This window comes from Polypterus senegalus, chromosome 17 (genome assembly GCF_016835505.1).
Source record: "Polypterus senegalus isolate Bchr_013 chromosome 17, ASM1683550v1, whole genome shotgun sequence".
Classification (NCBI taxonomy): Eukaryota; Metazoa; Chordata; class Cladistia; order Polypteriformes; family Polypteridae; genus Polypterus; species Polypterus senegalus.
Genome location: NC_053170.1, coordinates 82,449,564 through 82,518,589, shown reverse-complemented (window position 1 = coordinate 82,518,589; position 69,026 = coordinate 82,449,564). Strand labels below are relative to the sequence as shown.

Below are 69,026 nucleotides of genomic sequence, written 5' to 3'. Positions count from 1 at the left end.
TCGTGTATGGGGATGCGGATGTACAATTTAGACAGATTTTTATTTTAATGGGAATTGTTACGTATGCATAATAGAACTGTTATATGTATGTATAATAGAACTATTTTACATCACAGTTAGTAATAACCCATATTAAAAAAGAGTTAAATGTAATAATTTGAAAGTAAATTATGCTTCATATTGCATTAAGAGTTATTTGTTCTCTATTTGTAAGATCTCCTTTGTTGTATAATGTTATCTGCGGAAGATGTACTACATTGCCTTTCTTGGATACATCCTTCTTTCTACAGTAATTCAGTAATGGTTGTAGATATTCTTTGGGATTTTGTAAGTTGATGTTTTCGTCTTCCACACGATCACCACCAACTGTTTCCACATAGTCTATTGTACTTGGGTGTTGTAGCGTGTTAGCCATTATGAATGTAGAGAAAAGTCATGCAAAATGACAACTTTTATTGGCTAACTAAAAAGATTACAATATGCAAGCTTTCGAGGCATCTCCGGCCCCTTCTTCAGGCAAGATGTAATACAGAAACTGGAGTTTCCTGTGTTTATATACACACTAGGACAAGAAACAACATTGGTATCTCTTTAAGTGAGAAATCTTAAATGTAAAAAAAATAATAGATTTCTCCAGGCTAGGGTTCATTTAACAAGAGAGAGAAGAACAATGTGTGGTCAAGATCTTTGAAAAAGATAACTGTACAACAAAGTCTTTTGAAGTTTCTGATGAGTTTTTTAAAACAATATGGCTCTGTAGACATGTTGTCTATGTCGGTCTGAGAGATGCAAACAATCCTCATATCTAGCCATAAAACTCTTAGTACTTGTTGTCTTTGTTTTTATATTCCAGAAGGTTGTCTCTGGGTATGGCAGTAGCTCTTCTTATTTGAGTGTCTGTTGTTTTGGGGGTATATCCTTGTCTTATGAAATCTTGTCTGAGCTCCTGCAGTTGTTTGTCCCGGTGTGTAGGGTATGAGCAAATACGATTGTACCATATTGCTTGGCTGAAAATAATGGAGCGTCTTATATGCTTGGGGTGGAAGCTATCACTTCTTAGGTAGGTCCGTCTGTCTGTTGGTTTGCGAGAAACAGACGTTACCAGGGTGTTGTCTTTCAGTTGAATGGTGGTGTCAAGGAAGCCGACTTCTGTTTTTGAGTAATTCAGCTTCAGCTTTATGTTAGGGTGAAAAGAATTATATTCATTATGAAAATGGAGGAGGTCCTTCTCACTGGCAGTGCAGATTATGAAGATCTCATCTATGTAATGGAGATACAGCATTGGTTTTAAGGTTCACATTGACATGAAATCTTCCTCCAATTTTGCCATAAATAGGTTTGTATAGTGAGGTGCAAACAGACAGCCCATTGCAGTCCTCATTTGTTGCAAGTAGCAATCTTGTCCAAAAGACAATAGATTGTGTCAGAGTGAATTTTATCATTTCTATTACTGACTTTGTGGGTAAATCATGTTGTCTGAGGTACGTTTTCATATACCAATATGCCATCGTCATGGGGGATGTTGGTGTAAAGTGCCTCAACAATCATTGTGGCCTGTAAGGTTCCCTCAGGTAGGGGACTAAAGCAGACAGTTTTTTAAGAAGTCAGTGGTGTCCAGGATTTAGCTGGTTGTATTGGGCGAGGGGCTTAAGGATGTGCTCCACCCAACCTGAAATAAATTATAGGCCTTCCTTGGTTCCCTTCTTTGTGGATTTTAAGAAGCATGTAGAAGTAACCCATTTTTGGGGTTCCCAGGAATTAAACTGTTTACATGATGCCTGATTTCAAGAGGAAAGCTACTTACTATCTTTTTTAGTTCCTTTTTGTGGAGATCTGTTGGGGGGTCTTGTAATTTGTAATAATGCATAGTATTGGACAATTGTCTTTGTGCCTCCTGTATATAATCTGATGTGTTCATGATAACTAAAGCATCCCCTTTAGTTTATTGATACGCATTTATCGAATTTGTCATGTAAGCGATGGAGATTTTTGGTGTTAATTTCAACTTCATTGTTTCTCAGTGCTAGGATTTCCAGTGTACTCATTTCTTCTGTTGATAACCCTTTGTGATGAAATTCTTCAATAATTGTACATATGGTGCAGGGGTGTCACGGCTAGTCATGGTCTCCGGCCATCCGTCACAGGATATGTAGACAGAGTATATAAATTTAAAAGCATATCAGTGTTGCATTAAAAATAGAATAATATCAACAGAAAAATGTAAATAATAGAAAATATAAATGCATAGTAAATAAAATTGAAATGTAAAGCTCTTAAGAAAAATGCACGCTTGCTTTAAAAATCAAAGTTTAAACGGTTCTTTCTGTTAAAGTAAAGGCAGCATCTAGAACATTAGAACTATCAAGATGAGAACAGGCTATTCAGCCCAACAAAGTTTACCAGTCCAATCCACTTAATTCTTTCAACATAACATCAAGTGGAGTTTTGAAAGTCCCTAAAGTCCTACTGTCTACTATACTTCACTTATTAATTGTGTCTAGGCTTCTCTGTGTAAACAACAACTTCATAATGCTTGTGCGAAATTTACCCTTAACAAGTTTCCAACAGTGTCCCCACGTTCTTGATGCATTCATTTTAAAATAAGTCTCTATTCATTGCACTAATTCTCTTCAAAATTTTAAACATTTCAATCATTTCTCCTCCTAATCTTCTTTTGCTTACTCTGAATCAAAAGGCTCAGCTCTTTTAATCCATCCATCCATCCATTTTCCAACCCGCTGAATCCTAACACAGGGGTCTGCTGGAGCCAATCCCAGCCAACACAGGGCACAAGACAGGAAACAATCCCAGGCAGGGTGCCAACCCACTGCAGGACCCACACACCAAGCACACACTAGGGCCAATTTAGAATCGCCAACCCACCTAACCTGCATGTCTTTGGACTGTGGGAGGAAACCCACACAGACACGGGGAGAACATGCAAACTCTACGCAGGGAGGACCCAGGAAGCGAACCCGTGTCCCCTAACTGCGAGGCAGCAGCGCTACCACTGCGCCACCGTGCTTCCCTGCTCTTTTAATCTTTCCACATAATTCATCCCCTGTAGCTCTGGAATCCACCTGGTTGCTCTTCTCTGGTCATTTTCCACCGCTGCTATGTCCTTTTTTGTAGCCTGGAGGCCAAAGCTGTACACGGTACTCCAGGTGGGGCCTAACTAGTGTGTTATAAAGCTTGAGCAGAACCTCCTTGGACTTTTTCTCCACACATCAAGGTGCTCTATAACCTGACATTCTGTTAGCCTTCTTAATGGCTTTTGAACACTGTCTTGCAGTTTTCATTGCGTTGCATCTACTATGACTTCTAAGTCCTTCTCCTTTTCAGACCTCCCATTTGTGTATTCAGACCTACCATTTTTACTTGCTACATTAAATTACATTAAACTTCATCTGCCACAAATCTGCCCAAGCATGCATGCTGTCCAAGTCCCTCTGTAATAATTCAATGTATTCAAGATAATCTGCCAATCCACCTATCTTGGTATCATCGGCAGAGGTAACCAGCTTGTTATTTATATTTCCATCCAAATCATTTATATATGTTGAAATAGCAGGGGCCCTAGCACTGACCCCTGTGGAACATCACTCTTAAAATCAACTAATTCTGATAAGGTTCCCTCACACTATAACCCTCTGCTTCCTGTGTCTGGGCCATCCACAAACACCACCCTGAACTCCCACTTCTTTTAATTTAATGCCCAACATTTCTTGAGGCACCTTATCAAATGTGGATCAGAAGAGTTGTTGTTTTGTTGGGCAGCTTTTAGAATTGGCAGTCACACATGGATGGGGTCTTCATTGTCCAAATGGACAGAGTCTTATGGAGTGGAGTCTCTCTCTCTGATGTATCTGCTCTGTCTTGGTTGGTTTTGTTCTCTGTGTTAAAAGTTCATATGGATTTTTTTACATACAGATAAAGAGCATGCTACTCTGGTGATAGACAGCTACCTATAAACTTTGATCATAAAAGTATGCATAAAACTCTTAGTCTTGTTTAGGGTGCTTTGTCTGTTGCATCTTCAGTTCCCTTTACTCCAATCTAAAATGTAAAAAAAAAAAAAAATCTAAAAAGTTGTGGGCTTTAAAGTCTTGTTTCAGTTCTATATATTTTGTTTATTTGTCTCACTTCATTGTTCTTCACAGGGCTTTGCAGCACTTCTCTGTGTAAGAGAGTTACAGAGAGTTCACTTGCAAGTTATCAAAGTTCATCTGAGCAAAAAAACTTGTAAATGAGGTGGATTGCTGCTTGCTTTTAAATACGGTGCCTTCAGGCTCAAAAATGGCGATTGTCCACTCGTTGACAAATGCTGACCCATAATGTATCTTCTAAATAACATTTTTGCCCTTTTTCTTTTCAGGCTCACTGTCACTTTGTCATAGTGAAGCTTTTCTGCTCCAAACTTGCAGAGGTGGAGGACACAGCTGTCCACGCTGCCCTCTATTCCCTGGCACACCTTTATGCTCTTCATGGGGTCTACCAAAACTCTGGTGACTTTCTGCAGGTAATATAGATAACGTTTGCCATAATTCATTCATCTTTTTTTCGTATGATGAAAAAGCATTGTCTTCTTCCATGTATGATCTGTTTTCTGCTGATGCTCCCTGCAGGCAGGACTTCTTACTGTCCCACAGCTGACACAAGTAACCCAACAGCTGAAAGAGCTTCTCTATCAGATACGCCCCAATTCTATAGCACTGGTCGATGCCTTTGACTACCGTGATGAGATGCTCAACTCTGTTCTTGGCCGTTATGATGGCAATGTCTATGACAACATGTTTGAGTGGGCACGGAAATCGCCGCTGAACCAGACTGAGGTAAGATATTTAGCTAGACCTGGTTGTGGTTGGCTCTGTGTTAGGTTTAAATAAGTTGAACAATGGCACTAGTGGTCAAATCTAACGTTAATGTGTCTATGTAGTCATCACTTTTTCTTGTTCTTCACAGGTCCATAACTCATTTTACAAATACTTGAAGCCATTGCAGTCGAAACTGTGAATGGTCAGCAGAACCAGTGACCAAACTCTGATGCTTAATGTCTCTTCATCCTAGATGCCATCAGTTTAAACAACTACTTATATGCAGTGAGAACTAAAGATGAACATTGATCAGACTAACCTTTTAAGAGATTGGAGTTCCATTGATTGATATGATTTCTTCTTTCCTTTCTTCTTCTTGGCAGAATAACCATATAGTATTGGTGTATCTGATGCCTGTGATATTCTCTGCCCTTCATCTTTAGTTTCTATCCTTCCAGTTGGATGGAATTTTTCATGGCTCTTAAGTTTTCTTATCTGTCAAATGAGCAACTATTCTAGAACTTCTAACGTCTAATGTCATCTGTTAATCTGAGCTAGAATTGGGGGTGAACCTCATAAGGTGCTTTCTTTTAATGCAGACTTTTTACGCCATCAGTCCATATTGTTCGGTAAACCCAGAATCTTGTTGCTCTAATTTCTGACAGTCTAATTAAGAGCACAAATCCACTCAATGCTCTGAATTCTTTTGTTTTGAGAGGAGCATCTGCTTACAGTCCATGGAGGTGAACACTGCCTAAAGCATAGCGCAGTGGAATTTATTTAATGATATTGGTCCTTTTGGATTATAATGGTGGAAGATACTTTTAACACTGGGTCTGCTGCAGTAGAACGTGCTAGTGACTGGATGGCCAAACTGTTCTCGATTGAACACTCGTGTTAAGATGTTGTTAAACGTTCTGCAGAGAACAGTTGTGCTCCTTTGGCCTCCTCGAGAGTTCCATTCTCAAAGTGATCACTGTAGCATTAGCATGTGCTCGCCCAGACTGCTTAAAGGTGTATTGCAAAATGAGCGGAAGTTTACTGGGTGTGCTTGAACAGGATTATTAATGTTAAAGAAGGATCCACAACAGTTTTGCAAAAAAAGTCGCCATATAAAAATCTACCAACACAGCGTCACGTGCAGCTCACCAATCTCCAGTCAGTGCCCTAATCACAGCACGGAGTCCCAAAATGATCACACTGCACAAATGGGCCTCTTCCAGTGCACAGAATGTTCTATTCCAGCCTGGCATGAAACACTCAGTAGTACAAAGAGTGATGTGGTGTTTGTTCTGTTTTTACTCAATTGGGTTTAGATTGTGGAAGCAAACACAGATGAGCTTCCACAACCACAGCATTCAGTGCCCTGTTAGAAAATGTCACAGCCTGGAAAGAGAAGAGCTGTGGCTGGGAAAGGCAGGACGGACAGTGAACGAAGAGTTGAGATGGCACCTGGCTCTTCTCATTTAGTAACTGCTTTAACATACAAACAATAAAAAAAAGTTTGTAATCATTAACATAAAGATTCGCTGGCCCGGTGCCATACAAAGTATCTCAGGACAAACGCCGACTCCTCTTTGTGCAGATGGTCTTATCATCTTGATGGACCTTGAAAGGGGCGGGGTTAAGTGCCCTCAATGGGTGGTTTCTCGGAACTGCAGGGAGAGAAGGTCAGTGACATTACCCCTTCCCCCTGCGGCAGACTAACATGTACCTTATGTGAGCCTGCGAGGAGGTCCTCTGACGCGCATGCGTGACAAAGCTAATGGCTGATCTTATACCAGGCATAGTTTGGTCAAAAGTATGATGTACCTCTAGTGGAAAATAAAGATGTACAGTAAGGCCGGGGTCATACTTCACGCGACGCATACTGCAGCGGACACTTCTGCTACGCAAGCATTGTAGTGTTTATACTTGCGCGCTTACTTTACATAAATCTGGAGGAATCCACCAGGTGGCAGTGCGAGATATCACGGTGAGAACATGTTTGGCTTCTCCGTGTTGTGAATTGCCTAGAACGCCTATTAAATTCCGATAACACCTTACAGCAATATCTCCGAAAATGATGTTTATTGATTAAATCTGTCAATCCAGGGATATGTCCATTCAAGCAAGCATTGGGCATAAATGAAAAACAATCCCTGGACGAGGCCTCAGCTCATCGCAAGGTGAATACAGGCACACACATAACACTAACGTCATTTTAGCGGCAACAAATCCCCAAATCTGCATATCTTTGGAAGGAAACTGGTGCACAGTGTGGAATACCAGAAGGAAATACCAGCAACATCACTCTCTGCGAGACAGCAGTGCTATCGCTCCGCCACCGTGACACCCCCATGTGTGTATTTATTAGCAGTATTCATTATTTAAATGAAATAATATGTAAAATGTAACATACACACTTTAATGCATTTCTTCATGAAAGTGATGTCAAGTATAAATCTAAAGATTCTAAATGAGCAGAGAGTTGGAATATCAGACATTTAATTCGTTCTGTGTGGTGATCTATTGCTGCTTGCCGCTGCTGTCAGGTCCAAGAAGCTCGTAGCGATTAAAAACTGGGATGACGTTTACGACGGTCTGCTTTAATGATAAAGTAAACTACAAGGTTAAAGTGGACATTTCGAGATTAAAGCCGAAATGTCCAATTTCATCACAAAATACACGTTTTCACCGGGTCCTTTATTTTTTTTCCCAGTGGCTCAAATACGGAGCTACACATTATGTTGCTGTTGTGAAGTTGCAAAAAAAAAAAAAAACACAGCACAAAAGATGGTATGTGAGACTTTTAAAATGTACCGTGTCATTACTATCGGGATTATGTGACGCTGGAATATACAGTGGTGTATAAGCCTCTATGCATATCCTACGAGATCGATGTGTGTGCTTTGCTGTTTGATGTGGTGAAGAAAAATGCCGACATACAGATGCATTCGCGGTGCTTTTACAGTGGTGTGAAAAACTATTTGCCCCCTTCCTGATTTCTTATTCTTTTGCATGTTTGTCACACAAAATGTTTCTGATCATCAAACACATTTAACCATTAGTCAAATATAACACAAGTAAACACAAAATGCAGTTTTTAAATGATGGTTTTTATTATTTAGGAGAAAAAAATCCAAACCTACATGGCCCTGTGTGAAAAAGTAATTGCCCCCTGAACCTAATAACTGGTTGGGCCACCCTTAGCAGCAATAACTGCAATCAAGCGTTTGCGATAACTTGCAATGAGTCTTTTACAGCGCTCTGGAGGAATTTTGGCCCACTCATCTTTGCAGAATTGTTGTAATTCAGCTTTATTTGAGGGTTTTCTAGCATTTTTAAGGTCATGCCATAGCATCTCAATTGGATTCAGGTCAGGACTTTGACTAGGCCACTCCAAAGTCTTCATTTTGTTTTTCTTCAGCCATTCAGAGGTGGATTTGCTGGTGTGTTTTGGGTCATTGTCCTGTTGCAGCACCCAAGATCGCTTCAGCTTGAGTTGACAAACAGATGGCCGGACATTCTCCTTCAGGATTTTTTGGTAGACAGTAGAATTCATGGTTCCATCTATCACAGCAAGCCTTCCAGGTCCTGAAGCAGCAAAACAACCCCAGACCATCACACTACCACCACCATATTTTACTGTTGGTATGATGTTCTTTTTCTGAAATGCTGTGTTTTACGCCAGATGTAACGGGACATTTGCCTTCCAAAAGTTCAACTTTTGTCTCATCAGTCCACAAGGTATTTTCCCAAAAGTCTTGGCAATCATTGAGATGTTTCTTAGCAAAATTGAGACGAGCCCTAATGTTCTTTTTGCTTAACAGTGGTTTGCGTCTTGGAAATCTGCCATGCAGGCCGTTTTTGCCCAGTCTCTTTCTTATGGTGGAGTCGTGAACACTGACCTTAATTGAGGCGAGTGAGGCCTGCAGTTCTTTAGACGTTGTCCTGGGGTCTTTTGTGACCTCTCGGATGAGTCGCCTCTGCGCCTTGGGGTAATTTTGGTCGGCCGGCCACTCCTGGGAAGGTTCACCACTGTTCCATGTTTTTGCGGGATAATGGCTCTCACTGTGGTTCGCTGGAGTCCTAAAGCTTTAGAAATGGCTTTATAACCTTTACCAGACTGATAGATCTCAATTACTTCTGTTCTCATTTGTTCTTGAATTTCTTTGGATCTTGGCATGATGTCTAGCTTTTGAGGTGCTTTTGGTCTACTTCTCTGTGTCAGGCAGCTCCTATTTAAGTGATTTCTTGATTGAAACAGGTGTGGCAGTAATCAGGCCTGGGGGTGGCTACGGAAATTGAACTCAGGTGTGATACACCACAGTTAGGTTATTTTTTAATAAGGGGGCAATTACTTTTTCACACAGGGCCATGTAGGTTTGGATTTTTTCTCCCTAAATAATAAAACCATCATTTTAAAAACTGCATTTTGTGTTTACTTGTGTTATATTTGACGAATGGTTAAATGTGTTTGATGATCAGAAACATTTTGTGTGACAAACATGCAAAAGAATAAGAAATCAGGAAATAGTTTTTCACACCACTGTAAAAGCACCGCGAATGCATCTGTATGTCGGCATTTTTCTTCACCACATTGAACCATTCATCAAACAGCGAAGCATGCACATCGATCTCGTAGGATCTCCATAGAGGCTTTCTGTCACATGTAAATAGTAAACAGAGACTCTGACGTCACCTTCCGACTTTTAGCACACTGCGCCCCCCACCCCGACTTTTTGCTTGTACTGCAACTCGCGCACGCACCGCGGTAATTTCTGATGACCAGCTCAGAGGATGCGTGAAATGAACACTGGGAACGCGTGGCAGCCATGATGCGGGCGCGTATGCATTCTGAGCGTGAAGTATAAAGCAGCCCTTTGCCCTTGTACAAAAAAAACAACCAAACACCTTTCATCAGTGCACATAAAAGCTATTAGCCAGCCAGGGTGATAGTAAGGAGACATGACTACACACTACAAGCATATTCAAAAGCTGGACGACCCCCAATGAGAGAACTCTGTGAATATGGAGTTTGCACAGGCTCCACTCTCTTTCATGGCTGGCAGTGTTTCTGGTGGAGGGATGCCACTTTTCAGAAGGTGTTTGGTTTGATTTTCCTTTCACCCTGTGTTATGGTGAACATACTTGGTTGGTGTTTAAATTGCAAGGCATCACCTTGATCAACAAGTATTACAAGTCGGTTCCACATGCAAGTAAGAACTGAGCTCTACATCTGACGGTAATGCCTCCTGCATTATGCACACATACAGTAGCATGCCCAAGTGTGGGCACCCGTGCTTAAAATGTCTGTTGCCGTGAATGGGTAAGTGAGCAGAAGATGATCACTTTTGTATGCCACTGCATGTAATTCATCCATCCATCCATCCATTTTCTAACCCGCTGAATCCGAATACAGGGTCGCGGGGGTCTGCTGGAGCCAATCCCAGCCAACACAGGGCACAAGGCCGGAACCAATCCTGGGCAGGGTGCCAACCCACCGCAGGACACACACAAACACACCCAGCACACACTAGGGCCAATTTAGAATCGCCAATCCACCTAACCTGCATGTCTTTGGACTGTGGGAGGAAACCGACGCAGACACGGGGAGAACATGCAAACTCCACGCAGGGAGGACCTGGGAAGCGAACCTGGGTCTCCTAACTGCGAGGCAACTGCATGTAATTCTTCATTTTAATTGCTTGTATTACCATTGCCAGTGACAATTGAAGAGTTCTTTGGTGATTTTTGTTTCATCACCTTTCACTTGCATTCTGAAAGCATTCCAAGAAATCTGCCCTTGTCAGCAGATTACCAAAATTCTGTTTAATTCACAGCAGCATGTTAAAGCTCTTGAGGATCTGTCTAACCAACTTGAAGAATAGAAATGGAGATATTTAAGAAATAGCATTTGTGTTCTTATTTGCTCAGGCATGGCAGAATAGGTGTAATTTAAGAGGCTTAGATTCTTAAAAGTTATTGGAACTTCTGAAATTTTTTGATGAGGCCTGTTCACCTTGATTGTCTAAAATTGACATCAAGTTGAGTTTTGAATGTCTCTGAAGTCCTACTCTCTACAACACTTCTTGGTTAGTTTGTTCGACATGTTGATGCTTCTCTGTGTGAAGAACAACATCATACTGTTTGTGCGAAATTGACCCGTGACAAGTCTCCACCTGTGTCCCTTTTTCTTGTTGTACTCCTTTGAAAATGGCCACTGGGATCCACTTCACAATTCCCTTCAATAATTTGAAAAACGTCAATCATGTCCTATCTTAAACTGTTAGCTCAAAACTGAAAGGTTCAGCTCCTTCACTCAATACTGATCGCTTGTTGCACTTAGTCCTGCATCAGCCAAGTCGCTCTTCCTTGAAATGTATCGCCTGCTGCTTTTTTTGTTGTATTTTAGGGACTGAAACTGAACACAGTAGTCTGGGTGCGGCCTCACTCGTGCATTATACAATACCAGTAACCTCCACTTGACTGGAGCATTCCTAGTTTTCATCCTCTTTCTCTTACGTTTACCATTCATTTGCTCAGAGGTTGTTGCGCTTGCTGTTTCCTGAGCAGCTTTTCTTTTCTCCACCCTAGCGGCCCACCACTACTTCCCTTTCGTCGGCATCTTTTCGCCTTTAAACTGATTAAGTCAGTGTTTATGTTGCAATTACTTAGTACGTTTTCCTTAATTTTTCACTTAAGTCTTCAATCTGCCTCAAGAATGATTTAAGATATGAAGAGGTAGGGGAAGTGAAGAGAACGGCGCCTGAACACATACACATGCACTGCACAGCCGCTGCCGAGAGTTGATTCTACAATAAAATAAAAATAAGAGAAATAATATTGGAAGTCAATCATCACCGCGAAAGTAGACGTCACGTAGTATTTGTGTACCAAATTTCAGGTCAATAGGTCAATCAATTTGCAAGCGACAGGTGATTTAAAATCCTGGATAGACTAACAAACCGCCACGGTAGCGTATTGTATAACAAGATGGGCATAACTGCCATGGACTTGTACTCCATACATTAGATTAGATAATCCTATAAGGAAATTCACATGCATGCACCAGCAGAAACATAAAAACAAGGATACAGGACAAATATGAGTAATAATACAGCCAATCTCAACAAATTAATGAATAAATGTATGTTTTGCAGATACTCCAGAGTGGTATTTCAAAAAGAACTTAACCAGTGTCCTGGGAGGAAGCCCTGAATTGCCCGAAAGCAGTGGGCAGAAGGGGAGGAGATTTTTCATGATGGCTTCCAATTGTGCCACCATCTTCTTTTCTACAACACTTTTCAGTGTGTCCAGGATTCACCCTGTGATGGCGCAGGCTTTCCTAATAAGTTTGTTCAGACATTGTAATTCTTTTGAGCTCAAGTTGTTTCCCCAGAAGCCCACAGCGGCTACTATGGACTGGTAGAATGTTTCCAGCAGCTTGCTGAACCCATCAAAAGACCGGAGTCTCCTTAGCAAGTCCAGTCTGCTCTGGGCCTTCTTATGCAGAGCCACTGTGTTGTCAGAGCAGTCCAACTTGTTTACATGGAACCCCAGGTCTTTGTCTCTCTGCACCACTTCCGTGCCCTCCGTCTGAATGGTGATTGGTCTCCGAGGCTCCTTGGTAGATAGATAGATACTTTATTAATCTTTATTAAATTCACATATTCCAGCAGCAGCATACTGATACAAAAAACAATATTAAAGAGTAATACAAATGCAGGTAAAAACAGACAATAATTTTCAAATAATGTTAACGTTTAACCCCTGGTGCAATTGAAGAGTCACATAGTGTGAGGGAGGAACGATCTCCTCAGTCTGTCAGTGGAGCAGGACGGTGACCGCAGTCTGTCGCCAAAGCTGCTCCTCTGTCTGGAGATGATCCTGTTCAGTGGATGCAATGGATTCTCCATGATTGACATGCTCTGCTACAGATGTCAAACTGTCCAGCTTCATTCCTACAATAGAGCCTGCCTTCCTCACCAGTTTGTCCAGGCGTGAGGTGTCCCACTTCTTTATGGTTCCTCCCCAGCACACCACCATGTAGAAGAGGGCGCTCACCACAACCGTCTGGTAGAACATCTGCAGCATCTTATTGCAGATGTTGAAGGACGCCAACCTTCTAAGGAAGTATAGTCGGCTCTGACCTCTCTTACACAGAGCATCAGTATTGGCAGTCGAGTCCAGTTTATCATCCAGCTGCACTCCCTGTTATGCATAAAGTCCACCACCAGCTCATGACAAAGTCCTCCACAACCTTCCTGCACTCCAGCACTATAAACCTAATATTCTGTTAGCATTTTTAATGCACTGCAAAAGTCAAAAACTAGATTAAAAAAAACTTGGTGGGAGTTGTTCTGATTTTATTTATCAAAAATATCTGCCAATGGGGTAAAGCAAAATTTACTTGGCAAGATTTCCTAAAGTAAGTTAATCGTAAATACAAATTTTTTGATAAGTCAATATTTATTACAATAAGGAAAGAAAGATTTATTTTCTTAATATAAATACTTTTCACTTGTTTAGTTTTCATTTCTTGCAGTGTGGCTTCTATATAACGGCTGGATGTCACGGTAGGTAGTGACAGGTCCACAGGGACTCCCTCTCATAAAGGCTGTCACATCACATCACAGTCATGGCCTTCATTTATATAATGTTTAGCAGTCGGCAGCGTCCCCCGTGAAGCCATCTAATGTGACACATCTAACGACTGAAACCAAGTAGTCTGTGACTGGCTAGGATAAAATCAAACAGGGTTCGATTTCTGTTTGGTCAGAACGGCGTGTGAGAATTGAGAACCAACGAACGTTCAGCCGGCAGCTCAATGCATAGAACACGACGACGAGGAATAAGCAACACGCGTACGTGTTTTGAACCTCACAAATGGAACAGGAGGTCGTCTCTCTTGACTTTCTCGTATACGGAGTAAAGGGAAAGTGTTTCAACCATCCAAACATTTGACCTTGAGATTCTGATGAATCTCGATGTTTTAGATTTCCCGGTGTCTGAAAATACCATTTTTGGAATTCTGTCTGTGTGTGTGAACACGATAACTTTTGAGTACACTTTCACTTAGGTTAGCCACATTTTGCATGCAAGTGTTAGGTACAAAACGTAGATTTCTGTCAACTTTTGGGCTATTTCCGCTAACTGGAAATGGTACTTTTTTATTCATGGAGCTGCAGAGTCCAATTTGTTGAACTTTACTTTTATCATAATTTATCAATATATTATTGATTTGATTTGCTGTTGATGGTTGTTTAATCTACAGAATATAAAAATATAATTGTCTTGCAGTTTACTCCTCAAATATCCATCCCAATGTTTGAGTATACGAGAAAGTCGAGGGGAGACCACTCCCGATTTTTTAGAAAAAGAAAGAAATGACAGAACTTGCTATAACTGTTGCCACTTAAAAGTGCACTGGCTCCGTCAGGCAGCATACGTATTGACTGTCAGAAAAAATGGGCCGAGTACGACTGTGCTCAGATGGTAAGTGGGACATAGGCTGAGATTTTCAGTCACGCAATTAGCTACGATGCAACGACTGCAATCGGCAAATCTGACAAAACGTCACTTGATGTGACATCCCACATGCAAATCTTTTTCCTTTAGCTACATTGCCAATGTGTTGGTGGATTAAGTGAGTTTTACATTTAAATTCTTAAAAATGTAAGCAGTTCCTTTTTTTCACTTTTTTAAGGTAATAATGGCACAAAGGCCATACCTGTTGATTCTGCTTGTGGATTTTAAATCCATATTTGAAATGTGGACATGTACTCTCTGCCAGTATAATTTGACTGATTGTACCAAAAACCACCCATTCTTATGTGAATTGGCGTCATTAATGGAGTACCATTAGTGTTGTAGAATTATCTGTGCATTCCTGAGCTGGGTGAGCAGGTTAGTCATTGTTAACCGCCAAACCACACATGCACAAAGTATGAATAAACGACTTAATGAAAGCAAAATGACAAAAGACATGCCATTACCTTCCACACAATGCAGTTGTATGGTTAGTCCCCGACTCCAAACACAGCTGTGACAACTCGAGTTTCTGATCCAAAGAAGTTTTTATTCTTCACAAATCTCTTTTCCAAAGGCTTCTGCCCACCACAATACTTGCCATCTCCCTTTTCATTGTCTCATCTCCGCCACCTCCACTCCCAAACAGATGAGGCAGAGAGCTCCTTTTTAAGGTGGACCTATCAACGCCGTTGCCAGAAAGCACTTCTGAGTCAGGTGGGACTGCCACCGGACAGGAGTGCCCCCTCCAGCGGCACTCAAAGACCCCAACAGGGATGTCCTCCAGAACTGCAATTCCAATGCAGCCTTGTGGGTGTCCAAACGAGGGGGAGTTCATGTGTCCATGAAGGAGGCTCCTTTTATTCGTCCATTATATGTTTTGGTCACTTTACTATGTCTATGAAAACTCAGAAGACCCGAGTTAGGTCCGAAAGAGCCTATCAGAGTAGAACAAGCCAGTCTCTTATGACTTCAATGGTGTCTTTAACAAGTTGCATCCATATTTCTTAACTATTCTTGGTCTCCCTTGTGACTGGGAAGGAGAACAGCAAATGTCTCAGGTGAAATGCCATCCATGCGCAGCACTCATCCAAGATGGCCACCCTATTAGGTAAGAAAACACCATCCATCCTGGTCGGGATGCTAGTTACGTGCACTTTGTCTACCATACCAACAACAGATTAATGGCCTGCTAATTTTTCCCAACACTCAACAACTGGACAAGCCCCGTGGCAAATATGACTCTGGCTCTCACTTGACCGAGGTGTTTTGAACTGAGGAGTTTTGCATTGTAGTTGTAGGTGGGGATCAGACTTCACAGGGCAACAGACACAAAGCTTAGATGTGGAATAATTCTTCCATCATTGCTGATACTTCTCAGGTACACCAAAGAAGTCATCAATGAAACTGAGCAGAGAGTATAGCGCCCTGTACACTTCAGAATTCATCCTGCTACTTTGTTAGCTGTCCTATCATCAATAAACACCAGTGACCGACTTCCATTCACAGCCATGGATGATCAAGCCATAAGCACAGATGATGTGGTATTCATCAGATCATGAGCCATTACTTCTCTTCTTCATACTCTTCTTTTTCCAACATTCTGGTATGAATTGATCTTCGCATTATTTGTCCAAAGAAAATTTTTCAAGACCTGGTCCAGCTTTAAAAATGTTTTCTTGTCGAAGTCTAATCTGTGTTCCTATACTTGAGACTTACCAGCTGTCAACCTGATCTTAAACTTTCCCCTTGTTTCATAGCCCTGCTGAACTCCTAAAGTTAGTCGCCGTGGGCCGCACTCTTTAGAGTTTGTGTTCTGCTCCTCTTGAGCTTCAGCAGCCTGACCCTCCACGTGTTTAACTACTCTGCTCCTGTCAAAAAGAGGTCATGTTTTGCTTTAGGCTTCAGATTTTGTTCTAAGCATTAGTGGGGTATCAATAGGTGGTCGAGCTGTTAGCCAGTCAGTCATTTTCTAAACCGTTTAATCCTGAACGGGGTTGTTGGGGTCTGCTGGAGCGTGTCCCAGTTAGCATAGGGTGCATGGCAGGAACAAACCCTGGACAGGGTACCAGTGCATCACAGGGCAAACACACACCAAACACACACTAGGGCCAATTTAGGAACACTAATTCACCTAACCTGCATGTTTTTGATTTGTGGGTGGCCCCTTACGAACATGGGGAGAACATGCAGACTCAACGCAGGAGGGCTAGGATCGAGCTGGGATGATAGAATTGATTGCTCACACGTCGGCAGCTGCTACCTGAAGCGGGGACACTAGCGCAAGAAGGGACTGATGTCAGGAGCTGCACCAACTGGGCACATCTGCCAGACCAGTCATGATCTGCAGGTCTGGCCTCACCACTACTAGAGCAGAACAGGATATACAGAAGCACAGTTTCAAATAAGGAGTGTAGCCCAAAGTGCTTTATGGGAAATGGCAGTGTTAAGAAAATACATATAAATGGATACATCTACATAAGAGAGGTGTCTGATGGGAAGTGAGACTCCCTGAGAAGGAAGTGGCGCAGCACAATACTGTTTTAGGGTTTTCCAATGTAGCCTCCCTGACGGTGAACGCACTTTTCCTAACCTCCACATGACCTTGGGAAGAAAAATAACAATCAAAATGTCAAAACGATGACCATTCAGATGTTTCTTTAGCTCAGGAAAGAGAAAGAAGTCGGAAGGTGCCAAATTTGATGAATAAGTAATGTGCAACAACAGTCTTCTTCTTCTTGTGGGCTTTTATGGTGGTTGGTAGACCAACATAGATGGTGCATTACTGCCACCTACTGAGCTGGAATATCGAGCAGAAAGTCAGGAAGCACACCCTATGAGGGAAAGGGGGTCAGGTCAGGTCAAATATTACTGATACAGAGCATTGCCTCTCCCAAGACACAATGAAACAGCTTGGGATCCTGGTGGGCAACCACCAAAGCAGACACGCACTCTGGAAATGACCATCTCTGTCTGCTGCAGCCAAGTGTTGAGTGGGCTTTCCTCGAGCTCAGGTCCTCGAGCCAGATCACCCTCAGGGAATCGCACCACATGGCCGTAGTGCAATAACTTGACGTTCCCTCACGATGCAAGTAATGTCCCTCATTCAGGACACCGTGATCAACAGCTCATTCTCCAAAGAGGCACAGTACTAAAGGAGTCCAGTCTTCGTCTCAGGTCACTGGATAGCGTCCATGTCTCGCAACCATATAGCAAGACTGGAAGCACCAGGACTCTAAAGAGTTGGACCTTCGTCCTTGTGCTTAGACATCGGGAGCGCCACACAAGTTTTCCAGTGACCTCATGACCCCTCATGCTCTCCTAATCATCTACTGACTTCATAGGAAGAGTCACCAGAGACATGAATGCCACTGCCGAGGTAAGTAAACCTCTCGATGTGTTGACACTCTCTGCAGACAGACACACTGCTGATGGCCGTGCCCAAGAGGTCATTAAAGGCCTGGATCTTGGTTTTTATCCAGGACACTTGTAAGTGACACAGGTGACGCTTGACACTTTAAAGCTAATCCTCTGGCTAAACGTTGTTTGTCTGTTACATGATTACTAATGAATCACTGCGGCTAGAACCCTGATCTTGAACCCCAATTGACTCTTGATACACGCTGACGAAGCACAACATTTAGGTGGCAGTAACCTCCACAAAGTAAAATGGTGGTTGGGTATTTCTTAGAGCTAAATGCTCGACAGGGTGAAGTGCTGAGTGTGAGGTACATTGCTGAGGCCGATCACAAGAAGGACAGCAGCGCCATCTGCTGAGTGCTGGATACAGAATACAAGTATGACATGACAAGACTGACGCGTATCGGTGTAAAATGAACTGTGCTTGGGACTTTACAGCTATGTGATCCTTACGATTGCAAAAGGGAGACTGAGAGACACCATCATGGCACAAAGCCACATTTCCTCACTGGCTCATCATCCCACTGCAGAGGACTTCCATTTAAATTCTGTTTGACATAAACAGCAACTCCACCTCCTTTTCTGTTCTGTTGCTCCTTCTTAAAAAATGTGCGTTCCTCTACGTCCTACTCATCCCCATCTTTATTTAGCCAGGTTTCCGTTATTGCTATAATATTCTAATTATGCTCTGCTACATACGACTCAAACTCACTTACCTTACTTTTGATACGTTTAACATTAAGGCAAGCTCTTTCAATGTTCAGGCTGCTCTATATCGGGGTGGGCCTCGTCATTTCTGGAGGGTCGCATTGGCTGCAGGTTTTTGTTCCATCCCACTTTCTTAATGAGAATCCATTATTGCTGATGAAGCACTTATTGCACAAGTGACATTTTGATGCTTTATTTTAGTGGTCTCGCTTGTTAAGGTTCCTCACCCTTAATTGCTTATTTCATTCTTAAACTACTGCATTCACTGTTTTAATGGCTCCTTATTAGCAATAAGATGTAAATGACAAAGCAGCCAACAGTTCTCCATCTAGCTTATTCCCATTTACATCTGTGTGTGTTCATCATTCACTATTTAGTTTAATAAATCACTTAAGCGAAAAATGTGACAGACTGAAAATGATCAGTTTTAAGCCTCAAAACATTTGGATGATCTCGTTAGAAAGACACAGATCTGCATTGTAAGAACCTAACATCACAGACCAAGAAGCCATAACATGAAATAATGTCCAAGATTGGCAAGGATTGGTGTCTAATTAAGCAATTGGGTTGGTACAAAAACTTGCAACGGATATTGCCCACACCTGCACTGCATGGACCACCTTTATTTCGTAGGGAGGTCCGCGTCTTTGTTAGTACCCATTACAAATAGACCAGGGGTGGGTAATGTCGGTCCTGGAGGGCCGCAGTGGCTGCAGGTTTTCATTCCAACCCAATTGCTTAATTAGAAACTAATCCTTGCCAATCTCCGACCTTGTTTAATTTTATGGCTTGTTAGTCTGCAATGTTAGGTTCTTATATAGTAGATTTTTTTTTCATTTCCAAGGATATCCTCCAAATGATTTGAAACCTAAAACAGATAATCTTCAGTTTGTTACAGTTTTCTATTAAGTGTTTTATTAAATCAAACAGTGCATGATGAACACACACAGATGTAAATGGAAAAAAAGAATAGAGAACTGCTGGCTGCTTTCTCATTTACATCTTATTGCTAATAAGGAGCCATTAAAACAATGAATGCAGCGGTTTAAGATTGAAATAAGCAATTAAGGGTGGGGAACCTTAACAAGCGAGACCACTAAAATGATGCATGAAAATGTCACTTGATCAGTAAGTACTTCTTCATCAGCAATAATTGACTTCTTATTAAGAAACTGGGTTAGAACAAAAACCTGCAGGCACTACGACCCTCCAGGACCGACATTACCCTCCTCTGAAATAGACAGATAAAGAGATTACAAATTTAGTGATGGGAAATGAAGCCCCATGAAGCTTTGAGGCTTTCTTTCTATTTGTGCCGAAAAAGATTCAAAGCTTTGAAGCCTCAGCCCCAGTATGAACAGCGGCATCTGGTGGTTAACTGAGGTCAAGGCAAGCTCTCAAGAGCACAAGTGAAGCAGCACTCACTGTTTCAGTCTCATGTCACCAGTAAAAGGTCAGAAAAGTCTGAGTTCATTTTATTCTGCTAAGGTCTTTGTCCATTCGTACTATTTAATATTTGAACGCCGTTTCCCACTGTTAGTCGCCATCTGTCACCAAAGCTCTCCAAATCTCTCTCTCTCTCTCCTCACAACCCAACATTGTTGAATGAGAATGATGCATTTTATGTATGCTACTTGTTAATTTAGCGCCAAACCTGTCAAACTGACGAACCACTGTCAAACCAATAAAGTGCGCTGTGAAGCACTGATGACATTCGAAGCTTCAAACATCACAGGTCACGTGACAGCGGTGTTTTGACACAAACTCCGACTCCGTGATTCGACTCACTATACGCTTCAGATTAACTGACGCAAGCTTTGACGCTTCGGTATCATTTTCCCATCTCTTCCATAATGCCATTACACATAACTTAAATTACTAGCCTTTAAGTCCGAAACATTTAAAATGGTAAAAGTCAATGTTTGATGCTATGGTCAGATGGCCAGTAATAAGAGGAAAACAAAAACTCCAACTGGTAATATACTGGAGAAAATAGGCTTCCAGGGGTTCCAAGGCTATGTTTTAGTGGTGAACTATTTAAGCTTAAGATTTTTGATACTCAATAGCTGTTTAACCACATTCTACAGTAATTCAGTTAATCGGTTTTGTGGGTTGGCTCCTGTCTTGACTGAACTGGACAAAAGGCAGCAACCAGTCCATCACAAGGCAGATCTGTACACAGATTGACAACAAACTTTAATTTGCCTTTAATGGAGGCATGACTGGCTTCAAAATAAAATCAAACTTGTCATTCCTGGAGTTTTGTAGTTACTTCTAATAACAATTGAGATAAGCGTGTCAAGTCTCACAACACCTCTCTCTTAGGATGTCTTTCAACTCTCTGCTTCTATAATCATCTTAAAAGTTAAAACTCAGCACTCAATTGAGATGAAACAAGTTAATTAAAACTAGGAAGTGATTAATTTAGCTCTGGGTTTTAATCCCTTTAGAGTAAATGCGACCATTACCTGTTAAAAAGCACAGCATGTGACGAGACCCCAAAGCCACACTGCTCTAAATCGTCTCATGCTGCTCTTGCAATGAAACCACAAGACAACTTTCTTTGGGTTCCCTGTAATGCAGGCATTACCGGCTTCAAAATAAAATCAAACTTGTCATCCCTGGAGTATCGTAGGCACTGCCAATATCCGTAAAATAACAATTGAGAACTACATTTCAAGTCTCACAACACCTACCTCTGAAGATGTCTTACAACGCACTGCTTCTATAATTATCTTCACAGTTAAAATTTAGAACTTCGGAAAAAGGACAGGAAAAGAGAATTCTGGGTGTCTTTGCTTAGATTGCTGCCCCACTGACCCAGACCAGATTCGCTGCAGAAAATCAAAGGGTGGATGGATAATTTAATGACAGAAAAAGTGAAGGGATTTTCACAGTCTGTAGTGATCAGGTCAGATGTTGGCTGTGCGTAGTTTATTAACTGCAGACATACGACATGGATTGCTGTGCTCTTATGGCTAACACACACACACAACACATCAAACACACACTGGGGCTCACCTAGTGTCGCCAGTTCACCTAACCGGCATGTCTGTGGACATTGGGAGGCAGTGCTGTGCATGAACTTCCTGTAGTTCAAAAGACCGCGTTCATTGAACAAACTCATTTTATAAGAATGTTAAAACTCAACATAACGTATTTGCAAGTGAAGAACTTGAACATGAGCTGGTTCGGTTTTATGTGACATTCTGGATCTGGTTTAGGTTCAATGTAGGGGTAGAGCCGAATTTGAATAAGTATTCGGATAAGCACGAATTATGGATTTTTACGGATATTTCTTTTGTACGAATTTTTTGCATTTATTTGTATGAGGAAAAAATAACGTAAAATCAAATAGGCGCTGTCTGTGTGTGTACTTTTTGGTATTTGAAATTTCATTTTAGAAGCAAAAACGAAAAAACGAAAATAAAGGGAATTTTTAGATTTTGATTAAAGAATAAAATGAGGGAAAATAAGGTATTTTGTAATTCTGTGGTAACAAATAGCAGTCATAAACTTAAAATTACACATACTTTTCTGGATTTATTTGTGATTCAAATAATGAAAGTGTTATAGCTCTAAAACAACAAAACCAACGCATTTTTGTTATCTGAAAACGGAGGTACTTCTTCTTCTGCGCGATTTTTGAAGACACGTGCGAACCTCCCAACGTCCTCCTCACAAGACATCGATCAACAGCCTTGAAGTTACCCTGCATGGCATCAGCAGAGGATGGACCGTTACGTTGTTTTTCAGAACAGTAAAAGAGTGACACTCCAGGACGAGGACACTGAGTCGCATCTTTCAGGTAAAAATACAAGCTTTGCAAACTTTGCTTCATTGATGTAGCTGCTCTTATATGAACATTATTGTTGTTACTTTATACTGTGAAACAGCCAACATTTGGTGATTTCATTTACTAACAGTAAGTCTGGCAATTTTTAGAGTGCTATCATTTTGAATGATTGCTCATTGACTTTTACCGGCTACTATTAGCTAGTAAACGTCTCGAGTATTAACAGTGCGCAAAAGTGTAACACGTTAGTAGAGCGACGTGATTTACAGAAAGTTTTCTTAACATGTGTTACATTTGTCAGTGAGGAACCATTCACACATTTACACACATTCAAAATGCTAGCACTATAAAAATTGCCAGACTTAGTGTTAGTAAATGAAATCACCAAATGTTGGCTGTTTCACAGTAAGTAATAACAATAATGTTCATAAAACAACTGCTACATCAATGAAGCAAAGTTTGTATTTTTACCGGAAAGACGCGACTCCGTTTTTCTGCAGTCATGTCCTCGTCCCAGAGTGTCACTCTTTTACTGTTCTGAAAAACAACGTGATGGTCCATCCTCTGCTGATGCCGTGCAGTGTAACTTCAAGGCCGTCGGTCGATGTCTTGTGAGGAGGACGTTGGGAGGTTCGCACGTGTTGTCAAAAATCGCGCAGAAGAAGAAGTACTTACGGTTTCAGACAACGAAAATGCGTCTGTTTTGTTGTTTTTGAGCTATTACACTTTCATTATTTGAATCTCAAATAAATCCGGAAAAGTGTGTGTAATTTTAACTTTATGACTGCTATTTGTTATCACAGAATTACAAAATACCTTATTTTCTCTCATTTTATTCTTTAATCAAAAATCAAAATCTGAAAATTCCTTTCATTTTCGTTTTTGCTTCTAAAATGAAATTTCAAATACCAAAAAGTACATGACACGAGCACGTGGTGAAGCCTTCGCTTTTAGGAAAACATTGTACTTCGCGAGGCCACTTTATATTTTCTCCATTGGACGTGACGTCTTGACCGGCAGCGTAATAGGTTAGTTCACCTACACGCTGGTTCTACGGGCACAATTTGTGTCACACGCTTGCAAATAGAGCAGTAATTTATATGTATACTTGCATCTATGTAACTTCTTTTTTGACTGGGAGGGTATTAGCATATATTGTTATACGATTTTGTTGCTGGGTATAACTCAATAACGTGTATTTATATAGAAAAGTCTTCATAAGTATTTTATTCAAGAACACTGTAACAGCCTAATATAAGGCATGCGAAATTGAAAAAAAGTAAACTCATGGGTACAGTGACCAGATTTTTCTTGGGGCAACCTGGGACACCAGGCGTGGGGCCGGAGCCCCCCCAGAAGCCAGATAGACTTTAATAATGGAAATGCCTATTTTCGTGTTTCCTGCATCTTATTCTGTACGAGTTTCTTCCATTTGAAACAATCATATTATTAAACCACAAACATATGTCCGTTTTCAAAGTAGGGTTCTATACCATTGAATGCTATTTTTCGTGAAATTACAGGCTAGATCTTGCCAAAAACAGTTCGTGAAAATTGACTGAAAGACACGCTTTCCTGAAGAGCAAATAACAAACTCATTAGTGTACATTATATAGTACTAGACATTAAGCCCGTTACAATAAGTAGTGCATACACATTAGTAGGAACAGTCAATATTAAATGGCAAGGGACCTTGTATGTGGCTGTAATATGCGTCACTGTATTGTGTGCCTTTAATTTTCTCTCTCAGTAATACTGGTTTGTATTTTCGTAAAATGCCTGTAATTTTGTCAGACAGTAATACAGTGGAACCGAAGTAATTTCCCTCATAGGATTGTATGTGAATACAATTAATCCGTTCCAGACCGTATGAACTGTATGTATATATATTTTTTTAAGATTTTAAGCACAAATATAGTTAATTATAAAATTGAATGCACATAGTAATAGTAAACTAAATGTAAAAACATTGAATAACACTAAGAAAACCTTGAACAACAGAGAAAACTAACACTGCAAGAGTTCGCGCTATAGCCTTACGACCCGCTCGCTAAAAACACCTTTTTTAATGAGTTTTAAGCACAGGGAAAAAATTAAAATTTGAAAAATCCGTAATCTAATAAACAACCAAGAAAAGTAACATTGCAACAATGCACGCGCGCGCCTGTGTGTGTGTGTGTCTGACAATGTCCCGTGTATGTGTGTGTGCGCGTGTGCGAGCTTGTCTGTCTTTGTCGCGGGCCTGCCTGCGTGTGTGCGCGTGCATGTCTGTCCCTCATGCGGGCCTGTCTCTGTGTGTGAGTGTGAGACTCTCGCGCGGGCCTGCCTGCCTGCCTGCCTGCCTGCCTGCCCGCGTGCGTGTGTGTGTATGTCTGCCTCTCGGGCGGTCCTGCGTGTCTGTCTGACTGTCTCTCGTCCGCACGCACCTGTATGTCTCTCTCTCTCTCTGCACACACAGGGAATGCACAGGAAGAGACTGAACACGTGCCGTGTGGCCCCACGCATGCGCACTTCACCAGAAGACACACACGGACACCTGGACGCACACAGGGGTTTTATTAAAGAGGATACTGTATGTTATGGACGCACCGAAACCTTAAGTTGTTAATCAGGAATCGCAGTGAAAGTAGAGAAGTGCCAGAAATGTTTTGTGAATAATTTATTAATACTTTCTGAAATTGAACATTACACTTTTTCAATGTTTATAAAGGAAAAACAGCCTTTCAATGAGTAACTTTCATAATCATGAAACACTAATATTTTTGAGAAGAGTGGATAGCTCTCAGGACTTCAGGATTTTAAAATAACATGTCATAAAACTTGTCACATGAATCACTGAAATTGCATTTCACAACCAGCATATGTTTCAATGTGTCGACTTTAAGTTGCGATTTTTCTGGTGTCCACATGTTGTTAATCAGAGAAAAGTCTCTTTCAGTGGGAGCATTTGTTCCTGGAAGACATAATGCAAATTCTGCCATGAGTTTCACTCTTTTAAGTTTAAACTTTATCTTCAGTGAAAACGGCTCACCTCGAACGCCGTATTGACGAGTGAATGACTGAATCAGCCATCAGCTCTTATATCAGACTCAGAGCAGGAATAATAAGATAATATCTGGCACAGAACGTAGCATAGCTGAAACGTGTCGTATCACAAGGCACGGCCGATACCATCCGATGATGCGTCCGCTTCCGCCTTCTCGCCTTCCGTGCGTTTCCATACTGTAAACAATGGCCACCAGCAGGCGTCAGACCCAGAAGAAGGTCGACTAACCGTCTGACGTCATGATGGGTAGAAAGTATGATTTGGAATCAGAGAGGCTGAATGGGGTCTAGGCCTCTAGGGAAAAGTACGCATTTTGTCGGAAAACGCCACAGGCCGGGACATTTCCTGATCTTTCGGGACGCCGGGACGGGTGATTCAAAAATAGGGACTGTCCCGGGTAAACTGGGACGTCTGGTCACTGTACGTCATAAGTCATTTATTCTCACTCCATAAAAAATACAAAATGAACTGAACATGAACTAGTTCAAAATTGAAATGGTGAGACTTGAACGTGAATGTATTCATTTTAATCTGTGTGAACTGAACTTTGAGCTAGTTATTGTAAGATGTGAACATGCGCAACACTGTTGGGAGGAAACTGGAGCACTAGGGGCAAACCCCTGCAGGCACAGGAAGAACAGGCAGTTCTGCAGCTCCTTACAGTGAGGCAACCACTGCGCCACTGTGCTGTCTTGTGAGTCCGGATGTCACATTTTAAAATGCTGATATCGGAATTAAGAAACTTAATATCAGCCTTTAAAACGCCGATATCGTGTCGTTATCAAATTTCAAAAACATGTCAGCAATTTGAATTTTGATATCAAGAAAGACGATTCTATTCTGAAAAGGCTTCCCATATTGAGACAATACCAGGGGCAGATGACAGCCTGCCTTCTCCTCTTCCTCTTAATCCTATTGGATAATTTTAGCAGCCTATCGGGTTCTAGAGCTGGGCGGTGCCGTCCCGCACCCTCTTCGCCCATTGGGTGCAGTCAGACTCAGTTGAAAGTTAGTGGAAAATGGGCTCACCTGTGCCGGGGGCGTCGCCTTCGGCCATTCACACTGACCGGTCAGACTAAACGCTAGGAGTTCTTTAATGTTTTTGCTATGAACGTTAGTGGTTTTATACGATGATTATAGTTTGGTTGAGGAGAGGCGACCGGGACCTGCTTATTTTCCTAATTTTAAAACCTAAACCAGAAGCAAGAAGAATTCGGTTCACGTCAGCAACGCGAAACAGGTAATTGTTGATATTATTATTATTTTGTATTATTACAGTAAGTGTGTCAGATGGAATTCTGCATCATCGCCGGCGCTGCTGTGGTTGTTGAAGGTAAAAGAAGCGGCTCATGTCAGCACGGAAGATAAGATGACAGGTGACAGCACACGCAGAGCTGAAACTGAGTATAAAAATGTAAAACTGGAACAAGTGAACAAATGTCGAGTCTTCTGACTGGCACGCATTGTTTCAGTTACTTGGACGCATGTGATGTGCATGGCAGGCATGTCGTTTAGTTTTGATGTGCGGTATCTGCGTATTCATTGTGTTACTGAGGAAGGCTTCTTTTTGGTAACGAAGCCGAGGTAGCGGTCTTAAATTCTGAGTTATAATAGTGATGGGTGTATCCAGAAGACAGGCGTGTGTCGGTGGACAGGTGGATCAGATAGATCTCGAGTTGTGTTTTTGAAGTGATCGTTCCAGATTCTAGTAAACCCTACTCTGCTGTACGAGACACTTCATTTTGGTTTCTACCCACACTTCTCAATTTGGCATATAAGGGCAGATGCCGAAGTCACTTACTGACTTGAAAACTGCAGTTTATTTATTGTCACAAGGTAGGGATCCAATCGACATGCGACTCCTCCCGTTTTGAGATCCCACGCCGAAGTCGAGGCCAGACCCCACGAACTGGGACTCCTCCTCGACTGAGCTGGTCGCTCGTCTTTAGATTTGTGAGGCACACCACGAAGTTACGAGAGAATATGCAGACTGCACTCGGATCACACGGTGTGTTCGAGTCAAGACCCTCGGAGCTCTGCCTCCTTCTAGATGTTCTGGATTTGTTTCTGTTCAAGTTGCTTCGCCACGTTAGGATCCTTAAATAACGGGACTGTTTAGAATGTTAATATGTCTGATTGTTTTATTTGAATGGGTCTCAAAGATGGGAAACAATGTTTATAATGCCGAATGTTAATAATCAAACGTTATTAAAATAAAATACAGTTTTATAGCCCTTTTTTCAAGCTATAGTGCCTTTGCTGTCTTGTACCTGAGAGAATGAAATGTGATTTACGTGATTTTGAAACAGCAGTTAGAGCATTAATTGTGCTGTACTGTTAGATTTTCCGAGCCAGTGGCACGGGACAGCGGCGCGAGCTCACAGGCCGGTGTCTCGTCCCGCATTACAGGTTACCGAGTTGCCTTCATGCACTCCATAGGACTTTACAGTGACTCTAAAATCGCAGAGGTGGTAGGCAGGTACATGTTGGGCTTAGAGTGTGGAGGTATTGAAATGCAGGTTTGCTCTGGGAGTCCGGGGCTCCACAAGTGAGAGAATGGCCTGAAAGGGTGGATAGGCTCTTAGCCAGAATGGGGATGGATCTTGATAGATAGATGGATAGATCGATACTTTATTAATCCCAAGGGGAAGAACTGACAAGGCAGACTTCTCTGAAGGTCTTCCTGTGCTGCCCAGCCATCCAGGTAAAACCTTAGAGAATGAAAGACAGGTATAGGTTTATGGGACATTGGGACTCTTTCTGGAAAAGGCAGCACCTGTCCTGCCTTGGACAGAAGGGGTATTAATGTGTTGAAGAAGTATACGAGTAGGATAGTCAAGAATTGGGGGTCAGGAAAAGCCACCACATTGACAAATAAATGTGAGGACAGCAATGCAGCTGTTTTGAATATTTACAAAGACTCTACCACTTCCCTGTCTTCATGTCAAATGTGACCGTCCACACCAAATAACTCCAGGGTTCCTTTTTTATAATAGAGAGAAATACTGAGAAGTTAACATATCTCCCAGAATAGCCATAGTTCTCGTAGAAAGCAGGATACACTGTACATGCTCCTTCCCTGGATGCTTCTTTATTTAACTAAATGCACTCATTTCTTCTGGGCCTAGAAATGAGCCTTTCCTCCAGTACAGACCTCGACATAAAGTGCCTTTGGGCAAACATAAGCATCTGTAAAGGGAACACCACACGACTGCTCCCACTCGACATCAGGCTGCCCACTTCGCTTTGCTAGGGTCATGAAATCTCTGCAGTCTGCCACTTCACAGCCGATTATCTATGAGGTTGATGATTTGGTTACGTGAATTGGAACCTGACACCTTTGTTTGGTTTTGAAGTGATTTGCTACATCAACGCGAACTATAGGTTAATTTCCGTTGAAATGATAATGTCTTTCATGTCTTAGTAAGGTTGTAGAATTGGCAAATGAGGAATGGCAAGAACTACATATTAACTGTTCCGCAGATGGTGTTTTTTATTGTAGTGCCCTCATTATTGTATCTTCATGTGGTCACTTAAAATCACTTTTGTTTGGCCTATTAAAAAAGATTGACACCAGAATATTAAGAAATTATCAAACAAAAAACACATATTATGGTGAACTGTAATTCTGTTTAAATTCAGAAAAAAGGAAAAAAATGTTACAACTACACTTGCGTAATGGCTCCAATCTATTGTAATGAGTGTTGTGCGCCATTAGGGGTGTACAGTATACTGCATCTCAGCCCGGCGTGCAATGGAGTGCGAAAATGAGCGAAACGGTAGGATTGGAAAAAAAAATGGAGTCGGACTGCTGTTAATATTCGTTTTACAAAAACACATGGCAATGTGTAAGTAAACGAGGATGTGCTGATTGAGAAGCAGCGAGCTGGATCTTCCGTTTTGTTAACTAATAAGAACAATTCATTTGACAGACGAGAGAGCACTCAGTCCTTCAAGCGCGTTTGTTTAGCTAATAGCTTGTTTTCCAGTATTTATCTTTACTTAGTGTTTTATGTGGTAATAATTTTGTTTCCAATATTGTATATTCCCTGTTGCTTTTTCAGAATTCCTTAGCGTTTAAATGGATATTGTTTTGTATCCCATATTATACTGTATATATCCTGTTGTTTGTTTTGTAAAGCTCTTTGAGCATGTAGTTCTTACATTTTACTTCGCTTTAAAAATGCATAATGCTCAGTTTGCTTATTATGATTACTAAAAGTAAGTATTGTTTTCTATTTTCCCTTCCCGGTCATATTTTCCTCTGATGATGGTAAGAGGAGGATTCGAACCCCACGCCTGTTCCATTTTGTCGAGGAGTGTTCGTCCTGCAGAGCTACTCTTTGAGCCCTGTTCACCGTCGAACTTCAGCACTTTTGACAATTCATGCTAGGAAATGCAGATTGTCGTTCTTTTGGATCCTCTTTGGCGCGCCACTGAGGGGGCCCCTTTTGACCAACGGTATAGAAATCATTTATACCGTTAATTCTTAGGTCGCCACGGCAAATAAAAAATGGCTGCTTTCTGTTTCTTCTCTTATTTGGAGGCTGACGCGAAGCCGCGCTCTCTTATGAGAGGTCCATCCGGCTGAGCTAACGTGTCAGACTGACTTCACCCCAGCAGACGCATTTAATGTTAGCGACAGGTCTGTGGGCCCTTAAAGGAATAGGCTAGCCCCGATCACGGCTCTCGAACCCTGCATCTTCGCTTTTCACCGGGAGAACTGAACCGTCTCGTCCATCTCGGTGAGCTAATCCAAAGTTACAAGAAATCTTTTATATCAATGACCGAACAGAGGGCGCTGCTAATAAACTGGCAGTTTGCCTGTTATGTGAATCCTATGGGTTGGAGGTTGGGCTTCAGCTCGGATCTGCCCCTTTGACTGGGATTGTCGCTCTCTTTTCATGATGTCGCACTGCCAGTTCCTTTAGCGGTGTAGTCTATAAATGGTTTTTATCGCCATCCCTATCAAATAAAGTGGCTTTAATATTAACCCCTCTCGGGACTCGCACACTAATGTGATTATATCACTGCCTTACCCGGTTGAGCCAAGGCAGCCGACTCACTACCTGCCGTGTTTTATACCAGCGACAGGTCAGCAGACACCTTAAATAAATAAAGGGCTTACGTACGACGAGTGGACAGGGCGGCATTGTACCGGGTGGACTGGACTGGCCCGTTTATCGAGGTGAGCTAATCCACCACTGCCCAGGGCAAGACGTATTTAATATTACTGGAAGATGGAGGGCACTGCATTTAAAATGGCAATTAAGAAATAAGTTGAAGTAAATCCTACATGATGGGTATGAGGCCTTGAACCCGGGGCTTCTCCCTAGAAAGGGACGCTTATCCTCCTGAGCTGTTCGTCCACCCTTTGTTAACCTTACCATCTGCCAAGTGATGTGCGACACCCGACGACTTAAAGTAGGAAACGCGGTCGTGCTGGGGACGAAAGCCGCTCGTTGCAGTCTGTTAACGCGAATACCAACAGCGGACCGCGGAAACATTTATCAAATCCCGGCGTTTCGCTTTCTAAAGGGGTCTGTAAAAGTCGCCTTGGATAAAGACGTCAGCCAAATAATAACTAATAATAGGCACGTTGTGATGTTGTGCGTAGAGTCCCACTTTGATTTTCCATCCCTGATGTTATATTAGCGCAAATCCCCCCACTAATACGGTGTGACCCTGAGCGAGTTAATTCAACTGCCTGTGCTGCACTTGGAACAAAGAACAGGAGCCAATTGTATCTCACCCTGGGTGAAGGAGTTAAGTAAATATTAATAATAATGAAGTAAACGAGAATGAGCTGATGGAGGAATAGCAGGCTGGGCGTTCTTTTTTAATTAATTGTTCATCTTTGTGTTTCTTATATGTATGTTCATTTAGCGTTTTATGATCTGTTTTATTATATGTTTTATATCCCATATCCTGTTGTTTATTTATGGGAAAGGCGCTATATAAATAAAATGTATTGTTGTTATTATTACATTTGTTAGCATTTGCTTACCTTTAAAAATGCAGAATAGCCAGTTTTCTTTTTTATGAATATTATTAAAAGTAAGCAATTGTTATCTGTTCTTTCTTCCAATAAAGGGCGCAATGCAGTTGTTCTTTTGATGAGGCTAAGAGGTGAGATCAGAGCTGCTTCTTGGTCCCCCGTTACACTGGAGCTGCAACACTTTTAAGAACCAATCTGTCAGTTGGCGCTGCAAATAAAAGAGAGTAATGCCTACCATCATTCTTCTGTACCCCCTTTAACTCAGGCTCTTTGTTCTGTCAATGCCTTAACCCCTACGCCACCATACCTGAGCTAAAGCCGCTTAAAGAGACCACATGGCTGACAGTTGGCTGAATTCGGATCTCCTTGTAGATGATGCATTCAGGGCCGGCCAGCAGGGGGTGTCACTTCACGTGGACCCACAGGACCATCTTCTTTTAACCAGCCCATTCAGGGTTCCGACAAAAGCATTGTCACTTTTTGTGACGTGTTATTGTTGATTATTTTATGAGATATTGGATGGATGGATTTCTTTTCTATTTAATGACGAGGGTGAGTGTTTCACGGGCTGTAAAGCAGGCCCTTGCATCCTAATGGAGTACTTTCACAGATTTAAAAATTTTGCCTTTTAGGTCCCCCATCTTGCCCTGCGATGGCCCTGTTCCCTATGCTTGCTGGGATCGGCTCCAGCTCCTCTGGTCAGGATGAAGCAGGTGCTGGCGATGGATGGATGGATGGTCCCAGTCCTTCTCTTAATTTCCCACCTTCTCTCCGTGTCTTTTAGCGCAGTACTTTGAACTGGCAAAGATGTTCCAAGAGACACCAGCAAGTATTGGACAACCAGACTCTTTTTAGCTACCCTTTGGAAGCAGTAAGATCACCGCACAAAAACTCTTATTTTAGATTTATTTTTGATATCTCCGGCTGTAGACTGTATTTCATCGATCTATTTTGAAAAGTGCGTTTTTTTCAGGGGCTTCTTGCTTTGCTTATTTTTTTAAATGCTGTCGAAGACACTACTTGAGCTGTGTTAATAACAATAATAGCAGAAATAAAGATGACAGTTTTCCCACATTGTATCTCTACAACCATTCCATGCGCATAAAATACTGAACATCTGTTACAGGCGTGCAAAGTCAATGAGAGAGACGCACAGTTGGCTTTAACCATATCTTTAAAAACAAAGATTATTTATGTGCTGCAATTTTGTATATCTGCCACAAGAGGGCAAAAAATGGCCTTTTGTTGTTCATCATCCATCCATCAAGCCAGGGTCACGGGGGTCTGCTGGAGCCAATCACAGCCAACACACGGCGGAAGGCAGGAAACAAACCCCAGGCATGGCGCCAGCCCACCGCGGGGCACACACACCCACACAAATAACTTCAGTATTTCTTTTGTTAATATACTGTTCCGTCATTCCTCTTTAGTTTCTTTTTTTTAGTATATTACCTGTCAGTTTGGACACTAATGGCACTTGTAGTTATGCTTAATTAAACAGAGACTTATTTTTTGACCAGAAATGCATCTTGTAAAAAAGTTTTTATGTATTGGCTACCAGAAGAGGACGACAAGACGTCAGCGTTACCCATTGTTATTTATTGTCTCCAGTTGCCATTTCTTTCTTTCTCTTTCTTTCTCTTTCTTTTATACTGGTCAGTATTATATGGGACTTAATGACTGCTCAATCTTTGTTTCTTTATTTTTCGTATGGCACCTTTCATAGTTTTATACAGCTGTGAATGACTGTCCTGTCTTTCTTTCTTATAGCGTCTTTAATAGCAGTTACTATAACAAAGCCCTTAATAACTGTTGTGTCATCCTTTCTTCATTTCCTTGTTTTTCATATATACTGAACTTGTGCTTTTTTTTTTTTTTTTACCAGAAGCACATCTTCCAAAAAGAATTTCTATATGCTGCAATTTTCTACGGTTACCAGAAGAGGGCGACAAGACGTCAACGTTTACCTTTTGTTATTTATAATCTCCTTTAACATTACTCTAATTTCTTTCTTTCTTCATATACTGTCTTTCATATTATTATTTACCTCTTAATGACTGTTAATATTTCTTTCCTTCATACAGTATCTATTATATAGCACCAACTGACCTTTCTATCAGTTTTTTTTTTTTTTTACTTTTGTTCTCTTTCATATAGCGCCTTTCAAAGAGGACACTAATGTATAGCAGTTGTAACACACAACAATTTGCTGTGTATTTGAGAGAGACTTTATTTTGACCATAGGTGCATCTTTTTACAGTATTTATGTACTGCATCTTTGTATTTCAACCACAAGAGAGCGACAAGATGTGAACTTTGCCTTCTGTTGTTTGTCATCACCATTCCCCATTACTCATTTCTTTCTTACTTTATGCATTTTTTTTCATTCATATGGCACCTTTCATACAGGACAGGCTGTGTTGGTGATGAGGCCCTTCCTGGTTCAGATGTGCCACTCAAAAGCACTAAAGTTTCACTGCCCACCTCATTTCCTTTTTCACTTCCACATTCGCTGTCAGTTGGAGTTGATGTTGTGTCGTAAGGTCCTGGCTGATCCATTCCTTCACTCGTCTCCTCAAGCTCTCTCTGCTTGTGGTAGGCTGCACCTTGAACCAAACTTGAGACTGCCTTAGACTTCGGCGGATTTCAAGTTGCTTTTTCCTTCTCTTTAAAAAAAAAAAAAAGCCATTACATTTATGGTATGCAGAACCTTTCAAGATACTCAAAGTGCTTTACATAGAGAGTGGGGAGCCACTTCAACCTTCACCAATGTGCAGCATTCATCTGGATGATGTGACAGCAGCTATTTTTGCACCATTGAGCTCACCAGACATTAGCTGTTAGGTGGTGAAGAGTTGAGAGACAGTTAGCCAGCTAGAGCCAGGGGGTGATTAGGAGGCCAGAGTGACCAGGCTGCGGTGGGCAGTTTAGACAGAATATCAGGATACATCCTACTATTTATGAAAGATGCCCAGCAATTTTTTTATGACCACAGAGAGTTGGGGTGGTGCCATTTTTACAACTGTTACTGTACTGTACTTTACACAGGATTTTGTACTGAAAACCAAACAGTTAAGAACCAGAAGTGAGGTCAGTGAAGGTGGAGGTGGTAGTGACGTCCTTAGACTCTGGTGGGCCTGCAGAGAAAAGAAAGAAAGGATCAGTGCACACTGCCAACCCCTGGTTTGGCATTTAATTACAACCATTTGAGCCCTTTAGCTACCTCCCATGTTCATTTGTGTGAATATATACGGTATACATTAAAATTACATAAAAATGAACTATTTAATGGCATAAATGTATGGAATTAATCGCATCTAATATTAAAACATGTAATTATAAAATGAATACATAAATCATAAAGTAAGTACACACTGAATCACAAAAGTAATGTAGAATCAACACAAAGAAATTAAAAATAAAATAATGGCATGGTTTAAACTTATAAACAATGACCTGAAACCTGAACTTTTAACAATACTACTTGAGCAAGTACTACCTGAAAGGGAATGCCTTCCTAAGAGGCAAATTGAAAAGATGGCAATAAGAAAACGAGGCCAATGCATTATTGATGAAATTGGCATAGCATATGAAACATAGACGTGTCAAAGTAAAAAAACGAACAAGACGGCTGTTGACTTTGAAAGCACCGCTGAAGACTGAATTAAGTGAAAGAATACACATCTCTTACATCAAAACCGGTGCTAAAACTCTGCAGCTGAAGTTTAAGTCAGTCACTCAGTCAGTCAGTCAGTATCCAACCTGCTGCATCCTAACACAGGGTCACGGGGGTCTGCTGGAGCCAACACAGGGCGCAAGGCAGGAAACAAACCCCGGGCAGGGCGCCAGCCCACCGCAGTGAAGTTTTAGTTGAAATATTAAAACATGCAGGCCACGTTTGTTGCTCCACTAATGAGGATTTCAGATGTTTTAACTTTATTGTCTAACTTGAGTAGAACATGCAAGAGATGTGAACTTGATAGAAATAAAGCCAATCTTACAAGCCACAAAGGTATCCGTCATGGAATTGAACGACACTCTGGCAGACATTTTGAAAATCTCCATTAACATCTTGCAGATGAGTGGTCAGACCTTCACACTGATTATTCACATACTAATATTCTTACGTTCAAGACTACAATTTATGATAAATATAAATCAAGATGGCGAATTTGCTGATACAGTATGCTGATCATTGTCTGCTTTTCAGGGCTTCTCAATGCTGAAAGTCCTGATCAGAGAGACGCTGCAATAAACATGTCAGGGCCAGATTAAGATGTTTATGGACTGTACAAAGATTTTGTTGCCTCCCAATCTTTATTATTTTCTTATTTGTGTATGTGTATATATATATATATATATATACATTGTCACAGACGGCTGGGGTTCTTACCTGGCCGGGACACCTAGAAGGTCCGGAAGGTGGCAGTAAAAGCTTCCGGGTCAGGAGGACACAACCGCCCTGGAGCAGGAGAGGACCATGGGAGAGGAGGAGAGACTTTCCAACTCGTTGGGACCCGTGGCCACCGCCAGGGGGCATCTTAAGCCTCCTAGAACCTGGGAGAACATTACTTCCGCCACACTTGGCAAGATGGTGGAGGAACCTGCCAGGGATGCCCGGAGTGCTTCCGGGGCAAAGGGCAGCACCTTCGCCACACCAGGAAGTGCTGCCGGAAGATCGTCATCAGCCACCTGGAGCACATCCGGGCGGGAATAAAAGGCGCCGCCTCCCAGCAATCTGGGAGCTAGAGTCGGGAGAGGGAGCAGCACGAAGCTCCCAGGAGGAGATTGGCGACCAAGGACTGAGAGAAAGAAAGATTATTGGGTGATTATTGCTGTTTGCATTGTGTGGTGTTTCGGGACTGTGTTTATTTAATGAATAATAAACGTGTGACTTTTATAAAGATGTGGTCTCAGATTGGTGGTGTCCGGGCAAGTCTCACTATATATATACACACACACACATACACACAGTGCATCATTTTTTCCACATTTTGTTCTGTTACAGCCTTATTCCAAAATGGATTCAATTCATTTTTTTCCTCAGAATTCTACACACAACACCCCATAATGACAACATGAAAAAAGTTTACTTGAGGTTTTTGCAAATTTATTAAAAATAAAAAAATCTGAGAAATCAAATGTACATAAGTATTCACAGCCTTTGCTCAATAATTTGCCAATGTACCTTTGGCAGCAATTACAGCCTCAAGTCTTTTTGAATATGATGCCACAAGCTTGGCACACCTATCCTTGGCCAGTTTCGCCCATTCCTCTTTGCAGCACCTCTCAAGCTCCATCAGGTTGGATCGGAAGCGTCGGTGCACAGCCATTTTAAGATCACTCCAGAGATGTTCAATCGGCTTCCGTCTGGCCACTGTACCATACAGGCCTGATTGGTGGATTGCTGCAGAGACGGTTGTCCTTCTGGAAGGTTCTCCCCTCTCCACAGAGGACCTCTGGAGCTCTGACAGAGTGACCATCGGGTTCTTGGTCACCTCCCTGACTAAGGCCCTTCTCCCCCAATCGCTCAGTTTAGATGGCAGGCCAGCTCTAGGAAGAGTCCTGGTGGTTTCAAAATTCTTCCACTTATGGATGATGGAGGCCACTGTGCTCATTGGGACCTTCAAAGCAGCAGAAATTTTTCCGTAACCTTCCCCAGATTTTTGCCTTGAGACAATCCTGTCTCGGAGGTCTACAGACAATTCCTTTGACTTCATGCTTGGTTTGTGCTCTGACATGAACTTTCAACTGTGGGACCTTCTATAGACAGGTGTGTGCCTTTCCAAATCAGGTCCAATCAACTGAATTTACCACAGGTGGACTCCAATTAAGCTGCAGAAACATCTCAAGGATGATCAGGGGAAACAGGATGCATCTGACCTCAATTTGGAGCTTCATTGCAAAGGCTGTGAATACTTATGTACATGTGATTTCTCAATTTTTTTTTTTTTTAATAAATTTGCAAAATCCTCAAGTAAACTTTTTTCACGTTGTCATTATGGGGTGTTGTGTGTAGAATTCTGAGGAAAAAAATGAATTGAATCCATTTTGGAATAAGGCTGTAACATAACAAAATGTGGAAAAAGTGATGCTCTGTGAATACTTTTCGGACGCACTGTGTATATACTGTATATATATATATATATATACACTCACCTAAAGGATTATTAGGAACACCTGTTCAATTCCTCATTAATGCAATTATCTAATCAACCAATCACATGGCAGTTGCTTCAATGCATTTAGGGGTGTGGTCCTGGTCAAGACAATCTCCTGAACTCCAAACTGAATGTCAGAATGGCAAAGAAAGGTGATTTAAGCAATTTTGAGCATGGCATGGTTGTTGGTGCCAGACAGGCCGGTCTGAGTATTTCACAATCTGCTCAGTTACTGGGATTTTCACGCACAACCATTTCTAGGGTTTACAAAGAATGGTGTGAAAAGGGAAAAACATCCAGTATGCGGCAGTCCTGTGGGCAAAAATTGCCTTGTTGATGCTAGAGGTCAGAGGAGAATGGGCCGACTGATTCAAGCTGATGGAAGAGCAACTTTGACTGAAATAACCACTCGTTACAACCGAGGTATGCAGCAAAGCATTTGTGAAGCCACAACACGCACAACCTTGAGGCGGATGGGCTACAACAGCAGAAGACCCCACAGGGTACCACTCATCTCCACTACAAATAGGAAAAAAAGGATACAATTTGCACAAGCTCACCAGAATTGGACAGTTGAAGACTGGAAAAATGTTGCCTGGTCTGATGAGTCTCGATTTCTGTTGAGACATTGAAATTGTAGAGTCAGAATTTGGCGTAAACAGAATGAGAACATGGATCCATCATGCCTTGTTACCACTGTGCAGGCTGGTGGTGGTGTAATGGTGTGAGGGATGTTTTCTTGGCACACTTTAGGCCCTTTAGTGCCAATTGGGCATCGTTTAAATGCCACGGGCTACCTGAGCATTGTTTCTGACCATGTCCATCCCTTCATGACCACCATGTACCCATCCTCTGATGGCTACTTCCAGCAGGATAATGCACCATGTCACAAAGCTCGAATCATTTCAAATTGGTTTCTTGAACATGACAATGAGTTCACTGAACTAAAATGGCCCCCACAGTCACCAGATCTCAACCCAATAGAGCATCTTTGAGATGTGGTGGAACGGGAGCTTCATGCCCTGGATGTGCATCCCACAAATCTCCATCAACTGCAAGATGCTATCCTATCAATATGGGCCAACATTTCTAAAGAATGCTTTCAGCACCTTGTTGAATCAATGCCACGTAGAATTAAGGCAGTTCTGAAGGCGAAAGGGGGTCAAACACCGTATTAGTATGGCGTTCTTAATAATCCTTTAGGTGAGTGTATATATATATATATATATATATATATATATATATATATATATATATATATATATATATATATATATATATAATATATTGTGATTAAATAACGGACTCAAAACAGCAAAAAAAAAAAGAGTTGGGGAATTGTCCCGTATAATGTCTGGTTGTTTTCTGGTCAGAACGTGTTGAAAAATCCAAACAGTTGACAGACTACAGCTCTGGAATGATCGTTTATATAACAAAATGGCTACAGGAAATGAGTTGGCAGGAAGCGATGCTAGTGGAAACTGTAAGTAATGTCATCTGGAATGGCTGGAAGTGACGTCATCAACGTGTGACCGGACGTGGCATCATCCAAAGGAGCTGGAAGTGATGTCATCACGGAAAAAGGAGTGCCTGGTAAGGGAGCCATTTTCAGTTACCAGAAGTGTTGTTGGTGCGTGAGTATTGTTATTAGTTTTCTTCTTTGGTTCTGTAGCTACAGAGAGAGAAATATCAGTACCCAAATTCAACCCCCCCTCTGATAGTATATCGCTCACCTCCGGGCTTGTTGACTGCCTCCTAAGCGCACGTGTGTGACAATATATATATACAGTGGGTACGGAAAGTATTCAGACCCCCTTCAATTTTTCACTCTTTGTTATATTGCAGCCAATTGCTAAAATCATTTAAATTAATTTTTTTTCCTCATTAATGTGCACACAGCACCCCATATTGACAGACAAAAACTGAAATATCACATGGTCCTAAGTATTCAGACCCTTTGCTCCGTATTTAGTAGAAGCCCCCTTTTGAGCGAATACAGCCATGAGTCTTCTTGGGAAAGATGAAACAAGTTTATCACACCTGGATTTGGGGATCCAGTCTGAGGTCCTTAGCACTCTGGAGAAGGTTTTTGGTCCAGGATATCCCTTGTACTTGGCCGCATTCATCTTTCCCTCGACTGGAACCAGTCGTCCTGTCCCTGCAGCTGAAAAACACCCCCACAGCATGATGCTGCCACCGCCATGCTTCACTGTGGGGACTGTATTGGACAAGTGATGAGCAGTGCCTGGTTGTCTCCACACATACCGCTTAGAATTAAGGCCAAAAAGTTCTATCTTGGTCTCATCAGACCAGAGAATCTTATTTCTCACCATCTCAGAGTCCTTCAGGTGTCTTTTAGCAAACTCCAAGATAGAACTTTTTGCTTCTACTAAATACTGAGCAAAGGGTCTGAATACTTAGGACCATGTGATATTTCAGTTTTTCTTTTTTAATAAATCTGCAACAATTTCAAATATATATATATATATATATATATATATATATATATATATATATATATATATATATATATATATATATATTTACTGTATATGTGTGTGTGTGTACTAACCAAGAATGAGGTTTTGCATCAAAAATGATTAAAGGGCAGTAATACAAAACTCTAAATCCAAAAACAATTACCTTAAAATTAGCAACAACCCCTAAGCTGAAGTTTTTCCAAATTTGGCAAAATGATCTGCTGATCTGCTGTTAGAAGGGTCATACCTGTGGGCACAGCGAAATAAGAAAGGGGATTTTCTGAATAAGAAGCTGTGTGAGGAATCACGTGAGTGAAAACACACTAAATCAGGGGTGTCCAAACTTTTTTTCACTGGGGGCCACATACAGAGAAATATACGAAGAGCTGGGCCACCCACTAGAAGTTAGGTATATTGCCTCAGCTCCTGTGTATTAAGCTGGCAAAATCAATCAAATAAAGGTAAATTATGCTTTATAATTGAATATGCTTAAAGAAAAAACAGCATCACAGCTCTCCATTAATGGGTTTTCATTTATTGTATTACAAAAGTGCTGTCATCACATGCAATCGAGTAAAAATCAAAAGCACAAGCTTTATCAGACACTTGATGTTTTAAGTTCCTGACAAATCTTCAATTCGCTGCACAACTGCGTTTCTGGACAAGCTAACGTTGTCGAATTCCTGTATTTTCTCCGGGCACATTATTCCTGTGACTTTTGTGAGGTACCATCTGAGAAAGGTTTCCTGTGACGGGCAGTGAGTTGCGCTGCCTTGTAACTGGCTAACCTTTCAGAATGAAAGGTTAATGGTGCAGTCGTACCCATAATTCCATTGCTAAGACTGTTCACCTTTTATGTAGTTTACTGTATATTTTTGACAAATCTCATTAATGGTGTACATTTTTTAATTGGAATAGGGGGCCTGCTTGCTTTGCTTGCCAATTCCTCCCCACCAGCATTATGTGCCATTGTGAAGAGGGGGACTGAACGCACCCCAAGGAGATGTGGTTGCTCCTACGAATCCCCTCTTAAAACGGTGATCCAATGGGAAACAAATAGCAGTTTAATTTTTTCCGCTCTCTTTGCTCTATGAGCTGCTGGCTTGCTGCTGCTCCCATGCCGCGTGATTTGCATTTCGTGCTGCACTTCGAACGTTTTAAAGTCACTGCCTTGTCTCTCTTCTTCCCCAGACATCCTCAAACACTATTCAATCTCTTGTCGCTTTTCCGTTATTTCACCAAGTAATATTTTCCGTCTTTACTCTCACTTTCTTGAGATTTTCAAATTTTCCTACTGCCATTATCTCTAACCTGCTCTGCATGTGTATCATGGGACTTGCTTCCAAAGGTTGCAAGTATGACATGACTTGCCCGTCTCGTGGGACGTGAAACTGTCTCTCAAAGATCTCTCTTCAAAAGATCACGTCTCGTCACAATTTTTTTTTTTTTTAATAGAGCGATTTAATTTACTTTCACATGAGGTAGGTGCTAATTTATTTTTTTTGCATTAAGGCCCATCTATTCAAATTACACCTCTGGTTAAAGTTTTTCTTTCTCTTCACTGATCTTTCATTCTTTTGTGTTTTATTACAATATAATACAATACAATTTATTTTTGTATAGCCCAAAATCACACAAGAAGTGCCGCAATGGACTTTAACAGGCCCTGCCTCTTCACAGCCCCCCAGCCTTGACTCTCTAAAAAGACAAGGAAACCCCCCCCCCCAAAAAAAAACAAACCCTTGTAGGGAAAAAATGAAAGACACCTTGGGAAAGGCAACAACAACAACATTTATTTATATAGCACATTTTCATACAAATAATGTAGCTCAAAGTGCAAAGGCAGTGCAAAGAGAGACCAATTTCCAGTTAGGTTGGGCATGCAGTGGGTGTTAAAAAGAAGGGAGTCAATACAATATAATATAATACACAGAACAGAAGATATCCTCAATACAGTATAAATAATATATTTTTTTGTATTAGTTTTTAGGTGCTCAGCCCTCCATTTCTCAGGTCTGAGAAATGGAACCCCCAACCGGAAGTCACCCGGTGGGGACATGAATGGAGCAGACCGGACGACTCAGTCCACAATAAAATCAGAGCGTGACTCCGAGGGTCTTTTAACACTGAGAATCGTCCTCCTGGTGAAGGAAAAGTACAACGTGTTCTGTTATCTGATAAGAAGTAAAGCAACAAAGCCAGACTGCCCATCTGAACTCAGCATCTACAGTGAGTGACCAAAGGCCTCATGCATAACGCCGTCTGTAGAATTCACACTAAAACATGGCATAAAGACAAAAGTCGAAACATATGTATGCATAAAAAAATTCAGATGCAGAAAACTGTGTGTAAGCCAACTTCCACACAATTCTACTACATAAATCCCGGTCTGCGTGAAATGCAACGCTTTTGCATGCGCCTGCCGCCCCTCCCAGACTCCTCCCAGAATTACTCCTCTTTGAATATGCAAATCAACATAAATAGCCCTTAAACTCAGCGTTCTGTGAAAAGACAATGGCAAAAGCATGGGGAAAAATAAGAATATCAGCGAATGCCAAGTGGAGGCAAGGAAAACATAGTATTTGTCGGTTTAAGCAGTGGTAAAAAAAAAACAAAAGGAAGTTGATCGAAAGTTCAAGTTCAGAAAGCCGCACAGTGCCAGAAATAAAAAAAGAAGTGGTCAAATATCAAAGTCGCAGTGAAAAGGTGAGTCGTAGCCCACTGCTTGAGTGTCATATGGAAGTTTATTAGGGTACAGAGAAAAGAAAAAAAAGGGACAAAGTAGAAAAAAAAAACTTTAATCTTTTAATTTAATAGTTTCTCAAATCCCATCGTAACTAAAGAAGCACATTAAATGCTTTGTATTCTATGTGTTCTTCTGTGTACTCTATGTGTGTGAATCACTACTTGCTTCTTAAATGGGATTTCTCTTATGCTGACAGGACACAGAATCCATTACATTCATGATATTACAGCTCTCTGAATAGTTTAAATACTAAGATGTATACTTGATATCATTTTCATGATGAAATGAATTAAATTATGTATTAAACATGAGGGCACAGTGACGCAATGGTAGAGACAAGCTGGTGCCCTGTCCTGAGATTGTTCCTGCCTCCTGGAAGATGCTTGCTGCGCTGTGCGTGACCTTCGATGAAATAATTTATTGCAGCAGTACTGTCTCTTTGAAATGTACTAACCCCCAATTCCTGTCCTTCCTTTTCTTTCTCCAAGTAACCAATCACCACACAATCACCTCTTTAATAAATGTCAAGCAATCTGTAAGCTTAGAATGCAGATTCTTCAAAACTTTTAAGGGACATTGAAATATATTCGTAGTACATGTTTAATTATTCCATCCATCTATCTGTTAAGGGTCAGGGCCAGTCCCAGGAAGCATACAGCGCGAGGCAGGAACAATCCCTGAACGGGTAGTCAGTTTGTCACTACCGCTGCCCACCGTGTCTACACGTTTAATAACAGTGTACATTATTTAAACAAAGTTAAAAATGTATCTGTATAATGTAATAAACATCGTTTACTGTATTTCATCTAAAAATGATATAAAGAGCTCCAAGAAGGTAGTGCCTGGAAATCTAAATTGATTTAGAAGACAGTCGTCATCATCTGTAAATACGCGCTCTCTTCCATTGAACTGAATTGAATTCCTTTATTGTTATTGTATGGTACAATGAGATTCAATTTGCAAATCCTCCATGAACATATTTTTCTATAAAATGGTAAAATAACAACAACAAAAACAATAATAATAATAATAAAATAAAAAATGAAAAGTATACAATATGAAAGCATAAGTTTACAGTGAGGTAATTGTACTTATAAGTACAAACAGTTCTACCAGCTGTTCGTATGAAACTGTTTCTGAACTGCGAGGTTTGTGAATGGAAGGCTCTGAAGCGTTTGCCGAATTGGAGGAGTTCAAATAGACTGTGCGCATGGCTGAGGCAGCAGAAGCTGTACCCCGATAATTCTCTCTTGACACAAACTGTGGAAGAGCTTTCTGATCAGCTGCTGTACAGCTGTGATTCCACACTCAGATACAATGGGTTAAAATACTCTTAGTGGTGCTCTGAGAGTAACAACGCTAAAGCAGATATGGTATTTAGAATAGTTTGGCCTTTCCATGCACCATTATATGATTGCAGGTCTTTCCGTGCACCATTATATGGTATCAGATTGATTACAATCAGATGCCTTAAACTAATAAATGATGTGCGATTAATTTCTGTGTATTTGATAAAGCTACGTCAGGGATCTGAATCTAAAAAATAAAGGGAAGCCACCCAGGAACAATAGCGCCAATTTGACGCTGGGTGCTGCCAGTTTGCAAAACTGAGCCAAAAACTTGCACATGCTATGGTTTGAGCTGGTCTTGAGAATGTGCATGGCTTTACACCAAGTTTAGTTTTTATACATTGTGATGTGAGAGTGGAAACGGGCGTATGCCGTATTTTTGTGGGTATGCACTGTTTATACATGAGGCCCCTGGAGATATGTTTAAGTATTACATTTACTACAACCTTTACAGAAATGCTTCAAAAAATTGATGAAGAAAATATATGAAAATATGAGTAAGTTAGAGGGTAAAATTAGAGTACTTGCAGCTCAGCTTTAGGTTGTTATGCTAACATTCACAACTTGTATTGAAATAGCTGAATATTTGGCTTCTGTTAATGATGAAAAATCAACAGGCAGAATCAGAATGCAAAATGTTCGCTGATAAACTGGCTGTGCTGGAAGACTGATATAGAAGGAGCAACATCAGAACTGATGGTCTTCCTGAAAAACAGGAAAGTCCAAACCCAGTGAAATTCATAGCTGAACTATTCTCTAAAATAAATGGAGAGGACTTTACATCGGACATCTAAGCAGCTTATCATATATGTATATTGAATGCCCCCAAACCAAAAAGCCTAATTGTCTGCTTCAACAAACTAAAGGCCAATGAAAACTTGATGTCTCTTCTTCAGTTCTCCCAACTGAAGTCTTCTCACATATAAGAACAACACAGCTGCACCAGGCATAAAAGCGAAAGATGGCACCGTTTTGATGCAGAATGAGGTACTGCCTCATCCTGCCAGTCAGTCTGACCCACACCTGTCCTCCAATGAAGAATCACAACTCACAAGGCTCGCCAACGTATCGTGCAAACTCCTATTTGTGATTAACCACATTCCTATTTTCCCCATATTTCTCGCTTGCAACAGCTGCTAGATGTGCTGTATTATACAGCATTACATGGAGCTGAAATGAGATACAGCCACTTGTACCCTGCCAAACTGAAAGTGGTTATTAAAGATCAGTTTTACATTTTTAGTTCTCTGGACGAAGCAGATAAAGAGCTAATAAGACTGGTCCTGACATTCTTTTAAAACATACGATCATAAGTCACACTGTGTTCTGGCAAGGCAAAGAAGATTCTACTTGAAGCTTGCAATCTGGACTGTTTGTAAGGCAACACTTGCTATAACTATACATTATATTTTATTTCCTATTCAGCAATCCCTTTCCTTTCATATTGAAAGTTCTTCCATTAATTATACACTCTGGCTACCACAAAGTAACCAGCTATTGACTTTTTGTTAAACTTTAATTATTACTAGGGGGCTTTGCCCCCTGCTCGCCTCTTTATGGTTCTGCCGGTCGTGTATGGGGATGCGGATGTACAATTTAATCAGATTTTAATTTTCATTTGAAGTGTTACATTTGCATTAACGCAATGTATAACTGCCCATGATTTAATGTTGTTTCTTTCTCCCTATTAAATAAAACGACTTTTTCGAATGTTTGGCATCTGAGATTTGTTAACACTAGAATTACCAAAGCTTACGAAAAAACTCTTAAATCCGGCCCACCTTAAATCAGCTCGCACCTCTCCGTCAGCGTCTTTTGACTTGTAAATGTGTCTAAGTCCAAGCAGCAAGCAGCCTGCTATACCATTTCCCCCACCCCTTTACAAATGACAAAAACCTCTCCCAACTGAAGCCTTGTTTATCAGGGAGTCAGGTAGTACCTAGAGCTGTAAAGACTAAAAAATATATCGTTATTTGGAACACATGCATTTCACGTGTGTTTTGTGTCTACAAAGATCTATTGTTTATGTAAGTGTAGGATGACAGAAATGTTGAACACATTACCTAAAAGACAACTTTTTCCATGTTTTAGTACTAACAACAAAATTTTGACATAAAGTGTGTAATGTGTGAAGACTGAAGTCCAAATATCAAATAAGCACTTTCACAAAATGTACAAGTATAACAGAACAAGTGCACTTTTATTCAAGACTATAACTGAAGAAAAAGAAAACAGGTTAGTGTGGCTTATTGTCGGGACTTCTTTGGTAGTAAAGCGGTTAGGACTGCTGACTCCTATTCAGAATGTTGCGGGTTCGAGTCTTCACATGTCCCAAAATAAACATTTTGAGTAGTGAGCTGCTCTTATTCTTACTATTATACAATAAAAACATACATTTGATTTGAGTCTGTAACAGCCAGTGTAAATGTACGGTACTTGTAAAGTTTAATATTTTTTTTTTCAGTTTTATTCTTTCAGTCTTGTTCACGCTCGCCCCGATCTGACACTGCTGTTTTCAAATATAGATGAGCTATAACAGAGGTGAACTCAGATTGGAGAAAGAGAACAGAAGCCCTCCCACCAAGAAACGTCCACTCACATATAAGAACAACACAGCTGCACCAGGCCTCCAACGAAGAAGCACAGCTTACAAAGCTCGCCAATGTATCGTGTAAACTCCTGTTTGTGATTATGTTTTGTGATGGTCTTTACATAAGAAACATTTATATGTTACTTATATAAAAGCCAGATGAGATTAAATGTTATTTACCTTGATTTATTTACTTATCTTTCTACAGCGTAAAGTCACAAGTAGACTGCAGAGCTTCCTCTGTTTGATCGACAAGGGCATGCTCACAAATTACACGTGTAATGCCACGAAAAATGTCTGCTGACACTTCAGTATGCGAGCAATAGTACGAGAATACAGTTCTTTTTTGGGCACATACACCGTACACATCTAAACACTAGCATGGAGAGTCGCTCGCATACTATAGAGTCTATAGCTGCAGGTGGAAGCTGCCGTCGCACTTTTCCAGTCACTGTACTTTGTATATAAATGTCAGATCGAATGTTATTTACCTTGATTTATTTACTTATCTTCCTACAGCGTAAAGTCACAAGTAAACTGCAGAGCTTCCTGTGTTTGATCGACACGGGTACGCTGACACAGTACATGTGTACTGAAGTGACTTCAGCTGCAGGTGGAAGCTCCTGTCGCACCCTATGCAACTTTGATCTTATTCAGGAAAACATCCCAGTCAACCCATGGGAGTAAGACTTTCCGAGACTCTTGGCAATTCTAGTGTCTTTGCAAAAGCTATTCTAATGGGAAACTGTTAACGTTTTAATACGAATGGCATATCAAGATCTTCTTTGTCATCTAATGTTATCTGTGGAAGATGTACTACATTACCTTTCTTGGATTCATCCTTCTTTCAACAGTAATTCGTGTGGAGGAAGACTGGACTGTGTTAACGGTTGTAGATATTCTTTGTGATATTGTAAGTTGTTGTTTTCATCTTCCAAACAATCACCATCAACTGTTTTAGCATAGTCTATTGATACGCATTTTACCACTTTGCTGTGTTGCCGATCGACATTTTTGCCGTTAATCTGTTTGACTTCATCGTTTCTTGGTGCTAGGAATGGCCGTGCACTCACTTTGTCTGTTGCTAACCCTTCGTGATGAAATCCTTTAATAAGATTTGGTCATAATATGTCGTTTTTAATTGGGAACTTAAAGTGAGGAAAACATTAAAATTTATAAGAGCTGAGAGAGCTGGAAGTGTGTCTGACAAAAGCATTCATACAAATGTGAGGTTAGAGTACCGTGGTCTTGTTTGAAAATCATTGATAGGAGGGTGTGACTTGAAAGAATCTCATGGCAATATTCTCATCTTGCAGGACTTGGAAAAAATCTTTTCCAAAAAGTCTCGTCTCCTAAAAAGCCTTGTCGCGTTGAAAGATTTTTTTATATTTCAGAGAGATATTGAAATTTCTTCCATCAATTATATGTATACTTTGGCTGTGGTTTTAACGTCATACACTTGGTTTATTATATTTGGACTGTTTAAGATTATATCTTTGGTTTATTCTATTTGCACTGTATTTTGACAAGATGTCTCAGTTTTTAACTTTCTCTACACTACTGCTGGGGGTTCATTTCACTCCAGATGTGCTCCGTCTCTTTGCATGTCAGATGACAGGGTCTTGGCAAAGTGCGATTTGCCTCACTTGCAGAGGCAAAATGGGGTGGAAGAGAAGACAGCAATACTATTTCTTTTTCATCTCATTTCTTAATTTCTCATACATTTAATTATGACATTACTGTACTTTTAAGAAATGCAAAACAAAAAAAAAATAAAGGCCATAACATTAAACAATTCGATCAATACAAGGTAAAAATGATTGATTGTGAATCTGTTTGAAAGGAAAACCCGCAGCATTGAGGATACATTTGCAGGACTCAACCGAGTGCGCGACACGACTTTACTTAAAAATACATTGGAACATCAGGCATGCACACATGAATTGAAGGGTGCAAGAATGGCAGGTGTCTGGCCAGTCAGGACAAAAGTCCAAGGTAAATTTTTGAAGGCGGTCCATCCCTGATCACTTATCACTAATACTGATGAGAAGGACTTTGGGTGTTGTCATTAAAACTGTAATAAAACTGGGGAGACAGTGTAACAGTGATGCTCACCTGAAATTGAGACCCGAAAAAAAAAAAAATCAATTTTCAAAGGAATTTGTTGCTGATAGAACCAGGATAACATCCTTTAAATGTAGTAACATTTATTTTACAATTGTTGTATTTTGTGTTGTGCAGTCTCTTGAGGTTTTGTGGATATTGTGGAGAGAGTGGCCAGAGAGCCGCAAGCCAGACGGACTGCAGACGTGTTGGGTGAGTTTTGTTAAACTGTACGATGTGGCGCATTTACTCTCCAGCAGCCATCATATAAACGTAACCCCAGTTTAGTGTATCTCAAATCACGTGTCTACTGTTTTAACTGCTGTAACTATTTGTTAATAATGTTCATTTTGGAATGTCTGACTAACATACACCACTTACAAAATGTCAAAAGTTACTCAGAGAAGGACTTGAACAGAACATTTCTCTATATGCAGATGATTTGCTACTGTATATATCAGACCCACAAAATATTGTACCTGCAGTCCTAACAGCACTTACAGAATTCAAAAAGATCTCTGGTCTCAGAATTAATTTGAATAAAAGTGTACTCTTCCCAATGAATTCTCAAGCATACAGTACAATATTAGATTAGAAACCCTACCTTTTATCATTGCAGAACAGTTTAAATACTGAGGGGTAAATATCATAAGTAAACAAAGCTCCTTTTAAACAAAATTTTGCAGTCTGTATGAAAAAAAATAAGCAAGACTTGCATAGATGGTCAACCCTCCATCTCACTCTAGCTGGAAGAATTAACGTTGTTAAGATGAATATTCTTCCTAAGCTTCTCTTTTTTATTTCAAAACATTCCAATATACATCAATAAATCATTTTTTAAACAATTAGATTCAACCATAACCTCATTTATTTGGAATTCAAAACATCCACGTATTCAAAGAGCGACCCTACAAAGACCTAAGGCAGAAGGTGGCATGGCTCTACCTAACTTTTAGTTTTATTACTGGGCAGCAAACATACAAGCTATAAAAACCTGGACACAAATAGATGAACATACATAGGCTTGGTCCACAATAGAAGTAAAATCCTGCAGTACTTCTTTATATTCCCTGCTTTGTGCCCCGATAAATGCAAATTATCACCAATATACTAATAACCCAATTGTGCTTCACTCACTCAGAATATGGAACCAATGTAGAAAGCATTTTAAGATGGAGAATCTTTTATCTATGGCACCTCTGCATATCAACCACCTTTTTCAACCCTCCAAACATATGCAGTTTTTAATATCTAGAAAACGTTTGGGATTAAATAACTTAGAGATCTGTATACAGACAACATCTTTGCATCCTATGTACAATTACAATCCAAACTTAACTTTCCAGCAACACATTTTTTTTCACTATCTTCAAATTAGGAATTTTGTTAAACAGAACCCGCCCAATTTTCCTAAACTCCCACCTTCCTCTATGCTGGAAAAAGTATTGCTCAGTTTTAAGGACTCAGTCAGCATTTCTGCAATATATAAAACCATTTACAGTCCCTCCCTTTCAAAGATCCAAGAGGACACTGGGAAAAAGATCTCTTAATCAACGTATCAGAAAAGGAGTGGAAGGTAACAATGCAGAGAATTCACTTGAGCTCCATATGTGCAAAGCATACAATTATTCAACTAAAATTTATATATCGAGCACAACTGTCTCACTTGAAATTGTCCAAAATGTTTCCAGGGCAAGATCCAACCTGCGAACGCTGCAATCAAGCTCCAGCCTCACTGGGCCACATGTTTTGGGCCTGCACTAAATTATCATGCCGGACCAAAATCTTTAAATGCCTTTCAGACAGCCTTGGTGTCACAATCCCTCCTAATCCACTAACAGCGGTGTTTGGTGGTCTCACAGAGGGGCTTAAAGTGGAGAAGGACAAACAAACTGTGATTGCATTCACTACACTATTGGCACGTAGACTTTTTCTCCTAAACTGGAAGGATCCTAACTCTCCTCTTTTAAGTCAGTGGGTAACTGATGTTTTATATTATTTGAAATTGGAAAAAATTTAATTCTCACTTAGAGGATCTGTGCAGAACTTTTTCAGAATGTGGCAGGATCTAATCAATAACATTTTAGATTAAGATCTTAAAGCACTGAGGAAGTAGATTCTCTTCCCATTTCTTTTTCTTCTCCATTTATCTTTATCCGCTTATTAAACTCATCAATTTATTTATTTTTACTAGCTTTAAGTTTTACTCTGTTGACCATGCTCTCTTTCTCAGGGGTGGGGGTTGATTTGTTTTCAATCCTATTTTTTGCAAAAATTGATCTATTTGTATGGAATGATTACAATAAAATAAAATAAAAAAAAAAGTTACTGTGGCTCCTTATCCACATCGCGCCCAAAAAGGACGCCCCACCCAACGCATCACTTTTGTGGTTTAAGATTAGGGTTGGTTAGATCGTCGGTCTCACTGGGCACTGCTCTTCATTGCATCTCACCTCTACGCTTTTCCACTGCATAGTACGGCACAGCACGGTTCAGTACAGCTCACCTTGGTTCGGCTCGGTTTGCGTTTCGACTGCAGTTTAGTACCGCTTTAGAGTGGGCGGGATTATTCACGTGTCGTTATAGTTGCGCTGCCTCTACTGCCGTGACATCGTGGAACTTTTACAACAACACGCAGACAACGACAACACTTTAGCTCGACGACGCGCAAGGGTAAGCATCTAAAAAGCACATCACTAGCTAACTTTTATCACTGTTGCAAAGCATAAAATGAACTTAACTGCCAGTGTAACATTAAAATGCTGATTCTGTATATTACAGATCTTCCACATTTTGCAAAAAAGTCGCCGCAACAGACCATCTGTTTGGACATTTAACCGCGCTTCAGAGTGGTGGGATGTGATTGTTCCCGGTTTTACAAACACTCAGTGGCTGGAGAACTTTCAATGTCTGAAGAAACATTCATCCACTTATGCAACAAACTGCGTCCAGCGATGGAGAGACGGGACAAAAACTTCCGCGTGTGTGTACCTTTAAAGAAAAGAATAGCCACTGACGCAGTAATGACGATTTTCTCCGGCCAATCAGTGACCAGCAGTTTACACGTCACGTTTTGGTAACGGTTCGGCACGCTTGGAACCTCGGCTGAGGTGGTACTAAAAAAAGGACCAGGTACCAGGTACTGTTCCCAGTGGAAAACCCCCTAAAAGTGAGCTGAACTGAACCATGTCGTGCCGTACTATGCAGTGGAAAAGCGCCAATATATGTGTTCTGATCGACCCAATCACAAGTGCATTTACAGAGTTTTCTTTTTTCATTTTCAGCTTCGGTGCCATCCATCCATCCATCATCTTCCGCTTATCCGAGGTCGGGTCACGGGGGCAGCAGCTTAAGCAGAGAGGCCCAGACTTCCCTCTCCCCGGCCACTTCTTCCAGCTCTTCCGGGAGAATCCCAAGGCGTTCCCAGGCCAGCTGGGAGACATAGTCCCTCCAGCGTGTCCTGGGTCTTCCCGGGCCTCCTCCCGGTTGGGCGTGCCGAACACCTCACCAGGGAGGCGTCCAGGAGGCATCCTGATCAGATGCCCGAGCCACCTCATCTGACTCCTCTCGATGCTCTACTCTGAGCCCCTCCCGGATGACTGAGCTTCTCACCCTATCTTTAAGGGAAAGCCCAGACACCCTGCGGAGGAAACTCATTTCAGCTGCTTGTATTTGCGATCTCGTTCTTTCGGTCACTACCCATAGCTCATGACCATAGGTGAGGGTAGGAGCGTAGATCGACTGGTAAATTGAGAGCCTTGCCTTACGGCTCAGCTCCTTTTTCACCACGACAGACCGATGCAGAGCCCGCATCACTGCAGACGCTGCACCGATCCGCCTGTCGATCTCACGCTCCATTCTTCCCTCACTCGTGAACAAGACCCCGAGATACTTGAACTCCTCCACTTGGGGCAGGATCTCGCCTCCAACCCTGAGAGGGCACTCCACCCTTTTCCGGCTGAGGACCATGCTCTCGGATTTGGAGGTGCTGATTCTCATCCCAGCCGCTTCACACTCAGCTGCGAACCGATCCAGAGAGCTGAAGATCACGCCTGATGAAGCAAACAGGACAACATCATCTGCAAAAGCAGTGACCCAATCCTGAGTCCACCAAACCGACCCCTTCAACACCCTGGCTGCGCTAGAAATTCTGTCCATAAAGTTATGAACAGAATCGGTGACAAAGGGCAGCCCTGGCGGAGTCCAACTCTCACTGGAAACGGGCTCGACTTACTGCCGGCAATGCGGACCAAGCTCTGGCACCGGTTGTACAGAGACCGAACAGCTCTTATCAGGGGGTCCGGTACCCCATACTCCCGGAGCACCCCCCACAGGATTCCCCGAGGGACACGGTCGAATGCCTTTTCCAAGTCCACAAAACACATGTAGACCGGTCGGGCAAACTCCCATGCACCCTCCAGGACTCTGCTAAGGGTGAAGAGCTGGTCCACTGTTCCGCGACCAGGATGGAAACCACACTGTTCCTCCTGAATCCGAGGTTCGACTATCCGACGGACCCTCCTCTCCAGAACCCCTGAATAGACTTTTCCAGGGAGGCTGAGGAGTGTGATCCCTCTATAGTTGGAACACACCCTCCGGTCCCCCTTTTTAAAGAGGGGGACCACCACCCCGGTCTGGAAATCCAGAGGCACTGTCCCAGATGTCCATGCGATGTTGCAGAGACGTGTCAACCAAGACAGTCCTACAACATCCAGAGCCTTAAGGAACTCCGGGCGTAACTTCAGTGCGAGGGGCATATATCAGGTGAATAATCAGGCGCCAGGCTTGCTGTGGTTGACTGGTGATGGTACGTTGAGTTATGCTAATTGTGTCACATTTGTAAGTATGTGCCTGTTTATTTTTTACCTTTCATTTTATTAATGCCCTATATTAACTTTCTACTCATTAAATTACCAGCAGCAGACACATAGCACTTATAAATTCACCCTAACCCACACCGTGGCAAATCGCTTTCATATCTCATGCGAACCGCTAAAGAGTTTCTTGGGTGCTGTGCCGAGACCACTCTTTCTAAAGCGTCTCGGTCCGCTTGATTTATTCATATCTACCTAAATGAACCGAAGTTTTGACGAAATCACCAAACGAACTAGGAGTTAAAAAAACGCCTTAAGTTTCACTTTCGTTTCCTTGGAATACGTGGCACCCTGTCGCTACCCGATCTGCGGTGCCTACCCGGCATGCGCAGAGCTTTACTATTACGACCCTGTCCGATCTGCGTTTTTTTACTTTGCGACATGAGTCCCCATCCGATTTGTCTCGCGCACGCGCTCTGTGCTTAATTAAAAATTCATTTCACGACGCTGCCCGATTTGTTCTGCGCATGTCGAATGTTTTACGACATACGTCACTCGTCAGGTTTGATTTGTAGTTGCGAGTCATTTTTGCGTTGTCCTTTAACTCCGTCTGTAAGTGGACTTGTTACTGGAAGATGGCAACTTTTGAATTTTAGAACGTCATGGAAGATGTGTCGCCTGAAAAATTTAACTCCAGTCGAATGAAGAGGGAGCGAAATGAAATGCGACGTGTGTCTGTGAACTTTATAATGGACATATACAGCTTTTTGTAAGTACATCACTTTTAGTTAAACCACTTCGTAATCTCGTGGTTTAATCGTAAAAATCACAGCATTTTCCGTGTTTGGGTTAATGGATTAATATATGTATGTCATTTATTTCGTAGCATTCTATTAGCATTTGGTGGTGTGTTTCTTTTAACATTTGTCCACATTTTTTTTTTATCTTAAAGAGTGAACGGCATCCTAATAATTAAGTAAAACAATGTAATCGAGGTGTCGAATTAGGAATAGAATTAGGAGTGCAGGACTGACACTCGACGGGTGTAAAGTGTGCCCTCCAAAGCCGTCGGTATTTTTTTATTATGTTGATATCAGATTACATCAATGCAGTAGTTTTTCCATAATAACGTTAACAAATTATAATGATGAAGGCTATATTACATACAAGAGTAGCAACAACAAAGTTATTACAAGAAAGCAGGATGCGGATAATAGAATTACAAATTGTTAATGGATTTCTTTAACCTTATTTAGTAGAAAAAAATTCCATGGTTGAAAACAGGCAATTTTAAAATTTATATCCAAAGCCATCAGAGAAGTGTGGTGTGCGTCTGATGTGGCACAGTGACAGGCTGGGCACCTGCTGTTGTCATGTGTTATAATCTTATAGAAGTTCACATACATACATTAACTGAATATAATGGAGGAGCCTTGCTCCTTAGAGATAACTTATTTCTTATTGCTGCAGTTAGAAGTACAATGCCCCTTTATTGTATTTTTCTCTTGACCCTACAGGATGCCCGGTGGTAACCAGCCTTCCATGTGGCTGAACAGATGCCAGTGTACCCGAATTCTGAGACACAACTGGATGTCCTTTTCTTCTGTTTTTAAGATTTCCAGTTCGAGATGATGTGCAGTTCATGTTAGATTTGCTATTTCTACAGGTAAGACTACTGAGGCTTCCAGTTTCAAAAGTAATGTGTGCACAATTCCTACAAAGCCTCCCCATATTTATTACTTGATCTGTAATATTTTGCTGCCTTGAATACTGTACTGTATGTCTGCTCACTCTGTCCAGTAACTAACACGGCTTTTAATTTTAGACAGAAAGCCTCAGAGTGTGAATCCTCACAAACACAGAGACTGAGGAGCATCAGTACCAGCAGTCACTAAACAGGGATATTGTTCTGTTTTACAAAATAACATTTATGTTCTTAAGTTACTGTGCTTTGTTGTTGGATTTTGAAAGAACCGAGACTTAATTTTAAATTAATACAAAACTAAGGCAGGAGTGAAAAACAAAGATGTATTCATGTAAGTAATGAACACCTGAGCACAACACATTAGAAGTTCAGATATACAGAGATTATAACACAATGTCTACTGTATGCGTAATGTAAAAGGAAAAAACGATGTTACATATAATGACAGTTAAGTTGGGGTTCTTTCAACATCCTACAAAAAACCAAAGTAATTTAAAAAAAATATTATTAGTTAGACTTTACTCTAAGCAGACCTTTATCTATTGTGATGGTTTACTTTGGTAATAATTGATCTACAGGTGAACCAAGAAAGGAGGCAGAACAAGAAGTAAGAGTACACTTTATTAATGTTTGAACTCCTTGAGTGAATATCTACTGTGTTTATATTTTTAACAGTTACAGTGAAGTAGAAGAGTCCGCTCGTGTTATGGGGCAGCAGTTAAAGAAGAAGGACAGAGAGATGTGTGCCATGTTGAAGTAGCGGCTGGCCCTCCTGACACTTCTAGAATCCTCCATCTCAATCTCTGGTCTGATCTGCTGTGCCTTTGCCAAGTGATCACGAGGTATTGGCCGTTTTGTCTCGGTCTCATTACACTGGCTGTCTGTCTCACTTAGAATTGATTTTAAGGTTCTATTAAATAATTAGAAGGCTTTGAGTATTTTAGACCCTGCCTGTTTTTTTGAGTGTCTTCTCCCAACATCTCTTCTCTGAAACGTTGCTTTGCTTTTTATTCCAAGATCAACCATAAAAACCAGCAGCTTTCTATACTCGTGCAACAAAATCTGGAGTGCGTTGCCAATAGAGAAGTGCCAGGCTACAAATGTCAAGCATTTCAAAAAACTTCAACAAGCCCACTTTTCTAATTTGGCTTTTCTTAGTTACTTGCATTGGTTGTAATAGATTAGAAATGGTGCTGTGTACACTTTGTAAGCTCTGCACTGGGCACTAACCTCTGCGGTTTTTCTGTTTTTTTCCAGTGTATTGCAGTGGTGCCCCTGCGTCTCCACCGTCTGTTAAATCAACTCCAACTGTGTGTGATAGAAGAAAAGTTCACAAGATGTCCTGAAATGGAATTGTGATTGGACTGAGACGGCCACAATCATGTATGCTGGGATGTGCAGAGGGGGCTGTGTGGGCTTTGGCTTGGGACCCCCAGAGGTTTATTATCTCCAGTGTCCTTGAAGGCTGCAAGTTTGTCTTTGTCCCCAGCCATTTGACCAGGCAGTGTATTTATTACAAAGGACAAGGACCCCTCCATTTGCTTCTCATTTACTTTTATAATGCCTTCAGTTTTCTTTGTAACTGTATATTTTTGTGGAGCAATTTGAGCTACACTTGTAAGCAAAGGTGATGTAGAAATATTATTAGTGAACAAATGTTAAAGGACAGATCAGGAAAGATGTCAGTTTAAATAGAACAGAATTTTTATGGAATATTGCTGGATAACAACTCGGACTCTGAGTAGCATCTTGTTCATAAAGCTAAAATAGCATTTTTCCTTTTTTGACAAATTTAATGATTCACTTTTATTGTGTTCAAAACCTTGGCTAACATTTTTTAAATACTAAGGTAAAAATCTGTAAATATATTTGTGTTCTCCTTCCCTAATAGTTTTAACACCACCCTTGTTGGCCATTTTCATTGTAGTTGTGTTCTAGTTAAATGCATTTCCCATTTATACATCTTTATGATTACTGAATTTTCTACTCATTATATATATATATATGTATAGTATATAGTATATATACAGTACATATAAATATGGGTGTGTATATAATTTGTTTTGAGAAACATTGTTCACAGATCTTTCACTTTTATTTTTAAATGTACCATTTATTCCTTCAATAAAAATGTATGATAAGTGTATTGTATTTCCTTTTTTTAAGTTGTAAAAATGAACTGGCTCTGTGTCAATATGGGTGAATAAAATCACTGACATGAGATGAGGAGTCTGCACATAAACAGCGGTGCGGTGTGTTAATTAAACTTGTAAGAATGAGTATCACTGCCCTCCGTCCACATGTTGTTCATCATAAACTGAACTACTTCATGCTGTTTAAATTCTGCTCAGTGGAGAATATTTTATTTTACAGCTGTTAAATTCAGTTCAGTTTTATTATATTAATAGGTAAGTTGGTTTCTCAGCGGGTTTTACAGAGACGCCTTGAAATAACATTAAAAACACATCATTAAGAACAAATGAATTACAAATATGAACTAGAGCAACAAGCACTTACTGTTAAAAAAAAATAGATCCAATAGATTGATTCAAATGATAACAGCTCACTTCCTTAATTTAAGTCTGTGGGTATAAAGTTAAACTTCTCTGTAAGATTAATAGCCATTGGAATAAATGAGGATTTGAACCAGTGGCTTTATACTCGACTCCTTCAGCATCTGACCTGACTGCAGAACTGAGAACGAATTAAAGAATTTAACAAGTGGACTGTCACAGTTAATACTAAGGACAGGGACAGTCAGCACAATGCCATGCAACACAGTGTTCATTCTTTTCTTTTTTGAAAAAGGACCATATATTTCTATAAAACTGGTTGGATACATTAGGTTTTGTAAACTTGATGCCTTAAGATAAATGGCAATTTTATTAATAATAATTGATGTCTAAAGATATTTTTAAACAAACACAATTTGCACATAAGAGGAAATTGCAACAATAGATCAAAACGGAAAGGAAACTTTATATGATTTATTACGTGAGTGGTAAAATAAAACACTACATGCTTTATATAACATATATATATACAATATATATATACATACTGTATATATATATATATATATATATATATATATATATATATATATATATATATATTAGTACCTGCCAAATAATACAAACAGTACACAGTGTATAGTTCGCCCTAATTGGGGATCATCAGGTGTGCACACCTAAGCTTCCTCTTACGGCGATTAAACATTGGACATCAATGTTACGCCACAAAGGCTGCTTCGTTTATTTTGCAGGATAAATATTTTCATTATGGTCAACTAATGTGGAACTAAAATGAATAAACCGTAATGTCAAATTGTGCTCTATGCACAGTTCCGATCGATTCGTGCCGTAAAGTGATTTTTTTTTGTTTTTAATGTTTTTTTCATTAAGCGCATGCGGTGTGTGTCACTACCTGGTTCCCGTTGCCGACCCGATCTGCATGCGCGTGCGTAGTGAAAGTCTACGTCATCACACACTTTACGGTGCTGCCCGATCTGTTTAACGCATGCGTGAACACTTTACGGCATGTTAGGCTTTCAATACGCCTGCGCGCGCAAATCTGGTAGGCACGCAGATCGGGTAGCGACACACCCCTCTGTTTTTAACGGGCCCTTAACGTGGGACCGCCTCATTACATCCACAAAGCCAGCGGCTGCGGTCACACTGGACGTCTTCAGAGTTTCTGACAACTCAAGGTAAGCTCCGTATGCTTTGTTTTGCAACTGCACGAAATATTTATAATAAAATGATAAAACCGTAATATGAACAAAGAAAACTGTTACAGAGTGTTGAGAAAACAAAAAAACACATCTGAAATACCCGTATATATAAATGGAAAGCTGCAAAAAATAAATCAATAAAATAAAAAAAAATTAAAAAAAACTAAAAATAGATTTAAAGTGCCAGGAGTGCCCCCTGTTGCAGAACAGATAAAAATCATAAAATGAACCATATATTTGAAAAGGAGAGAAATTTATTGTAGATTCAGAGACAGAAAATCTGTAAATATAAAATTAGACGCTTTAAATAGAAGAACCAACCTGGATTCCTGGTCCAGTTTCCACAGCGCAGAACGCAGGGCCGCATTAAGACACTTAAAAGATTTTGGTGCCCTGTATATATCAAATTCAAAATATAAACCGTAATAAAACATAAAATAATTTTATTTTTTTAAATGAAGCAAAACGTACAGTAAGATGGAAAATAATGTTTATTTTTGTATACTTCAACTTTGTTTATCTATGAAAAGTTTTCACTTAACTTTTTCTAATTGCAAAGTCTTTGATCAGATCCTGAAAATGAACCTTATGTAACACATCTGCTTCTATACTTAGTACAGATAAGACCTGCAGCCTGCCTCTATTATTACTGTTTTATTCTTTTATTATTGTATATATAAATATGTAATTTTTTTCATTTAATGTGGGAACGCCTTTTTGTGGAACCTGGTTCAGCTGCACCATTTGCAGGGTGGCACCATATGGGCCATGGTAAATCTGGCAATGGAAAATTTCTGTGGTGCCCCCCTTACCTTGATGCCCTAAGTACATGCTTATTTTGCTTAATGGTTAATTCGAACAAAATGAACGTGGAGAACAATGACATGACTGAGTCACTGAATGATAAGAAAACAGTAAAACAGCACTGGATACGAAGGTGTGGTCTGCTTTTTCTAAAGGACCTACAGTTTGTTCAGGTTGGACTTTGGATTGGTAAATTTACATCTGGAGAAAGCTGTGTTGTGCTTAAAATATAATAAATATGAAAACAGTAAAATAAAATAGTAAAATCAAATCTTATGGTATTTGTTTCCAGTGACTATTTAGTTAGGCTTGGTACACTGCAAGAATAATTGGTGTATAGCATGGCTTTACACTCTTAAGTGATGGTTGTTTAATGGCACTAGTTATTTATATTTTGTGACTCCATTGCTTGGCAAAGCACCATTTCAATCTGGAACGGGTTCTTTGCATGTGAAGTTGGTTCTTGGTGCTTTGCAAAAAATTCCCAATATGTGGAAAACCCAGCATCTTTAATGTATACTCTTAAAAATGCTGGTTCTTTAATGGCACTTTATGGTTCTTTACTGGGTTGTGTGGTTGCTTGTAGAACGATTGCTGGACAAAGCACCATTATATTCTGTGATGGGTTCTTTGCATATGAAGTTGGTGCTTTGTGCTTTGAAAAATTTCCTAACATGTAGAAGTCCTACATTCTGTAATGATTAGTAGGCTATCTAGCAGGGAACTATCAGCTTAAGAAAACCTGTGTTCCTGTACGTATGCAGCGAGAGTCCTTTTAAAATCCCGACCCACTGGTACTTCACAAATCTGTTACTATCTATTCATGATTATTTACGGTATAGAACCGGTTATGTATTTCATTAAATAAAGACACTTTGTGGAACCTTCATGTGGCCAGGTCTTTTTAGAGCCAAAAATGGTTCCCCCTGTGGCATCACTCTGAAGAACCACTCTGGCTCCTTCATTTTTAAGAGGGTATGCTGGGCTGCTGGACCTCTCCTCTGTTCCTGTACGTATGCAGCAAGAGTCCTTTTAAAATCACGAGCCCACTGGTGTTTCACAAATCTGTTACCATCTATTCATGTTTGTTTAATGTATGGAGCCTGTTGCAGATCTAAATAAATAAAAGATCTTTCTGGAACCTTCATGTGGATGGGTTTTTTGGGAACTAAAAAATGTTTTCCCCAATGTCATTGCTCTGAAGAGCCACTCTGGCACCTTTTATTTTTAAGAGGGTACTTCATAGATCCAGTGTCCCGTGCCCAGTTATGGTTGAGCTTTCACGATCTCCCCGTGTTCGTGTGAGGTTTTCACCTACATTCCCCAAGTTTAGTGCGTTGGGTTAATTGTCGATTCCAAATTGGCCCAGTGTGGGTGGTCCAGTGCAATGGACTTTGGCTCCCCGTGGCACTGCCAGGATTTAAAAACATTATTTTATGTAATGCAATAATAATTTGAATATATAAAATTAAATTGCTAAACAGGACTTTAGCCTTCACTTTCATGATCTTATACTCACTTACTGCTCCTCACCTGAGTCCCCAAACACAAGTGCAACTAAGCAGAAAATGGATATATGGAGCCTGCTGCAGCACATATTTGCTTTTATGGGCTGATTATTTTTGCAGTTTGTAATTTCAGTAAAAAAACATACTGATTTACAAGTAAAGTAAAACAATTTCTTGTTTGAAGATTGTGATAAAAAAGCAATAAAAGACAGAGAGACACCTTTCTTGTCTGTTAATCACACCTAAGCATTATCATTCATTTATGATCCAAACGAATCAACTGAGCTGAATACCACGAGCATGGAGAGCTCTTAACACGCAGGACCAAGTGCAGCAGAAGATCAAACTGACTCTTTACTGTAAAAATGGAATCTTAAAGACATTTCAGCTTTCAAGAAGCAATACGAGTATTAAAAAAGAACACCTTTTTTTTAAAACATAACACGTCTAGTGCGTACAAACCTACTTTGCTTAAGTATGTAGGCTTATCTTTCCAATAAGTCACCATAATAAAAATGCAAAGTGAGGCTCAGGAACTACAATTTGGACCATTTTGGCAGGGTCTCCTGTATTTTATGATACTTCCAAATTAGGTATCAGAAATATGGGCTTGAATATAAAAGCAGGGACCGATGCCAACTCAACAGCCTCCTGGGCCTGACAAGATGTTGAAGGCTCCCCTCTCCCAAAACCCCACAGCAGGCTTTAACCAAACCATAGACAAGACATGTCCAATGAAAATGTATTATTCAACTAAATGCTAATGTTTATTTGTATTTGTAGAACATGAAACACAATCTGATAACTGACAGGAGCTAAATAGAGAGCTCATGCTATATCATTTACCCAAAGATAATTTGTATTAAGTTTACATGAAGAGCTGGCAATTTGTGAAAAACACAATACATGAATAATAAACTAAGTTCAGTAAAAACGTAGAGATAACCCGAGATAAACCTGGCGCTCAGTTGTGCAGATGTGCAGTGTATGGCACTGCCGCTGGTGTACCTGTTACATCCTGTAGAGCTACATCCAGTTGCCAAGGCCCTCGTCTCTCACTGATACTGGGTAGTGAAAATGCCAATGGTGAAACGCTCACACACCCCTCTCAATAAGAGTCCATCTGTTCAAAACACTGGGTCAGTCGTGCTCTCACACCAAGAACTGTCATCATTGTCACCCTAATGTCCTTGGAACTGGGGGTGAAGATGTTTAAGATTGACTTTGGTTCTGGTGCTCCTCATCTGCGTTTTCTAGTAAAGGTTCTGCTTTGATGCTAACATTAGCTTGGTCTTCAGCTAACTTTAACTTCTCTTGATGACACATTTAAAAGATGAAGAGATTGACGGTACAGTCTGCAGACCGCTTTGTTTTTTAGAATTTTTTCTTACTTATGTTTTGCTTTTTTTTTTTTTAGCTTGTTGATTTCTCCCCTTTGATTAGTGCTAGCATCAGAAAACTACAAAACATCATCATGAGTGCCTATTTTTGGCAACGGGGGCCCATAAAATCGTGGCCTCCTGGTCCTTGCTGGGACTGGGACTAGATGCTTTGTGACTACATATCTCATGTCCTGCTCTGGGGAAGGACAAATTCTTATGCTAGTCAGACTTATAACTCTCAATTTCAATTTGAAACAGTCAACTTACCTGTAATTGAAAACACACAGAATGTTTCTCTGTTTTAAAGCATGCAAATTTGAAAATCCTCCCAATGCGTTTCAAAATTTCAAAACTTTGTTCAACATGCCCTGTTTGAGATAGCTCAACAAAAATGTACCTTTCCCACCAAATTTCCTTACAGAGTTAGTGTGTCAAATTTCAACAAAATCGGTTTGCTAAGAGCAGAGTTGTTTCATGCAGACAGACAGACAGACAGACTTGGCAATTGCTGTGGGTGCTTATTGTATTATATCTGAATGCACCTAAATGAATAAAACAGTGAAACTTAGTATACAAAATTACTGTGAAAGATTCATTGTAAAGTCATGCATTCTTAAATGCCTTGAAAATGGAAAAGGTGCTATATAAATAAAATGTATTATTATAATTATTATTATTATTGGATGACTCTCCTTTTCTAATATCATATTAGGAGGGCTGAAATACTGTATAATAATGGATAATTCTGTTAATTTTTTGTTCTGTAGCCCACAAGAAGGACATTACCTACGCTTTTGAGTGACCACAGGACAGACTGACAGGTGTTTGTGTATGCAGACCTCACCTCTGCTCTGATCATGGAGAATGCCCACTGGATTGCTTCCATCTCTTTGCTTGCTGTTGGAGCTGTAGCAGCAATTGGTGCAGGAGTTGCTGCTGCTGTTCGCCAAAGAGACAGCAGCGAGACGCCCACACTTCAGATGTTAAAGAAGCTTTATCAGGACAAGGTGGATTTTAGTAAGAGAGAGCTTGACCCTTACAAATCAAAGGCAAAAGATGTGGTCACCACTCTCTTGAAACTGATCCAGAAGCACGTCAGACAAGGAGACCCCAAGATAGATGAGGAGCCCATTGGCACTGGCAGTGCTTTTGAAGGCGTGAAAGTCAAGCCAGAGGTGGAGTTTGACTTCATGGTTCCAATTCAGATTATATTTCAACAGATTATCGTCTCTGATGATGATCACAACGTTCCAGGTTGCTTTGGACTCATTCAGATTGAAAAGTCAGAATGGATACAGTTTCAATGTGCTACAGTTTGGGGTAGAGATACTGCGGACTTCAAAGAGAAGTTCTGTATTAGATTTCGTTCACATGGCTATGTGCTGTCTGCCAAGAAGATCCAGCAGTGGTTCCAATCCATGTGTGCTCGAACTCTGCTTGAGCTGGCAAGGTACTTCCCTGGATTTAATTTCAGATTTCGGACGAGTGGCCCTGCAAGGACTCTTGTCTTTGACTGGCTTGGAAAGGAGGTGAATATTGACCTAGTGCCTGCTGTGCAATATGAAGATGCCTACCTTGTGGCAAAGATGACCTCACACCTTGGAGAAGCTGCATGGAGGTTTTCCTTTTCCACCCATGAGAAGGCTTTCTTTCAAAGCCTGTCACCCAACTACTGTTACTTCAAGTGTCTGAAGATCCTAAAGTACCTGAGGGAGAACGATAAGAAAATGTGTCCGACCTCTCACCTGAGCTCCAGCTGTCCTTCTTACTACCTGAAGACGGCATTTGTCCACCAGGCAGGGCAAAGCGACCAAGACATCTGGAAGAATGAGGACCTGGAGGACCGAGTGAAGAATCTCCTCAGGTATCTGGCTGAGTGTATGGGGCGAAAGCACCTCCAGCACATATATAAGAATAAAACAAATTTACTGAAAGATGTGAGTTCAACCACTTTGGAACAGATCAGGTTTAGGCTGCTTTACATCCATAAGAACTTTGAATCAGTCCTGCAGTATCACTTGCAATATTAAACTTGGATGAACTAAGAGCCTAAACATCTGTGGAAGGACAGGAACCGCACAGCACTGTACTGCTACAGTAGACATTACCTTTGTTAAGATCGTAATGGTGAACAGAATCACAATAACCAAGTCCTCGCAAATGAATACAGAGGACCAGCCAAAATGCTAACCAGGCCAAAACTGATCCTTCCAGCGGATTTCTCTGAATGAAATTTAGAGGCGTGTGACCAGATAAAGTGTTGAGTGACTTTTAATCTATTTAGAGCTCATTGAACTTGCTCCCGTTGCTAAAGCGCCATCACCTATTCAAGAAGATTCCTGTCACTCCATCTGTATCTTATACTGTATAATCAAATAAGATTCTAAAATACTGTTAGACTTAAATTCAGGAAGAACATCTGAATTAGAGTGTATGCTTACAGCAATATATTTCTGAAGTTTCAAACAGTTTCTTGTTTCATTGTGAAGTTGCTCTTGCTTTCAAAATAAATGTTTAAAATAATTACAATATGGACTCGTTTCAGAGTTGTGTCTAAGTCAAGTTTCACAGGACTCTGCCATTTGAACATGAAGATTTGATTCACGCTGATTCTTTTCAGTGTGAGGAAATGGGCACAAGATCCTGGAGACTCGGTTCAACTCTCAGGCGCGTCACTGTCCCTGTGCAACTTGCAAATTCTCCCAGGGTTCTCCTCTTCTCCTATGTATTCTTTTAGCAGAAACTTGACACTGGACTGTATAAATGTGTGAATTTGATTGTGTGTGTGTGTGCGTGTGTGTGTGTGTGTGTGTGTGCACCCTCTGATGGACTAAAAGTGTGTTCAGTGTGGGCTCTTGCATTGTGTTCAATGTTTCCTCTGATCCAGAACTAGATTTTTAAAAAACTTGATGATGGATGTTTGGGACCTAGTTCAAGGTATCAAGGTTACTTTATTGTCATCAGCAGCTGTCTACACGTACATAGTGAGAGGAGACAATGTGTCTTCATAAGCCATGGTGCAACATGTAGCAACATACAACAAAGTGCAGCAGAACAATACATTAAAAAGACAATACATGTACAACCATATAACAATATAGTGTGGAGAAGGTTTAAACCTTCTAGAATAAGCAGTATTGCACCAAAAGTATAATATTAAACAGCAGCAAATTTAAGCATTGAACCACATTGAGTGATTGGTAAGTTATAAGGTTATCAAAAGCACATAATAGGACTGCCTGTTGTGACAGTAAACAGGAGGTAAAGTAGACATTTTTGTGCATTCAGAATTCTGGTGGCCTGCGGCATGAAACTATTACCCAGTCTTGCAGAAAAAGAGCAAAGATTTTGATACTGCTTGCCAGATGGTAGAAGAGTCCATTCAATGGTTGGGAATGGTCCTTCACCATATTACTGGCTCTGTTACTGCAGTGGGTATGGTAAATGTCTTTCAAAGGAGGTAAAGGTGCACCGATTACCTTATCAGCCGCTCTCACTATCCACTGTAGTGTGTTGCAGTCCAAAATATGACAGTTAAATGTAGTGAGGATTGGTGGGTGGTGCTCACTCTCTTCAGTGTCCACAAAAAATATAGACACTGTCGAGCCCTTTTGACTATGGAGGAGGAATTGTCTTCTATGTGGCCACATCCGTGCAAGGGTGTAGTGGCCATCAGGAATATCTGGGAGATCTGCTGGTGGGCTGGTGATGCCTCTGGGCCTGTTGAGGGGCGAGTACCATGTAGGACAGACTAGCATTCCAGCTGGATGATTGCATGACATGTAGACAAGACAGAAGGTGCCAGGGGATGGATAAGCAGAAGCCGGAGGTCAGGAGCAGTTCCATCCCCCATACATTAGGTGGCAGTGGTCTACTGGAGGCATTTTAGCAGGGGCACCTGCAGGGGTTCATGCCAACTGGAGTCCAGAAGTGCAACCCTGGGTGCTACAAGAGGGTGCTGATGGGGGAAGGACTACCCTGATTCTCAAACAACCAGGAAGTACTCCCCACAAGTCATGTTGTGTCACTGGGAGCTGTTCTGGGCCCAGCATAAAAGGAGCCCAATTGGTAGCTCAGTTAACCATTAAATTACATCTTCATTTTTTACAGCGTGGCTGGATGCAGTACTGAAGTGTGTCTTAATTGTATTCAATTGTATTGTATTCAGAAACACAGCAAAGTCTGTGGATGTAAATTGACGTGCATTGTGTGATACAAGGGTTCATGGACTTCAGACTTTGCTCAAGACTAAGGAAAAGTAATCTGTGACTTTATAAGTAGCAATCGGAACTGTGAAGACAACTTCTGGCCACTTGCTATGATAGTCAGTCGTGGTTAGTGTATAACGGCACTTCCAGACAACCGTTACAAGTGGACCCACTGTATCTATTGCCAGCTTTTCTCAGGGTTCAGATGGAAATGGCACAAACTGTAAGTGTGCAGCAGAAGGATTGGCGGTCATGTCAGCAAACAGTTGACAATTTTTAACATTGTGAAAGAAAATGTAACTGCTTGCAATCTACTAAGGATTAAAAGCTATTTTATTATAAACGGCAGGTTATTCATACAGGCGTCTGCCATAAGATAAGGTGAAGTAACTTCCTTTAAAGGAACACGTCCATTAGACACAGGAAAGATGACCTTTCCTTCTTTTGGGCCCCTCTTGAACTCATACAAAAAAAAAAGAAATGGTTGGCCGATTTAGGTAAATGCTTAGATGATGTTTCATAAGTAAGGGGGAAGGAGAAAATGAATATGAAAAGCCAAAAGAAACTGGAAAATTTTGCTCTTCTGCTTTGCAAAGCATGAATCCACGTACTCATCTGTGACTGAATAAAGACTGATTGATTGAACTATTCCTCTCTTCCTTGGGGATTACTTCCACATCATCCATAGCTGGCCACCAGTATAGCTCATGCTAATGCTTTTTTAGTTCTCACAATGCCTTGGTAATGAGTGAGGTCAGCCATTAGAACATTGAGAACATTCGAATAATCTGGATGAGAACAGGCCATTCAGCCCCACAAAGCTTGCCAGTCCTATCCACTTAATTCTTCTAAAATGACACTAAGGTGAGTTTTGGAAGTTGCTAAAGTCCTTCTTGGTAGCTTAACCCAAATGCCTTGGTTCTCTGTGTAAAGAAAAACTTCCTAAATTATGTGCAAAATTTATCCTTAACGAGTTTCCAACTGTGTTCCTGTGTTCTTGATGAACTCATTTTAAAGTCACCGTCTCGATCCACTGGGCTAATTCCCTTCATAATTTTAAACAATTCAATCATGTCAGATCATAATCTGCTTGAACTGAAAAGGCTCAATTCTTTAATTCTTTTTTCATAACTCATTCCCGGTAGTCCTGGAATCAGCCTAGTCGCTCTTCTGTGGACTTTTTCTAGCACTGCTATGTCCTTTTTAAAGCCTGGAGACCAAAACTGCACACAGTACTACAGATGAGGCCTCGCCAAGTGCATTATAAAGCTTGAGCAGAACCTTCATGGACTTGTACTCCACATATCAGGGTGCTATATAACCTAACAGAACACATACTCAGTCTAACACTCTGTCACTCTGTGTACGAAACCTTTTGCACATTCTGGGATAACTAGAGATGACAGAGCTGTGAAGTTGCAGCACAAGAATACAACTTATTGTAGTATGTGCCATTAAAGTACAAATACAGACCTTTCATTAAATGCATGCCTATCAAAGCAGCTCCAGAATCCATAATAAAGCATATGGCATCATCTTTGAATACAGTTACAGGGAAGAAGATAAGCACAGGCAATGGAGAGCACGAGGAAGTCACTAACTGAACAAAAGGTGGCAGTAAAGTCTCTCCTTTAAATTGTGCCCTGTATAAATACTTCAGCAAAATGTACACTTACAATTCAGAATCCATCGCTTGATCTATGACTGTTACAGAAGTTTAAGTTTTCATGATGGCAATCAACGGATTCTATCGGATGCTGAATGGTAACTTTGTAGCAGTCGCTGTGTCGCTAAGACTCACACCATCAGAAAGATTGGGATTTATTTATTTTATGAGGGGGAATTCAGCAATACACCTAGCGTTGACTTGGCACGCACACACTCATTTATAGAGACACAGTTAGAGGCCCAATGAATTAATAAATTATAATGAAATATGTTCCTCGAATGAATGAAAAAAGAATATACAATATAATGAAAACAAATACGCACACAGCACTCCGTAGATCCCCGACGGCAATAACAATTTAGAACACAGCTCAACAACAATAAACTCAAAGAAAAAAGACTAACAACAATGTCCAAAACACAGTCCAGTGCAGCAGGAACAGATGACGAAGGACAAATCCTGTGAATAGTTCACTGTAA

At 40.7% G+C, this 69,026-nt stretch overlaps 1 protein-coding gene and 1 long non-coding RNA gene across 2 annotated transcripts; both read left to right on the top strand.

Annotated features, from left to right (window-relative positions):
- Positions 1-4,350: 4,350 nt before the first annotated feature.
- On the top strand, positions 4,351-5,339 carry LOC120517861. Its single transcript, XR_005631125.1, has 3 exons — positions 4,351-4,519; positions 4,626-4,832; positions 4,963-5,339. It is a non-coding gene; the product is annotated as an uncharacterized LOC120517861 (long non-coding RNA).
- A 53,474-nt stretch (positions 5,340-58,813) lies between these two features.
- Positions 58,814-65,193, top strand: LOC120517366 (cyclic GMP-AMP synthase-like). The gene is made up of 2 exons (XM_039739634.1): positions 58,814-58,952; positions 63,438-65,193. The coding sequence occupies exon 2, from the start codon at positions 63,528-63,530 to the stop codon at positions 64,698-64,700; it is 1,173 nt and encodes a 390-aa protein (XP_039595568.1). The 5' UTR covers positions 58,814-58,952; positions 63,438-63,527; the 3' UTR covers positions 64,701-65,193.
- Positions 65,194-69,026: the final 3,833 nt, after the last annotated feature.

Bases quoted from the DNA above. Each gene is read 5' to 3' on its own strand.
- LOC120517366 (XM_039739634.1), top strand. From the start codon at position 63,528: ATGGAGAATGCCCACTGGATTGCTTCCATCTCTTTGCTTGCTGTTGGA.